The following is a 72,089-nucleotide window of genomic DNA, read 5'->3' as shown; positions in this document are numbered from 1 at the left end:
TTGATCTTGCTCAATGTTAGCTAATCTTTCATCCATGGTTTTCATCATTCTTGGGGTATGATAAGACGTCTATCACAGAACCCTCCACAAATCATTCTCATGTTTTCATGATTGAATGCATATAAAAATGCTTACAAAAAATTAATGCAATGCAAATGCAAAAGGTGTTAATTCTAATTAGTAGCCACCATTAGAAAGACCTTCATCAGAAAACAAGTTCCCGGTATACCAGATAGTCAAATTTCACAAACCTCAATTGCTTCATGTCTTTAAGCTAGGTCATTCTCACAATCTGATGTCGTTTTCACGACCGTTGTTGGACTGATCGAGATGTTGAATCACTTCTTCCATTTGATGATGTTCGTCATCTTCCTTTCAAAGCACCTATTATGATTGTCTAATCTTTATTTCTCCACTTATATGAGATTTTCTTAGGGAAAAGTGGCATTTATGTCTTCATGGAGAGTCTTCTCGTTCTTGATCCAATCAGCATACGACTCTTTGATGTCATCTCGATCTTTGTTCCTTTGACGAAAGTCTTTGATTGCCTTTGAAATCTTCCTTCATTGGTTAAATCCTTTTATAAATCTTCCACCATTTGATTTGACTACCTAATTATGGAGCCCTTGTATCGATATGAAAACCTTCTACTTTCAGTAACCACCTTTGTAAATCAACACCTCAATGTCATGATGATATAAATTTCATGGTGATGCAAACGCAAGAAAAAAAGGAAACCAAAACAGGAAATAAGTTAGTATCAATGAGATAATCAATAAAATAGTAATAACTATTTTTAACGAATAAAACCTACATTCACATGTTGTCTACCCAAACATGATTTAATAGGTCCTACCAAAACATGATTTCTACCCCATGTTTTGGTTTGACAAGTAAACCCTAACTTTATTCTTTCTAATTTTCATGCTTTTTACAAAAAGTAAATCTAAGCAAAATGTTAGAGTGTGTTTCTCCTTTTTGACTTTTTAAAGATCCACAGGCAGAGTGTTGGTACAAAAACATGCAGAGTTTCGATATTACTAAAAGTCATTGAATTAACCTCATTGGTGCCCCCTTGGACTTGTCAAACCCTCGGTCCTCACCCATTATAGGCTTAAACGGACCAAGTTCAATTCGAGAAGATGCATTTCCCTATGTCCATGCAAGGAAACTCAATGTTTTACTCGAAAACATAAGGCATATGCACCCCAGAGGTTACTTGCTAAAGCCCATACAGAGAAAAATAATTTTTCTCACGTAAACGTAGCGTTCACTCCTACTTAAAGGGCAGAACACAGTTAGAAGGCTCAAGATACATAAATGATTGTGACGTGTGTGAGGAGACACTCACAATCCTTTACTTCGACCAAGAAACAAAGAAATTCGAAAATAGTAAAAAAACTGAAACAATGTGAAATCACGCATTAGTACAACTATTTATTAATAATGATAAAAAATGATGTATGACATTTTGAAATGCAAAAAAAAATTAAAAGGATCAAATTTTAAATATCACTTGAATTTACAACTTTCAAATATGAAGATGGCGTATAATCAATTACAACCTCATTCTCTAATATCCCCAGCGGAGCCAACAAGTTGTCTGAACGGTCCTTAAGTTTTTTAGGGCTAGGCAGGGAACGATCCAACTTAATTTTGGAAAAGATCGGGGTTTGAAAAACAAATAAATTTGGAGTCACCATCGACCTTTAGGTTAAGTATGTCAAACACTTAAAATTATTTTTTAAAAGAATTTTAAAAAATAATTTTAAAAGATAAAAATATTATTTTTAAAAGAAAAAAATAACCCGCGTTTAACCAGTAACATATTTTAAAAATGGTTCAGAAGTCAATTACGTGTGGCGAAAGACGAACATCATCACAGTGCTCAAAATTAATACCTACCCCAAATGCCTTGATACCTACCCCAAATGCCTTAAAGTTGCCTCCTTTTGGTTTCTTAAAAAACCCCAAAATACTCAAACAAATACCCTTCACGATCCGACTCCGACGACCCAAACAAAACAAGGTAAATTGATACATCTTCCCTCTTGTTACTTTATTTTATTTCGGAAAAAAAAAGAAAAAAATAGAACGGTTATTGTTGAATCGAAAAAAAAACTACCTTTGGAAAGAACTCTGATTTTATATTTCTTCAATATTGAGATTGCCAACACTTACAACATTTTTTTTGGGGTTTTATAACCCATTCCAGGTTACAAGTGTAAAAAATAAGAAAATATTATATTTTTTTGCTGCTGATTTTTCCATTTTTTGTCTTGTATGGCTGATTTGGTGCTGCCATAGGCGAGGGACCAGCAACGTGGCTGTTGTGGCTTGCTGGCGTGGAAGGGGACCATCGTTTGGAACCACTGGTGTCCTGTCGTGGCTGCTGATGGAAGCGTTGGACCAGGAGACGGCGGCTGCTCACGTGGGAAGCTAGGGAGTCGGTAGCAGGGGGCTTAGGGACTCTAGGGTTTCTCCCAATTAGTTTAGGATATGGGCTTAGTTGGGTTGTTGGCTAAATGGGCTTGAATGTAAATGAAATTGGGTCATAATAATGGGCATTTTGTATTTGGGTTTTATTTGTAAATGGGCTTTTGAACATTTTAATTTAATTTGGACCCTTAATCTTTTTGGTGTCTAAGTATTCAATAAAATTGGTTTTAATTTGAGGTTTAGTTCCAAAATGAAGACATGGTCCTAAACCCAACTAATCCCAATTTAAGCAAAGACATATGCCACCAAAGCCACTTGAATCGAATTAATTCTCGACACACTTGCAACTTCAAATTGATATTTGAATGTCTTCAATTCGATTTGAAATGTTCGGACAAAATTAGGGCATTGCAATAATATAGCTTGGCATAATGATTTTACTAACAAGATATGTGATTAGTATATACATACAATGTCGGATGAAATTGAAATGTTCAAAAAGTCTATGGACTAATTTAGAATGGAGATCATAGTTTGGGATGAAAGTAAAATTTTCAAAAGTTTTAGGACTAATTTAGAATGATAGTCATTATTTAGGGATGAAATTGGAATGTTTAAAAGTTAGGGACTAATTTAAAATGAGGTTCATAATTGAAGGACGTGTGATCTGATTAACTCTAATAATAATGATAGTGTAAGGTAAAAAATATATAATAATATAAAAAAGTGTAAATAATAGTAACAATTATAACAACATAAGCAAAATATTATTGATGCTAAAATTAAAAAATATATTGGTCAAGGATCAAGTTGAAAGAAAAATAAAATTAAAAAGGTTTGAGATACCATTAATTAATGCGAAAATGAACTAATTGAAATACATATACAAGTGAAAGGACCAAAAGTAAATTAACTCAAAATTGCTAAAAAGTGTGGATCCTGATTTAGGTGGTGTTTGTTTTCACTGTTCTACCTCTTCAAACCTCTTATGTCTGCGTCGCGCAGACCACGAGCAGACATTGGGCTTCGCAAACCGTTTGTTTTTTAGAAGACATAAGCTCTTCTAACGTCTGCACGTGGTCTGCGCGGTGCAGACGTGGCCTTAAGTCTGCAGACGTCTTCTAAACTCTTCAAAGAGGTTTTATATTTAATTTTATATTATAGATATTAATTTTAATATTAAGTTTTTTAAATAAATTAAATATTAATTTTTTAATATTATATTATAGATATTAATTTTGATATTAATTTTTTAAATAAATTAAATATTAATTTTTTAATATTATATTATAGATATTAATTTTGATATTAATTTTTTAAATAAATTAAATATTAATTTTTTAATATCATATTATATATATTAATTTTAATAATAATTTTTTAATATTATATTATAGATATTTAATTTTATATCATATAAATTATTTTATATATTATTAAAATTTTATATTTATTTTGATTTAAGTTTAAATATAATATTTTTTTGGATTTGTTATTTTTAAATTATATTTAAACTTTTTATACGAAATGTAAGTATTTAAACCACATTGCTTAATAAAAAATGATTTCATTGTTTGATAATTAAGATTTTAAAATATAAAAATTATAAATTATGTTTTTAAAATTTTAAAATATAATCACAATTAAATAAAAAATAATCTTAAAATAATTTGATAAATTAAAAAAATATTTTTTAAAAATATCATATAATTATTAAAATAAATTATGAATATATATTTAAAAAAATTAAAAGTATTACATAATTGCATATTTAATAATAGTTTAATGAAAATTAATGTTTAAAAAAAGAGAGGTGTATGATTCATTGATTAATAATAGTTTAATGATAATTAATGTTGTTGTGACATATGATAATAAAATTCAAAATTTAATATTATTATATAACTTTAGATAATTTAATGTTTAAAAAAATCATATAATTTAATGATCATTTATAAATTTTATTCTATAAAACTTATAAAACTAATAATACATGTGATTATGTGAGACATATAATAGAATTAATAAGGTGGTGTTTGTTTTTCTAAAAAAATTATTATTGTAGTTGTATGAATTATTTAAATTTCAGTATTGTAAAACTAAAATTATTTAAATATCAGTATTGCAAAACTCTTTTAAGTTTAAAAAATCAGTTTATTTATATTTCAGTTTATTTTAGCAGTCTGCAGACGTTAAAAAACAAACAGTCTTCTTCTTGCAGACTGTAGATTTTTGGTCCACCTCTTCTGCTGCAGATGTCTGCAGATGTGGTCAGCAGACTACAGACCTTTTACCTCTTCAAAAACAAACACCACCTTAGTTTCTAATTGGGTGTATGGGTCTGAACCAAAATGAAGTAATTTTGAGATGATATAAAAACCCTAATTTAAACCCTTTTCTCCCATTTTATTCTTTTTCTCCTCTTTCCTTCTTTATATTTTCTCTCAACACAATCCGTTGCCAATCCAATCAGTTGCACTACCATCATCAGGCACCATTGACAATGATTGACACTGTGTGCAAATAAATTGTTCCTCTAACTTGAGACAATGTCATTTAAAAAAATAAAAGTTTTGGTATGGTTGATATTAAGTTTGAGGTTCAGTTTGAGACATTTTATTATCTCTCCCCTTAATAAAAAAATATATAATATTTCAGATCGAATTTTGTAGAGGCTCATAATAAGAGTGACTCTCTCAACTCAATTTATTCTATTCACTAAAAATCCAAATAATTCATCTCTTAAGAATTTTTTTTTGATTAATTTGGTGTAAGTACAATATAATATATGTTCAAAGATAACTCTCAATCATTTGATATTGAATGTCCACACTCATTGCATTTGTGACGCTCAAACTCGAGACCTCAAAAATAACAATAATTCATTTATCATCGAGGTCACTTGATTCGTGCATAAAAACGAACATATAAACATAAGAAAATGAATATGCATATAGAAAATTATCTTAGTCTTGGGCCGCTCCTTCCCTCCATTCTCTCCATCTCACGTGGCTGGCGCTCCCTCTTCAAATTTGTCTCAACACATAAAACTTCATTCTTCGCCTCGTTAATCCTTCATTAAAGGAAGATTATTGCTTTTCGTTTGCCTGCCTTCATCATGATTTCATTTCTAAATCAATCCCTTTAATTATTTAAAGACCAAAATCATGGTGTCTGTTAGTAATAAAAGTAGACATCTGTTTTTTTCCCATTCTTCCATCCAAATCCGATTGTGCCTTAAAAACAATTATGGGTAAACTGCATAATTAGTTATCCAATTATTTCCGCAGTTTCACTTTGGTAATGCAACTACTTTTTTAAAAATTATATCTAAAGATTCGTTTTGTTCATTCATCGATTAAAAAAAATAAAATTACTGATGTGGTATTTTTAAAAAAATTTCTAATGATGACATAGAATTATCTCATAATAACACATCAATATCATCGTTATTTTTTTAATTTCATATAATCAAAATGTAACCAAAAGGTAACTTTAGATATGAATTTAAAAAAGTTGCTGACCTAAATGAAATCACAAGAATAATTGAATGACTAAGTACATAATTTACCAACAAATTATTTATTAATAAATGTATTTAAACAAAAATATTTTTAATTATTAAATAATAATTCAAATCAAATCCATTCAAATTTAAAAAAAAAAAAAAAACCTATTTGAATGCGCCTATATGGAACTAAACAGGTAGTTTATTATTTGGACAGAGAGTCTAAGGTGCGCAAGCAAGGCCTTCTTTTCCTTAGGTAATGGGTAATTTTATTTTTGGTCTCTCCTTAATATCAAACATTTAATTTAAACCTTTTGATCTTTCAGTTAAGTGAAAATTTTGTACTTCTTACTCCTCCTAGAATTAATTTAGGCTTAATACCCAAATAAGTGCCCAAACTATATCCTTTTTCCTGAATAGGTGCCTACAATATTTTTTGACCCATCCAGGTGCCTAGCGTTACAAACGTTACAATTTTAGGTGCCCGGGCTGTCAACAACATTAATTTCTCTGTTAAGTGACATGTGTCACAATATGATAATTTTTTTAAAAAATTATATAAAATAAAAAAATAAAATTATATATTTTTTTAAAAAGAAAACACAAATTTTGAAATAACCCCAAAACTTTAAAAACCTTCATTTCAACCCCTAAACCCACATCGACTTCCTCCCTTTACCGTCGATGAAGCTCCATTCGACCCCACCTCCCACAACGACCAAAATCCCTATAAAATCGTGACCGAATGAATGCTGATCGACGACGAGTTGACATTTTATACCCCGTGAACCCTAGGATGAAATCGTGATCCCACACGATTTCGATGGCCAATCGACGACAATTACGGTGGTGTATAACTAGGATGATGGCAGAGGCTATGTCGGCATATAACTAGGATGATGACAGAGACTACGTCGACAGCAGTGGTCTTGTCCGGAAAGGTCAACGATAACATATTATTGTTAGAATTTGTGGATTTTAAGGTTTTTTGCAATTTAAAATAAATTAGGGTTTTTTTATAAATATAATAATATTTTAATATATATATTAAAAAATATAAATTTTTTAAAATTATCAGAGTATAACACGTGTCACTTAACGGAGATAACTAATGACCGTTACGTCTTGAACACTTAAAATAATCACGTTTATAACGTTAAGTATCTTAATGATCCAAATAAATATTGTAAGCACCTATTCGAGTGAAAAGGATATAGTTTAGATATTTATTTGGGTGTTAAGCCATTAATTTAGCTTTTGAATTAAAAGCATTGAGTAACTTGCAAGATATCATCAAAATTAAGCCTCTCTGGATTCTTAAGATTATTCTTTTTAGACAATAAGACGAGCAGACAATAAATGATCCAAATAAATATTGTAAGCACCTATTCGAGTGAAAAGGATATAGTTTAGATATTTATTTGGGTGTAAGCCATTAATTTAGCTTTTGAATTAAAAGCATTGAGTAACTTGCAAGATATCATCAAAATTAAGCCTCTCTGGATTCTTAAGATTATTCTTTTTAGACAATAAGACGAGCAGACAATATCTGGAAAAGTTGCACCAAAAGATAAATAAATAAAGAAATAGGAAAAGGTAGGTCATTATTGGCAATAGTGTCAAAGATGTCTCCTTTTCATGACCCAATTTCTGTCAGTTTTACCATTTCCACATTCTTTTTCCCAAACCAAATGTTTTTTCATGGAATTACTTGGACAATCTGCATTATATATATTTGTCTCATTTTCAATGCATTTATGGGAGTCTAAAATATATGGCGTTTGTTACTCAAAAAAAAGAAAAAAGAAAAATCACCATCACATAAATTAATTATCTATTAGATACTATTTCGATAAATTTTATTGATCTAATACCTTTTCTGACAAGGCGTGGATCGTCATCCGCGCCTTTGCTGAGTTTCGGCGTCACGACATGAAAGGCGTGGATGGTCATTCGCGTCTTATCCAAGCAGGCGCCACGTATTTCTGGGGTATCTGACACGCACCTATCCGCACCTTCCAATTAATTTTCAACTGTTCACACCTCCCACATTAATTACTCCATCCAACCAAACCCCTCCCCTCTCCTTATAAATACTCACTCCCTTCTTCATTCAAACACACACCAAATTCTCAAATCCTCTCAAACCCTATCAAAACCCAAACCCTCTTAAAACTCAAACCCGGTCAAATTCTTTTTAAAATGTAAAATATTTTAATATATTATAATAAATTAATAATTTAATATTTTATTAAATTGTATTATATTAACTTTTTATAATTTTTTGCAGTTATAAAATACAAGACTATCTGTTTCTTTTAGATGAACATCATATCTCAAGGCATTTTGCTAATGCTGTAACATTTTTAAATTATATTTTAATTTTAACTATTGTTAATATTTTATTTATTTAAATTTTTTAGTTTTAGTTTAAATTTTAATTTCTAAATTATTTATTAAATTAAGAGAGAGACCGTATATTAGATCCTTTCATCTGTAATCTTAAGTTAGCGATACCAACCCGTGTATAGTCGTATTTAGTCGAAGTTGGATTCGGTTACGTAGCAAGATACGAAGGGCACTGTAACCTATAATCCAACCTGATTTCTGTATTGGTCGAGTAGTGGAGACTAGAGACACTCATTTCATCTTTCGTGTGGAGAGTGCACAATTATGTTGGATGATGTTTTCATGCGTTTGGGGCTTCCAGTAGATGGAGATGTGCTTTCTGGGGTGGTGCACAGTGACTCGTATTTATTGTGCCAGGAGTATCTTGGAGGTGTCCCACCTAATTTCAACGGTAGTCAAATTCTGTTAAATTGGTTGGATGCAACTTTCAAGCGTTTGAGTAGTGACGCCTCGGAGGAGTAGGTTAAAATGTATGCACATGCTTGCATACTACAACTGATAGGAGGGCTCCTAATGCCAGACAAATCGCACAACCAAGTTCATTGTATGTTGTTACGTCACCTCACAGATTTTCATCAGGGTGACACACGGAGTTAGGGCTCGGTAGTTTTGGCATTTCTCTATAAGGAAATGTGTCGAGCTACTGACTATAGAAAAAATATTATCGACAGATATCTCATTCTGCTACAGTTTTGGGCGTGGTATCGCATATCCTTTTTATGTCCGGTGGTGAAAATCTCGTTGGTCTTTCCGCTATTATTGCGGTAATTACTATACTGATTTCGTATATTAATAATTTTATTTAGTATATAATATAAATTATTTAATTTAATAGGTGGTCAACTGCAAGGAAAGATCATCGAGATATACCTGATGAATTAGAAGAAATTAGGCTACTCATTGATCAGAAGGTTGACACAAAGGTATGTATTTAAATAACAAAATATACTTTTAATTATCGTTATATAATTAGATTATTATTTTGATAAGAATATTAGATTTGGTATATTAATAATTTTATTTAGTATATAATATAAATTATTTAATTGAATAGGTGGTCAGTTGCAAGGAAATATTATCAAGATTTACCTGATGAATTAGAAAAAATTAGGCTACTCATTGATCAGAAGGCTGATACAGAGGTATGTATTTAAATAACAAAATCTACTATTAATTATCGTTATATAATTAGATTATTATTTTGATAAGAATTTTATATATTTGTTTTAGTTTGAATGGGCTCTTTATTGTACTAAAGAGATGAAGATTTACATCCCACACGACTTAAGGGGCCCATTAGATGTATGGATGGCGGTAGTCCCTCTAATATGTTATGCGATTGTCGAGTGGCATCCCACTGATCGCATGCTCCGCCAATTTGATTTTGTACAATCAATTCTGGAAGCACCTAAAAATCTCGATGATTTGCATATCATCGATCAACGAGGCAAAAAAGAAGTGGACTGGCTGCTGAAGCACTATGAGTGGGTAATGATATGAGAGGATCGACGTGGGTGTATTCCCCGTACAGAACCCATTTATGTGGACCATTTGATGGTTACATATGGTTATTACAAGTGGTTCAACAGGAACGGAAAATCATTCCTGATTTCTGAGAAAACATGAGGCGGGAGAATTCATCGAAGTCGACAAAGATGTACCCCGTTACAACATCATCTTCCCCCGACTCGTGGACGAAAAGTATACGCTTCCGGTTCATCCTCAGCTGCAGCACTAGAACCTTCACAGCAGCCACCGTTTATACCGTTGTACATTCCGTAACAGTTTCAAATGGCACCGTAACCATATCAGATGTTGTCACCGTCGTTTTCATACCAGATGTCGTGACCGTCGTAGAGTTATATGATACCTCCTGTCGGATATTATAGTTTCATGTTTGCATATCCAAATTGGGTTCATATGATGGTTATTTGGCGGGTACAACTTCACCACCGATGACGACCACATAGACACCTCATGTACAGTTTTCTCACTTATCAATGTCGGTCTTTTCGTAGTTTTTCTAGTTTTCTATGAGCGGTGGGATAGTCAGTCATACTCCTCCAGGGTCCTTATTCTATGGAGGTGCAACATCGTCATTCCTCCCTCATAAAAAAAATATTTGCTCCTGATTATGATGATGATGATAATGGTAATGGTGATGGTGATGATGATGATGAGAGTAAGGATTCATATCAAGTTATACGAAAAAATCCTCCTAGAGACAGACAACCAGTGCCATGTGGAACACATTCAAGACGCAAATATCGATAGATTCAAACATTTCATTATTTTGTATTTAATTTTTTTATTTACCAACAATTGTAATTTTTTAATTATTTACCTTTTATTACTTAATTTATTTTGTTTATTTTTTATTACTTAATTCAAGTGAATGCTTTTATTATTTAGTGTTTTTTAATCCCTTTTCTTGTATTGTTTTCTTGTTTAATTAATCGGTGATGCTCAAATTACATTAACTTAAAGTAAATGAAAATTAAATTACATATTCACATTCATAAACAACAACTACATCAAGCACAACATCAACGGTTACTTGATGACAAAAGATATGGACATTTTTTCTACTGTGTCCTGAGTTTCTACAATGCACACATCTTTTGTTTTCTTTAAATGTTTCCCGAATATCCATATCATAATGAATTCGAGTGAATTTGGACGACCGGGCTCCCTCAATAAGGATGAATCTAGTACAATTGGAAGCCAATTATGAACCTCATTAGGGTATTTCTCATTACCTATGGGGGGAACTTAAATTCATATACCTTAAACACTTCTGATAGTAGGTATACGAGATCCACTAAACGATTATAATCTTGACGAGTATGAGAGCAAGTTGCTATAACATGAGAGTGTGGATACTTCAGAGCTTGAAAAAACCTACAGTTGCACAATCTATCTCGTAGATTAACTCTGAACGAGTTAGCTAGAATCCCTTGAAGAGGTCGCGGGATCTCTGTTTCACGAAACAATTCATGGGTTCTAGAGAAGCTTGTTACAGACATTCCATTTGATGTATCAATTCTTTTTTTGTAGATCTGTAATTAATTTAGGGTGATAGACATGACATTTTTGTATCCAAGTTTGATATTATCCCCCGAGCTTCGCAAAACAGTGCTCTCAAACGAAAATATGTCGTTCTTACCAAAGTCGTTACTGGTAAATGACGTGCCCCTTTAAGGTCGAATTGATAGCCTCAGTCAAGTTGGTCGTCATGTGTCCATATCGATATCCACCATCATATGCATTTGTCCACATTTCTTTATTGATGAGGCTGATGTAATGTATTCGTCCTCGTTCTTTCCCCACAACTCTTTAAGCATGGACTCAAATGTTTGAGGTAGTAGTTCGTAACATGAGCATCAAATGTAGAACCTACTAACTTTGTTTCCATAAAAAATTAAAATGATTGATAAAAATAGCATTTTGATATACCCATGCGCACAAGTATTTAGCACTTTTCATTTTTCTTGAACATTCCATGATAGTTTGCAGCAATGTGTCGGATACAATACTGATGTTGGACATAGGGTGGCTGCCATATTGGACCCAAAGACTCCATTGCTGCTTTGATCCCATCTCCGTGATCTAAAATGAAACATATTTTTTCCCTCGTGATAACATGTAAGCGTAAGTTTCAGAGGAAAAAAGCCCAAGAATTTGTATATTCTCCTTTAACAAGGGAAAAACAAATGGAAGTATGTTACGATTACCATATTGGACAACTATCAATAGTAAAACTTGCTTGTATTTTTCATACAAAAATATACCATCGATTTGGACCACAGGCTTGCAGTATTTCACATCATTAATGTACTGTGGGTAAGTCTAAAAAAGCCGATAGATTTGGCATCGATCGCGAAACACTTGATCATTGTGGTATGCATGGAAAGTTTCAAAGTCCATAATTATCCCAGGATTCAATCTTTGCACCACCCTAAACCAACTTGGTAGTTCATTGTAAGATGCATTACATTCACCGTGAAATTTTTTAATGGCATTCTTCTTTGCCTTCCATGCTTTTTTATATGAGACGGTATACCCATACTGCGTATGTATAGCTGAAATCAACATAACAATAGCTATATGGGAGCTTGCTTTTACCATGTATATGATGTCTTGGCAGATAATGTTGGAGTCCAAGTTCGGATGATCTTGGTTGATCCCTCCAGCATAGCATGTGTGAGGACCGTTGTATATCGTTAGTTCCCATAAATTGTTTTTCCTCTTCCTCTTCGATACACGAACCATCCAATTGCATCCATTATCACGTTGGATACAGTGGCAAACATACTTTTCGGTGGTAGAGTGGTATACTCTGGACTGAACTGAATTATGAATATTGTAATTATTAATTGCCATTATCGATTCTTCTTTGTATAAAAACTACATTCCTTTATATAACTCACCATCATTGACTAATGAGTTGAATCCATAGTCACCGATATTAGGCATATCCGTAAATTATGGCCCGTACATTGCACCATAGTCATCTTCATACATGTGTGCTAGATGTTCAGTGTGTATCGTATTTATGGGAACTTCATCTACATCATCAACATAGGAGTCTATGTTGAATTGCGGTGATTTTGGGTGAACGAATAGTCCAGTCTCAGTACCATCCGCACCTAATTCACGAAGAGGTTCTTATGGTGGAGATGAGGGTTCATCCACACTATCGGCATTTAGGTCAAACAAACTGGTAGTTGCATGTCTTCCCTTTGAACTTGAAGGCATCTCGACATTGAGGTCGAAAAAGCTCGCAGTTGAATGCCTTCCTCTGGAACTTGAAGGCATCGTGTCAAATAGGTACTGCATAGATTGTTGCGTTGAGGGCATCTCCATATTCAGGTCAAAGAAATTGACAGATGAATGCCTTCCCTTTGAACTGGACGCGATGTTGCCATACGAATTATTTTTGGAACCACCTCGGTATAGATCGTAAGAAGTTATTGATGAATGTCTCCCCATTGAACTTGATGGGATGACACCATGATACAGATTTCACATTATGACGTTAAAATCATTACACATTACTGTACTTGGGATGTCAACTTGATCAACTTATTGAGCCAACCTATAGTGGGAGCATAATGGCATACCACGAACAGCTCGTACTTCAACAAATTTTGCATACATCTATGTATCGCGTCTGAATAATGATTTTGAGAATAAACCATCATTGCAACATCGTCATGGTTTGATAGTTCGAACGCTGTATAAGTTACGAAAACACCGATATTGGAAATCTGTACTAAAGCGGGGACAATCTTCTAGTACTTCCAACATGAACCTTCCTTGAAATCTTCGTTATCAACTATTTAAGAGTTATGTTTCTGTTGGGATTTTCGAAAGCTGGATTCGATAACCGGAACGGTTTGCAAAGAGGGGTCGGAACGGTTTTTGAGTTTAGGGAGTAAGGAGATTAAAAGATAGAAAATTGCACAGCGATTTAGAGTGGTTCGACTTTCTAAACCAAAGTCTACACCCACTACCTTAGCTCCTTACCAAGGATTTTCCAACAAATTCACTAATTTGTTCTTTCTTTCGAGGACAAAGAGATAACCTTACAACTCCCTAGTTTTTTCGGGCTAAACTAGAACCTTTCCCTAGCTTTTACACGGGATAAGCTAGAACCTCTCCCCTTTACAAAAGGATAAAATAAATAAACAAGAAAACCTCTCTAAGGTAGATGTTTACAAGATTGAGCTCACAAGAACAAAATATTTACAAGAGAAAGATGAAATAAGAATGAAAAACTCTTCTCTTGTGTTTGATTGCTTGGATAGTTGTTCTCTTACTTCTTCAAGTGTCCTTAGCTTGTATTTATAGCTTGGAATGTGTTTGATATTGTATATATCCATTGGGGATGTTTTGGAGCCATTTGGGGATGATTTGGAGCCATTTGGGGATGATTTTTCTACTCAAAAAGGTTGTCCATAACATGGTGCATCGGTGCACTATCGTGGTGCATCGATACCCCTTCATTAAATTCAAATAAACTAGTCGTTACTAGCCGTTGCAGCCTTCGTGCATGGATGCACATCAGGATGCATTGATGCACTAAGTGAATTCGAAATGGAGTGCATGGATGCACTGCATGGTGCACTGCATGGTGCATCGATGCACTAGTGCAGGTGCATGAATGCACTACAGGGGTGCATGGATGCACTTTGACACCCTTAGCATTTGTGCTCAAATCCGAATTTAATGGACTTTGAATTATTTTTTGAAACCTTTTTAAAACTTTGAATAAATTCAATTCAAGTCCAAAAACATTTTGCCTTAAATTTGTTATATCTAAACATAATTCAACAGTTTCTTTTGAAGGATATTTTGACAGAATGATTTGATGCGAACACGACGCTGGTTTCATCTTCTCAAATTTCTCCATTATAGTAAACAATAGCTGAAATACGCGTCATTCTGAGAGTTTGAAATATTAAGAGTCTTATATATGCAAAAAACAATAGCTTAAATATGCCTAATTAAATATATAGTATATGAATTAATATATAACCTAAAAAAAATTAAAAAATTTCACAATAATTTAAATAATATAATTTTATATTGTTATCGTATCGACAAAAATGTCTCGATGTATGATCCCATTTTATAATTTTACAACCGCAAAAAATAATATAAAATAATTAGTACAATAATTTTTTTTCTTCAAATAATCATATATAAAATAAATATAATTAATTAAAAAATTACCTTACAACAAAAGATCGAAGGAACTTGTGAAGTAAATATAGGAGGAATTGATGTGGTGATGTTTACGGTTGAAGGGGTGTTATTTATAGGCTATGGGAGAGTTTAAAGGCCGAGAAATTCGGAACTAATAATGAAAGGTGCATATTGTTATCCACGCCTTACAAACGAGTGTCAGATACCCTAGAAAGGCGCGGATCGTCATCCGCGCCTTTCATGACGTGGCGTTAGCTAGGACAAAATCCCGTAAAAGAGCGGATGACGATCCGTGCCTTGTCAGAAAGGGTGCTAAATCAGTAACATTTGACGAAACAGTGCTTGACAGATAATTAATTCATGTCAGGGTGATTTTTAGGTAAAACACCAAAATATATAAGGTTAAAATATGTATAAATCAATTATAATAGAAAATTTTACTCTTTATAATCTTAGTCTCATATTAACTATACACATAGTTTTAAAAGATATATTTGATCAAGAAAAATGATAAAATTGTCTTTAAAAAGTGATTGATAGATTTAATAAATTTATTTTGATAGGTGTAAAAGAGTGGGGCATACAAGGATAAAAAAATATAAGTGTTATTCTTAATTGACATTTTTAATATGACATTTTGAATGAAACAATTTTAAAAATAAAAAAAGACACATTTAGTGGTACAAATGTAGTATTAAAAAACGTAAATTTTAAAGTTAGATAGAGTAATATTTTAAATTGAAATTGAAAATATTATATTTTTCATAATATTTTCGATTATAATATTTTTGATTGTAACCGAAATTATTATAATTTATATAACTTTTTATGTTGTAAACTCTAAACCTATCATAATATAATTTTTTCAATTGTAATCGAAAATGTTATAAATTGTATAATTTTTTAGATTGAACAAAATAACATTTTAAATGAAAAACATTCTAAAATTAACTTTAAATTAGATTGCTACACTACATAACTATATTACCCTTATATATATAAATGATTTGGACTTTGCTAATTCAGTATATTTCAAAATAAAACATAGAGATATTTGATTCAAAATGTCTTCAAATTATGAGATAAATTTTAAAGTAATCTTTAAACTTTATTTTTATGCAAAGTCAACAAAGTTATGTTGATTTTTTTTAATTATTAAAAGATTTAAAGTTATAAAATGATTATTATTATTTAACTTCATAATTATTTTTACCCTGTAATAAATCAAATTTATCATTTTCTCCCCTATTATGTTTTTACATTAATTTAATCCTCAAAGTTGTTTAGGGACATCATCCTAACCCTTGAAGTCTATATTAACTAACATAACAGTTAGTCTTCTACATTTGTGGACATTAGAAATTTCCACGTCAGCCAATATTGCTGATGTGGCTTAATGATGATGTGACATTTATTAAAAAAATATTTAATAAAATATTTAAAATATTTACTAAACACAATGATTAGAAAAATCCTCAAAATTTTATCATAATCTCTTAATCTCTCTAAAATAAATAATAAAATTTTGAATTTTTTTCTCTAACCGTTGTGTTTAGTAAATATTTTAACATAATCCCTTAATCAATATACACATAAGACTAACGATTCTATTAGTCAAAACAATCAATAGACTTCCAGGGCTAGGATGACGCTCTTAAACAAATTCGAGAACTAAATTGATGCGAAAATACTATAAGGAAAAAAATGATAAATTGAGTCTACTATATGGACAAAAGCAGCCCTTAAGCCTTATTATTTTTAAATAGTTATAAACTATTCATTAAATTTATTAAACTGCTATAAAAAGACAATTAAACTTATCAAAATTTCACAACTCTTTTTGAATGGTTAATTATTAATTAATATTTTTATTAACATGACATGAAAATAAAAAAATAAGTAAATATTGGAGATCATTTTATGATATAATTTATTTATATAAAAAATATTATTTGGATGGTTACAAAATATGAAAAATATAATTAAAATAAAAATTAAATTAAAATAAGTACAAGATTATAAATAAGAAAAATTATGTTTCAATCTTATTTATCTTGATAAAAATGCTCTTATTTTTAAATATCATTATATCATTGAACTTATGATGATTAACATGTAATGTGCTATGCATGAGTTTAAATTATTAAATACTAGAATTTGTTGCAAAAACTTTAATCTTTTTCATTTATAGATGAGATAAAACTATAAATCAAGAAAGAAAGAAAATAATAACAAAAACACTAAACATTTATTTATTTTTAACGTCGACAAGAAAAACAATAGCAAGGTTTATTTGGAAAAAAAAATTGAAACACTATAATTTAAATTGTTAAAGAAAAACTTTACAACCAGAGTTTAGTTTAAGTGGTAAACAACTGATATCGCTTAATATGTTTCGAATTCGAGATTGTGTATGCAAAAAATTCCTATTAAGAGACTTGTCCATTGAAATCAAATATACAATACGGATTGATCCAGATTAATCATGACAAAACTTTGAGGAACTAATAAACAACTAAAAAAGAAAAAAAGAATTTAAAAGCACAATTAGAAAAATAGCGAACATTAAAAAACTTTTTTAACCATGATGCCAATTAAACTAATAGAAGAAACAAAAGTAAATAGCAGAACATATAATAATGTTTTAATTTGAATAATGAAATTTAAAATAACAGTGTACATTTCTTAATGAAGAATGATTTTCTCTGACCAATTCTGGAAATAATAAATAATAAGAAATTGTCAAAAGGAATTCGGCAATTTCACATCGGTCAAATTCTGTAAGAGGTATATGTACTATGCGTTTTTGATAGATATAGTCCTTCTACTTCACTTCTAGTTTCTTTTGTTTATAAAATGTATACATTTTGATATTTGCTTACAATTAGGCAATATTTATTCAAAAGTAAAATATATATATATATATATATATATATATATATTACATCACCACATATTTTAAAAATAAATTATTTCAAATTATTTAACATAATTAATGAAAAAAATATGACTTCAAGATTATAAATAAGGATGATAACAAGTCGGATTAGATCATATTTTTGGCCTAACTGAACATGATCCGAAAATAAAAATCCTTCACCCGCACTCGACTCAACCCGAGTTTAGGAGAACCCCACTCGATTCGACATGTTCTAATCTAAATATATTTATATATAAAAAATCATTCTATTAAATAAAATAATGACCTAATTGAAAAATAATATAAAAAACTATTATTATAATTATCTTTAAATATATAAGAATAATGATGTAGTTATAAATGATAATATTCAGCCGAGGGCTAGATATGTTAGAAACGCATGGTACAAGGATCTTTAAAGGATTTTACCTCTTCATATGCTGGGTAGATGGCACTCTCGTAGTATTACTGCAACCACAAGGCCAAACAATTAGATAAAGTGAGAAGATCAAAATTTGAAAAAACAAGTGGGCGTTTAAACACTTACAAAAAACCCAACTCCCTTCCCCTTCTCTTTGAATGCAACAACGAAAATTTCAAAACCCCGGAAAATGACTGGTCTAGTCATGGTGACTAAGGGCGGTGTCTGTGGTGGCGGAAAGAGCGGAGGTAAAGGAGGCTGCGAGGAAGAGCAGCGGCAGAACCAGATTTCTGTGGTGGCATTGCTTTTGGCTGCTTTGAGGAAATCGGTGGTGTCTTGTCGGGTGGACAGACGAGACGAAGTGGTGTCTTCCACCGTTCGTCATATGGAAATCGGGTGGCCGACCAACGTAAAACACATTACCCACGTAACATTTGATCGGTTCAATGGGTTCTTGGGTCTTCCGGTGGAGTTCGAAGTTGAGATCCCCGGTCGAGTTCCGAGTGGAAGGTACTTTCCCTTTTCAATATGTTCTTTTTGCTAAGTTGATTTCTTTTTAATTGTTTGAAATGTTAATGTTAGTGTAGTTTAGATCTGGAGAAGTGAACTGTCCTTTATTTTGAAAATGAAGTAAACAAATAGTAACTTATTAAACTGGGACTGTCTCCTCCTTCAATAAAGCTATCTGAAAGAGACAAATGATTTCATTGTTTTTAAAATTTTGTTTCATTTTGATCGAATAATAAAATATTTATGTAATTTTAATTCTTCTTTTTGATATTTTTTTCCTTTTTATAATTTAGTCTTTTAACTTTACATATTACTCAATCTGATAGGAGTAACCAAAATTTTATTCGATTATATTTTTTTAGTTTAAAGTTATTTGAGTCAACTTGAATTAGTGAGTGAGTGAGTTTTCAATTTCAAATTTTACCGATTCGAAAAATCGAAAAACCAAATTTCATAACAACATTATTTTGATCTTTAGTTAAGTAATTCGAGTGTTTTGAAATTCAGTCATTTATTTTATTATTTTTTATAATTCATCAATCATTTTAAGTATATTTTTAATTAAATTTGAACTAGGTGTTCACTACTGTAAAATGCCTATATATCTGCAATTATTAGTTTTGAAAATAAATTTTATTTTTTGTAATTTAGTCATTCGACTTTGCATGATTTCTCTCTTTTCTTAATTCTTCCTTTGTTTTTAAGTCAATTTTTTTTTTATCAAATTTGAATATCGCACTCCTCTAAAACTGTAAAATCCATGTGCAGTCTCAATTACTATTTTTAACAATTATTTTTTCCTTTTTATAATTTATTCTCTCAACTTTGAATTTTATTCATTTTGATCATAACTTTTTGCAAACTATTTCTTCCTATCAATTTCATGACTTCTTTATACTCTCATCAATATTTTGTCATTAAAATTCATTCTTTTAAAAATCAACATTACATATTTATTTTATAATTTGGGATTGTATTTGATTTTTTGAATAACATTACAAATCATAATTACACATGTGAAAATTAATATGAAAAAATATATACATGAATATCTTATATGGTTAAATAAAGTCATTTAAATTAGAACCAATTCACACAATAATATTATAAAAATTAAAATTTAAACAAAAAACTTGAAAATCAATTTGATTTGACTTAATTCAAATAAAAAATTAAATAAAATTTTAATGATAAAACATAACTTATCAACTTGATTAATTCAATTTTTTACTCAATTCGATCGAATACTTGCCCATACCCTCATCAATACTTTTCCTCAAAATTTATTCTTTTAAAAAATAACATTATAAATATATTATATAATTTTAGATATTATTTAATTTATTAAATAATTAGCCAACTCAAGTAAACTGTCCTTTTTCTTTGGATTCTTTTATGTGTTTTGAACTTGTACCATTTTCATGTTCAAAGCACATTAATGATCATTGAGAGGAGTCATGGCAACTGAGATTCAATTATATGTGATTTTTTTTATCATGATTTTCTTCTCAATTGGTGTTGTAGGCCGAAGGGATTTTTCGGATCAATCCTGAAAACAGCCAGGAGGAGCATGTAAGAGATCAGCTGAATAGGGGCATCGTGCCGGATAATATCGACGTCCATTGTCTTGCAGGCCTTATAAAGGCTTGGTTCCGGGAGCTTCCTTCGGGTGTGCTAGATGGACTTTCCCCTGAACAGGTTCTCCGATGCAATACTGAACAAGAATCGGCCGATCTTGTGAAGCAACTGAAGCCAACTGAAGCTGCACTGCTCAATTGGACAGTTGATCTTATGGCAGATGTTGTCGAGGAAGAGGAGTCAAACAAAATGAATGCGAGAAACATCGCCATGGTTTTCGCTCCGAATATGACTCAGGTATTCAAAGACATGTACTTAAATTGTTTGTCAAATACTATGAACAGCAATGGAACTAAGACGAAGTGTTCGGTTTTGATTTCGAGCAGATGTCCGACCCGTTGACAGCTCTGATGCATGCCGTTCAAGTAATGAACTTACTCAAGACCTTGATCATGAAAGCACTGCAGGAACGTAAAGAAAGCATAGCCAGAGGAGGATATTCATCGATGTCATCTCATTCACATGATGGTCTCACTGACGATGATTCCGATAGTAACCAAGAGATGGAAACGAGCTGCGAACTGAAAGGTCCAACATCGGAGTATGATAACGCCCTTTACAATAACTATAGTGGAGATGAAGATGAAGTCGAGTCATTAGGCGAAATCGAGGCATGCTTCTTGAGGCATTTGGATGAGAATCATACCAACATCACCAATCGATTTTTCGGAGAAGCCAGCTGATGAAATCACAAAGAGGATCATTCAAGTCCAAGAAGTTGTTCAGCCTGCAATGTTTAATCTAAGAAAGAACGAGAATTTTGTCTACGGAACAAGTGACAGAGACGACTCTGATGTAATTATCGCGAGCTTCATCTGAAGAGCCGAGTGGATAAGCATGTGGAGATGATAGACAAACTAGATTGTATTTGTCTAATGATGTCTGACCGATGATGCTTCATCCCCAGCATTGTTTAGAACATGACTTGCACATTTCGATTTGTCTCCGTTCGATCAGTTACGTCTATATATCGATAAAGTTAGCAATGCGATTGAACATGTGTTTGTGTTTCGACATGTTTCTTTAGGTCTTAAAAGTTTTCTTACACGGTTGATTTGCAGACAACTATGATGTCATCGGCTAATTATAAAAAAAATGAAAAAACAAAACAAAACCATAGCCTAAGATGCTAAACAGGTTTCCCAAAATAGCCTGTTCTTTTCCATCTCATTCATGGTTTGGCTCGAATCAATAGAAACAGCCGATGATTTCTTACTTTCTGCTGCTTCCATTCCATTAATACAAGGATCATATATGCATTTTTTATCTACTACCTCGCCATCGTTGTCTTCATCGTCTTCGACACTCGCATTGCCGCCGTCTAAGCTATAATTATGCTCAATAACCATATGAAGATCAGATGTAGTGTCACAGCTGCATGATTCTGCATCTTCATTATCGTCGTCTTGAGCATGGTTGACACCGGAAGATATGGCGGGATCGGAATAACCGGCTTCCGAATCGCCGGTAGCCTCTAAGTGCAATAGAAAAGAGAGATCAACAACTTTAGTTTTAATATCCATAAGTTATTTTCAACACCAGACCACAACATAAACAAGTAATCTCGTTAATATATATATAAAAGGAAAGGAGGGATGGGGTTTTGCCGCCACCAGCTTCCGTGTTTTGAGTTTGTCAAAACCAATTCTTTATGGGCTAATTCAGCTTCTATCTAGAAGGAATATATTATGGTAAATTATGTAGGTGACCATTCAACTATTATCTATTTTCATTTTGATTACCGATGTTTCGATTTCATCAATAAAATCACCTAATTATTTAAATGTGATAATTTGTAGTCATATAAATATCAAATTATTAATTTTTTTAAACTAAAGTTTTAATTAAAATAAATAATTAATAATTTTTAAATTACAATTAAACATTTTTCAAAACAAAAAATTATCACATATAAATTCGAAATGATTAACGTTTTTCAAAAAATTAAATTTGATTTTTAAAATAAAAAATCCTTAAATTCATTTTTTATTTTTCACAATTAAAAACTTGTATTAAAATTTATTATATTTCAATTAATCTTTAAGCTTGGTTCAGAGGTTTATGTGTTTTTAAACTCTTTAGATGTCCTTAATTCGAATCCCCAAAACTATTTTTATTTTTTTCTTTTCTAGATATAACTTAGGGTCCGTTTGTTTCACTGAAAATATTTTCCAAAAAACATTTTCCGTAAAATTATTACATCTTCTGAAAAATGTTTTATGGTGTTTGGAAGATGTTGTGTAAACCATTTTTCACTAGTTGATAATTTTTTTTAAAATTATTTATTGCAAATATACAATATAATAAATAATATATTATTATAAAACTTAAATTATTATTTTAAAAATATTAGAATAATATATTTAATACTATTTATGCCAATATTATTATTAAAATATTATTTCTATAATTTTATAAATAAAAATATTAAATCTAGTATATTATATTAAAATAAAAATATGATAAATTATATTGAATATCTATAAAAATAAAAATATTATATTATATTTTAAAATTATTAATAAATATATTTCAATGAATTTTTATAATATTAGACTATTATATTAATATTAAATACCTAAATAAAAGTATTGACTATTAATAATTCAATGATTATTTTTAAGAAATAAATAATATAACTTTTATTAATAATTTATTATATTATTAAAATAAGAATATAATAGTATCATATTATTATAATATAATTGAGTATATTATTGTAATAAATATTATAATATATTATATATTAAAAATATTAATAAATATATTTTAAATATGTTAATAATTAATATTTTTATTAAAATAAATCATATTAATATTAAATTTATAAAATAATATTATTTTTAGTATTTATGCTTTGAAGTAAAAAGTTTGAAAAATAATTTACGGAAAATTAACCGTAAGTCATTTTTTCAGAAAATACAAAGGAAATTTGTTGTCCAAGAAAATATTTTACATTGACCAATCTGTTTTCCTCCAACCAAACACTGAAAAGTGAGGAAAAATTTTTGTGAAAAATGTTTTACGTGAAACAAACGAACCCTTAATATGAATTGTATATAAAGTGTTAGAATAAAAAAATAAGTTTATTTTTGGGCCAGTGGTAACATCGTTTCTCTCCAACCAAGGAGGATTAGGTTCAAGCTTCCCCATCCTTTGTTTACATTATTTAATTTTCTTGCAATTATGTAGTGACACGTGTCAATATATGATTGGAAGATAAATTAATTGATTAAATAAATTAAAACTAATAAAAAAACCTTTAATCAGATGGTGATATGTGTTATTATATGATTATAAGATTAAATTCATTGACTAAATTGAAATTAGTACTAAATTAATAGAATGTGTAAACATTGAGGACTAAATGAATAATTATACCAATTGTTTTAACAGTCATGTCATACTCTCCGTTAAATATTAACGTTCGGTGGCTTTATTGAAGCATTTAAATAGTTAGATAATTTGATTGATTAAATCTAAATATCGACGGTCAAAATAAAAATGGACAATAATTTAATGGTCACCAGTGTATGTTACCCATATATTAAAACTATTATATCTGGTCACGGTGGAATAATGGGTAAAAGTATCTGTCATGCCAATCTATTATAGGGGCTATTAATTTAGTTCATCTACTATTAAATAGATCAATTTGGTCCCTCTATTATAGAGGGTGGCTCAAATTCATCGATCTACTATTATTAAATAGGGTCAACTACACGTTTAGCATCTAAACTATTTTGTCCTATTTTGGTCATAACTTTTCATTTGTTTCAAAATCATACCTAACGTTTACTTTTTGTTTTGTTTTGGTACATCACCGTTAAAAACTTAGCAAAACTATTACATCATGTCACTTTTTTATGGGTAAATTACATCATTCATCACTCAACTATCTTGTCACTCCTATTTTGGTCATTGCAGTTTAATTTTTTAAAATTTAATTACTTAACTTTCAAATTACTCCTAATTTAATCACTCTAACTTTCAAATTTATTTTTTTGTTTTAATTATATATTAATAAAACAATAATAATAAATGTCATGACACAAAAATTATTAATAAAATAAATTAGAGTGATTAAAACATGAGCAATTTGAAAGTTGAGTGATGAATGATATAATTTACCCATAAAAATTTCTACGTACAGCAGTTCCATTAAGTTTTTAATGGCGAGGTACCAAAACGAAACAAAAAGTAAAAATTAAGTATGATTTTGAAACAAATAATAGTTTAGATACTAAGCGTGTATTTTACCCTATTAAATATATCAATTTAATCTTTGTACTAGTACAAGAATCAAATAAGATCAACAATTTAAGAATTTAATGTTTATTATTTAAATTGATCGATTTAATGTTTATAATTTTTATTTTATATTAAAATTTAAGTAAAACAATATTATAAATAATAAGAAATATTGGAACAAATTATAAAATTCAGAAACAATTAGACTTCAATTTAGGATAAGATAAAAAAATTAAAGGACTAAATTGAATAAAAAGAAAATATGAGAGACTTGATGTGTTACACACACACACGCATATTATTTAGTTCAATAATAGAAAGATTATCTTGAATAGGTCTCTATGTTAAAATATGTTTTATAATATTTTGATATAACAAATTAAGGCAAACTGTTTTTGGACTTGATTGAATTTATTCAAAGTCCAATAAACTAGAATATGAGCAAAAACAATTTATCACGTATGAAGTATCAATACTGTTCTTACAATATCGATACTATATGAACAATACCGATATTGTTCATGTGGTACCGATACCAAAGGTAAGAGAAATATCAATACTCTCAAGGTAGTATCGATACTACCAGCTTGCTCAAATTCTAGAATGCAAAATAGGTACCGATACCCTAAGAGGTACCGATACTACTTTACATAGTAGTATCGATACCATAGGCATACTATCGATACCGTCAGGCCCAACGGCTAGTAATGGAAAGTTTTATTTAAATATTACAAAGGTAGTACCGATACTTCCTGTAGGAGTGTTTTATTAAATATTACAAAGGTAGTACCGATACTTCCTGTAGGAGTACCGATACTTCCTGTAGGAGTACTGATACCCTCTGTTCTGGGCAGTTTTATTTTGCAGAGAAAACATCCCCAAACGGCTAGAAATCATCCCCAACGGCTAGAAACGGTCACAAACACATTTCTACTTATAAATACAAGTTCAAGACACTTGAAGAAGGCTGGAATACCTATATAAGCAATCAAACACAAGAGAAAACCTTTTTCACTCTTTATTTTATTTTTCTTGTAAATATTGTGTTTTTGTGAGCTTTAATTTATAAACACCCTACCTTGTAGAGGTTTTCTTTGTTTACATTCTTTTCCTTTTAAAAGGGGTTTTTGGTTTTATTTTATCCAAGTGAAAAGGTCGGGAGTTGTAAAGGTTACTCTTGATCCTTGAAAAAGAAAGAACAAATTAGTGGATTTGTTGGAAAATCCTAAGTGAGGAGCTTAGGTAGTGGACGTAGACTTGGTTGATAAGTTGAACCATTATAAATTGTTGTACAAATTTCTCTTTCTTTTTACTACTTACTCCCTAAAACTTTAATTTGCCAATTCACCCCTCTTGGCAATATTTTCGGTTGTCAATTTGAGCTTCATCAATCCTAGCAATTGGTAATAGAGCTTGACTCATTAGAAGATTTAACAACCTTGAGACCATCCTTGAAGAAGCTCTATCAATTCCTAACGCAACTGAGTAGATGACTTCAACCTTCGACTCTTACTACATTGAAGACTCTCAACTAGACAACAAGCCACCTTATTTCAATGGAGCAAACTATGTCTATTGGAAGAATATGATGATGCTCTTCATTTAAGCCAACGATCAAAGCTATGAAAAATAGATTTTTCGTGATTGTTAATGGTTTGAAGGGATTTGGAGAAGTGATCCCTAATGAGAAGCTTGTGAAGAAGATGATCTACTCTCTTCCAAAGTCTTGGTAATCGAAGAAGACGACGATCATCGAAGCTAAGGACCTAAAGACTCTCACTCTTGATGAGCATATTGGTTTTCTTCTCACTCATGAGTTGATGGTAATGGAAGAAGAAGAAAATGAAGAGAAGAAAAACAACAAGATGAATGAGGTAGACATTGTCTTCAAATCCACCAACGAGAGCAATCAAGACTCAAGTGAAGAGGTGGATGAAGATGATGATGATGAAGAAGAGATGACCAAACTCTTCATAAGATCTTCTAAGGAAGTGAAGCATGAATCAAGCAAAAAGAAGTGTCCCCCGGTGTGTTTTAATTGTCGAAGAACGGGGCATGTCAAGTAGCCAACCTATGCCTTATGGCCATCAATGAAGATTCAATGGTAACTTTTAACTCTAGTGAATTAAATTCTTATTATTTTGATGAATTACAAGTTGCCTATGATGAATTGTATTTGGAATTTGAGACCGTGAATTTCAAATATAAGAAATTGGATTTTGAAAAACAAAATAAAATTTTGAAAAATCATTTTGAACTTTCAAAAATCAAAATCAATGATTTGGAAAAAGAAAATCTTGATTTGAAAGTTAAGCTTGAATGCTTAATAAAAGAAAAAGAAATAATTTATAAAATCAATTCATATATGTTAAAAATGGCAAAATGCTCACATTGACATTTCATGATCATTTGGAACATATTTGTCCTTTAAAGAAAGTAAAACATTTTAAAATTATACAAGTATGGGTTCCAAAGGGAACAAGGGACATTGAAACTAATGTTCAAGGATCCAAAGCAATTTGGATACCAAAATCCAAATAAAAGTCTCTTGTAGGATGATGAAAAAGTGAAGAAATTGAGATGCTCTAGCCACACTTGAAAAAGAATGAGTAACCTCTAAGCTTAATGCTTTTGTTTTTGATTAATTGGTTGCCTATTTAGTTTTAAGCATGCATGAGTTTTGATTTTAATGATTTTTCATAATTTTTAGTTCATCATAAAGAATTTTGGTCAAAATTGGTTTTAAATGTAAATGATATCTCTCTAACAATTGATATCAATTTTTCAAATGCTTTGTCTTTACAAATTTTAATTTTTGACCTTAATTTAAATGTTTATGCATGTGATTTATTGCAAAATGATATCTCTCTAACAATTGATATCAATTTTTCAAATGTATAACATTTTTAAATAGCTTTATGCACATGCACTTAATTTCAACAATTGGTATTGCATAAAGTTTATTAGATTTGGATATATTGAATTTCATGTGCTACTAACATGTTTGTTCATCTTTGTTCAAATTCAATTTCTTTTAAGTGTCAAGCTTTTACAAGTCAAATTTTTTGTTTGGAATGCTTTTATTAAGGGGGAGCTTTTGAAGAAGGTTGGAAAGCAATTAAACACATTCCAACTTATAAATACAAGTTCAAGACACTTGAAGAAGGTTGGAAAGCAATTAAACACGAGAAAAGTTTTTCACTCTTTATTTTATTTTTCTTGTAAATATTGTGTTTTTGTGAGCTTTAATTTGTAAACATCCTACCTTGTAGAGGTTTTCTTAGTGTACATTTTGGTTTTATCTTATCCAAGTGAAAAGATAGGGAGTTGTAAAGATTACTCTTGATCCTTGAAAAAGAAATAACAAATTAGTGGATTTGTTGGAAAATCCTAAGTGAGGAGCTTAGGTAGTGGATGTAGACTTGGTTGATAAGTCGAACTACTATAAATCGTTGTGAAAATTTCTCTTTCTTTTTACTCCTTACTCTTTAAAAATTTAATTTGCTAATTCACCCCTCTTGGCAATATTTTCGGTTGTCAATTTGAGTTTCATCAATCCTAACACTATATAAAAGAGAGGCTGAATAAATACAAACCCTATAATAGAGGGATCAGCATGTAATTAGCCTAGAATAATAACTGGCAGCCTTTAGGGAAAGAAAACCTCATAAAATCTTGGCTATCGCGATTGGCAGCTACAGCTGTTGTATGTGAAAGTTACATTAGCAGTGCCTTCAAATTTAATATCTTGAGAGGAAAGTTGGAATTATTACATTAGTGTTATTTTAAATATGAAACGGAATTGATGTATTTATTTTAATAAATGGTTATAATCAGATTTGGCTTATAAATTGTGTCAATAATTTATAAAACAAGTGGTTTAGAGCTCTTAGTTGAAATTTTCCTCTCTATTAGCATCCAGACACTTTCCTCTCTTAATTGATAAATCGTGTCAACAATTTATAATCAGATTTGGTTCGTTTATGTGTACGAAGAAACTTATTTATGGGATCATTTATCGACTCATTTATAAGCTCGTTTACTCGGCTCTCCCTTTTATTTTTTTTTTTACATTTTAAATATTTAGAAGATATGGATTAAATTGAATATAAAGTGAACTTTGGAGTTCAAACTATGAAGCTTAAGAAAATTAAGTACCAATGAAGTAATTTTATCATTTTCTTTGGTTTGCAAACAACATGATAAAAAGAGATATTGGTCGCTGAAGTTTAAAAATAACGTTAAACGAATTTGTTGATGAATTTTAATCGAACAAATATAAATACCTTAAAAAATAAATAAACGAATATAATATTAAAAATTTAAATGAACACGAAGTAAACATAAATATTTTAAAAAACAAACAAACAAACACAAATTCAACTTTATTCGTTCAAAGCGGATTCATTTACGAACGACTATAACTTCCCGAGGAGCAGAAAAGGCGTCACAAAAAGATTATTGAAAATGATAAAATAAAAATACGAAAGGAGAAAAATTCCATAAAAGATGAAGACTTAAGCTTTGTAAAGATAATAATATTTTTCAGAGTAAACCAAAAGTTTAGTATCTAACTATCATTTTTATTCCGTTTTAATTCTTTAACTATTTTTTTCAATATTATACTTAACTTTACACTTTGATTTCATTTTAGTAATCTACCTTTAAAAAATAACACAACTGCTGACGTATAATTTTTTCAATAGTGACGTGTCATTATCTTTTAGTGACACGCTAAAATCACCATTAATTTTTTAACGACGTGTAACTAAAAGAAAACTAAAATTAGACATTATACTATATAGAATAAAAAATTGAACTTTTTTTGTTGAAGTTTTATGTCATAAGGACAGTAATTTGGAATAATTATTGTAATACATTCGTATTGAATAAGATAAATAAAATTATGTATGTTATTTTATTTACTTGTTTATTGTGCATATTATAATCAAATCTGATATTGTATTTAAATCAATTAAGTGTAAAACAAATATCGACTTGACTACTAAATGATTTAATTAATTATAAATTGTATTATAAAGTTAATTAAAATACAAAAAATAACTTATATTAGTTGATAATCTAAATAAGTATTAAGCTTATAAAATTATTCTAATAAAATAATCCATAACTCTTTGGACTGACATCATATTGGATATGACCCAATCATAATTAAAATTTTAAAAATTTAATTGGGACGTTTGAAATGTAAAAAAATAAATAAATAGTTATTTAAGTTCTAAAATTCTAAAGTGAAGTAAAGCCATAATAAAACAAATATAAAAATGTTAAAAACCACACCAAAACATATATTAGAGTGCCTCAATTTTCTTTTGAAAATGCTATAATTGCCAACGGATTACCAAAATTTCAGCACATCCAAATTTCTACATTTCACCAAAATTTATATGGTTCATCAAAGTTTCTAGGGTAAACTACATGTTTAATACCTCAACTATCACTTTTGTTCAGTTTTAGTCACCCAACTATTTTTTCTTTCAAAATTATATCTAATATTACATTTTAATTTTATTTAAGTCACCCATCATTAAAAAAGTTAACAAAACTACTAACGTAACATTTATTTTATTTTTTTCAATGATGATGAACAATACCTTATGGTTACACGTCAACATCACCATTAATTTTTAAACAGCGAATGACCAAAATGAAACTAAAACTAAACGTTAAGAATGATTTTTGAAAAAAATAGTTGGGTGACCAAAACGGAATAAAAGTGATCGTTAGACTACTAAATGTGTTGTTTACCCAAGTTTCTAATGCCATACCATACTGCCAAAACATGCAACTGGATATCAAAATGTATAACCATCTACTTGACATTGTAACCTTTAATTTCTACCTGTTTAACAAAATATGTACCCCATCTACTTGACATTGTAACCAAAGATGATCCACTAATTTTAGTAAACTATTGTAGATCAACGTTCCCTTGAGCTTCCACTGTGTCTATTCCTCTCTCAGCTTGCTCTTTTCTCTTTCACAAATTTGGGGAAGAGTTGATGCCTGCAAGTGGAAAATGCAACATTATAACACAACAAAATATAACAACAAACTCTCTCCATTTACTGAGGCAAGTGAAGAAGAGTATAAAAACAGGGGGAAATCCTATGTCTATGGACTCATGCAATTCTTTCTTCCTGCGGCTTCTTATGGATTGGTTCATAGAGTATTAACATGTTCCTGCTGACTGGCTATTTCTTGCGAATTCGAATACATTTACCTCTCATATTCCAGTTTTTGGATGACAATCCCGTTCAACAGAAGCTCTGAACTATACACTGCTGCTCCTGCAGATTAAGTGAACATTTTCAATTACCACAAAGTAGAGTGATCATTTATTATAAAGAAATGGAACATAAAAATAATGTTTTAAAACCTTTCTCGAGTGACAGGGTACAGATTGCTAGATCTTGCTCAAAGGAAAGAATCAAGTGATCAACTTGAATCTTTTGATCTCTTGCTGCCATTTTCCGACTTGTCTCCACTACCTGAGGAACAATTCTCCGGAAGTCGTTACTTTATCATAGTGGTAAATCATATTGTCCTAAGATAACAAAGATGAAAGGAACAGAGACGAAGTTATATCGACAATATTTGAACACCACTAGTGATTGATAGCTGCAGGTCAGAGGTCACCGATGGAGGTAGGTACACATACCTCGCCTCCACTTGCTTTGACCAAGCTAGTAATCATCTCTTTGTTCGGTTTAACGTTTTGGGTGATGAAGACTTTTTTATCCTGTCAAGAGGTATTAGATGTTAGCATATAAGATATTCCGGTAACGTAAAAAGTGTTGGTAGCAACCAAATGAGATACTATCTGGTTTCGAATATATCAGCTATCATCAGATAATCACCTTTAGAAGTGGATATTGTCTTGCACAAGCCAATGAAACAGCCATATTAAAGCCGATTTCCTTCTCCTTCTTGGCATCCCTCAGGATGTACTTTTTCTCATTAAGTAAGCAACTCGTCTGTCCACAGCTGTCAAGCCATAGAGGTGTTACCACCGGTTTACCAACTGCAATGGCTTCCAACATGTTCCTTGTACGCACAAATTTGTCCGCTATGAAATGTGTGGCATCCATAGAACATGATGTGATAGAAATACCGAGTCGCGCAGAGATCTGACTAAAATAAAAGGACGTCAAATAACAATACAACTAAATATATGAGTCATCTTGCTGCTGAATAAGAAACAAATGCTACACCTTTTTCTGCTGCTTGATTACATCATCATCCAAATGCTGGCTAAACAGGACTCGAACATGTGCCAATCCTTTTCGTGTTCTAAAACCTGTGTGTGCAAAATCAGATATTAAGTCGGGAATACCTAGTCCCATAAGCTCTTTCAAAAGTGATGATTTTGGTAAGATTCTGTTGCAAGGTCTTCTTTGATAAACGTAATATCTATTGTTGAGTGATGCCATATCCACACTCTTTTTACAACTAAGCGTGATGTTGAATTCGGTACCAGAGGATTCAAGACTCTTTCTTGGTGATTCTCCAAAATTATGGTTCTTTAAACCATTGATAATTGATGTAGAATCCACAAAATCTAGCTTCCCAGTTTGGGCAGCCTTGGCTCCATCCAAGTCCTTAGCAGATATGCTTGTGACTGCTAAATCACTGTTTGTAACAACACATGCAACTTGTACACTACAGTTCTCTCTTGATAGAATTTCATCAGAACTATTTTCTAAAGAAAGCCGAGACAGGTTAGTTCCCATTTGTCCCTTCATGTAGAAGTTACTAGAATTGGTTTCACCATCTTCTGGGATTTTTTGACTTCTGACAGAATCCAGGTTCTGTTCTTCTGCGCCAACACTAGTGAATGAACCATGCATATTACTTTGTCCACTGGAATGGATTGGCACTTTACGAAGTGTTCTTTTTCCTTTGGGACAGTTCCATGAATCTAATCTTAATAACCTGGCTATAGAAGCCTCTTCCGGACAACTTTGTTGTTGTTCACTCGGTCGGCCATCAGAAGCTTCAATAGAGGCAAAAGAATGCAGCTGAGAGCATTTCTGCTTGCCACTCAATAACTTAGGTGGTGGATAAGCAGCCACTCTTTTCCTCTTTCTCTTATATGTCAACATGTTTTCCTCATTGACATTATTGGTCATCACAATTGATTTATCAACTTGGTCATTATTCTTTTTCACGGTAACTCCACCCTCTGAGTGCCTAGATTTATGAGTAACAGGTTCCCCCCGTGACAGTTGTTTCCCGAGCAAGGTTTGCTCATCAGGAATGGATGGACTCACATACATCCACTTTTTAAGGTTGTTACTGCTTACTGGTTCATCTACCTTAGATTGCTTGCACTTGTATCTATTTGGTTTTACTTTTTGACTCAACTTCTGATAATTATAGTTGCACGATGAACTAGAAATGTCCTTGTTAAATCTCCTAGCAGAGTGCTTTTTTCGAATAGACTCTTTTGCAACTTCTCCTGATTCACAGGCAGCAACTTTTGGAAGGGAATTCCACTGCAAATGGGTAGTACTCTTTGTTTCACCTTCCTGAAGATCTGTGAAGGTATTCTCTAGACCTTCACATGTATCACCAGAATTGCAACTAGGAGGGAGGCCGTAATATAAAGCCTCCATCGCTTCTGCAGCTATTTGGGTGCCAATACCAACATCAAATACGTCTGGTACGTCTCTTGCAGTAACACTGACTTCAAAATTTTCAGAAGATGATTTTGTTGGCATGAGCTCATCAAACTCCTTTAAATATCCATTTATAACATTCCCTTCTGATTCTTTTTCTATCCCGGTACTTGCTTCCGAACAATGATCCTTGAAAATTGAATGACTCGGACCTCTAATGTCATTGTGAAGGTGTACAAGCTCCTCTTCATGCTTGTTGCTTATGCTTCTTGACCCTTTATTATAAAGATCATGATGGCTGAAGTCTCCAAATTCAGAAGACACCAACCCTCTCTTGATAAAGGAGTCGGCCTCTGCTTGCCCACAACTCTCAAACCATTCAAAGGCTCCCATTTCTTTGACCGGAGATCCCCGCTTGATTATCTTAGCCAAACGTCGAGTTCCCTTTGCAGTGGAAACAAGAGGTGATTTAATCTTTGTTCTCTCTTCAACTCCTTGACACATATCCACAGTATTAAAGCTCAAGAAGTTATCCACAAAGGAAAGTGCAGTAGCTTGGGACGATTCTTTGGATTCCGGAGAACTGACATATTGCAACCTTCGAATCTCATGATCATCTTCTTGTTTTCCATCACTGCTATTATTATTCACCGAAGACAATTTCTTCCCTTCAATAAAAGCAACAAGAAATTATTTACTAATTCATACTATACACCAAAAGATTCAAACAAAACAATAACAAAAAGCAATCATATTGAATACATTTTTAAAAGAAAAAAACCAATGAAAAACTAACCTGCACCGAGTTGTTTGTCAATTGAATCAGCAGAATCTAAACATGGGATTCTACAACGTCCTTCATCCTCACTATCAAGCACAATTTCATTATGACCCATATCATCATCAGAATGATATTCATCCACTAATTCAGTGTGAAAGCAAACTTTCTCCAACTGGGTTTCATTTTCATTGATTGGACTATCAGGCACTACAGAATCATATAAAACGGAAGTTTTTTCATACCCATCTTCATCAAATTCTCCATCTTTATCACTTCCTAAATCATCATCAACAGGGTAAAAATCCATTTAGACCAAGTCTTATAGTAATTATTTTGATCAAACTTTTCTGGGAGATTAACGAGAAAGAAAAAGAAGCAACAATTGAAATATTAAAATGAAAAAAAGGATTACCAGATTGGGAGTGAGACTCAAAGAGAAGAGTGTCAGTGGGGTTAGGATGATAAGCCATTCCATGTGTTGGAACCGTCGTTAGTGTGGGTTTTTCGCAGTGATCAATGATAATTTGCCTTAAAAGCTCAAATTGCGTTTGGTCGACGGAATTAAGTCGAAATAAAAGATTATTAGAGAATATTATTGTGAATGTTGTATTTTGTGTTTGGTTGATTTAACAGAAATGTAATATTATCGTGTTTAGTTAAAGGAATAAAAGATTATTAGAATGTATATTTGATCAAATTGACCTTATTATATATTTGTATAATATTACAAATTATAAAATATTTATATATTTTCTTTAAAAAAATTAAATTCATAATATTTATATAATTTTTTTACAAAATTAAAAATATAAAAAAAGTTTAATGAAAGGATAATTTTTTTAACCCCTTAACTTCATATAAAATTTTAATTATAGATTTTTTTTGTAAATCTAAAATAATTTAAGGATAAATTTATAATTTAACCTTCGTAGAATTTTTATTATTCAATGACAGAAGAAAAATATTTTTGAAAAAAAATAAAAATTTAAAGGTATTTTAGTCCAAAACGCTGGTAATGTTACAATACCTAAGGGAATGGAGGTAATGACATTCCCGTTAATATACCCTAAAAATCTATTATTGGTAATAAAACATCACCGGAAATGAGATTCCCGATCAACCAAACATGAGAATGTAGAATTTCCATCCCATGAGAATCCCACAATCCTTGAAGCAAACACATGGGTAAAGATCATGAGGAGACAGAATACCACATTTTTAACCAACAAAAATAGTATTGCATTTATCCAAAAAAATAAATAAAAAAAATAGTATTGCAACTTTTTTTTGGGGGGGAAATTAAAAAATTAATACACCTAAAAATAGACTACGATGCCCACGTGTCTCCTTCTTATGCCTCCAAGCTAAAAACTATTGATTAAAAACAAAAACAAAGAAGGGCGTTCAAAGAATCGACCTCGGGACCTCTCGCACCCAAAGCGAGAATCATACCACTAGAACACCCACGTTGTCATACTTTCATAATAATAATATAAGACTAAATAAATAAGTTTTGTTTTCTACGAAATACTTTTAACCTAAAGTTTAAACCATAACGAAAACTGTAAAGCATACTATTTATAATTTATGTATTTATTGAATTCAATTTCAATGGAACATATATTATTTTGCGAAAGTGAAAATAAATTAAATATAATAATGACATAAAAAATTATGGTTATTACTTTTATTTTTAAAAATGCATCTATTTATTTAGTTGTTTAAGTCTTAATGTGAATGTTATTTTTTTAATAGAAGTTCTAGTCTTATTAAAAAAGAAAATATTTAAAATTACAGTAAATGTTTATAACTATCATTGTAAATTAAATATATGATTTGGATATTTTCCTATAATATTGACACAAAAAATTAGTCACTCTAGATCAAACACGGATCATACATGGAAAATATTAAAAATACAACCAAAATATTCGAACAAAAAAAATATACAAACAAATCTGACTAAATCGGAAAACAAACCATAAAAAGGGATTAAGCTATTGAAAAATCACTGAGAACCGTAGATCAGAGCTGAGCATCTTGAGAAATTATCCACGAATGCAAAACCGCGTACCCAAATTCAATCCGAGTGTCCAAAACAGGGAATATCAACATGATTACAAATAAACACAATCTTGATCAATCGTGACGTCATCAAATCTAACCCTGAGAAAACATAAAATAAAAAGAGTGGCCAAACGACCGAGAAAGAAGATGAAAAACGTGTCACAAAGACAGAGAAAAAATCTATCCCGACCTGATTTGATATCGCATTATCCTATACTTTTACACTAATCTCATAATTTTTCACCTAATCTTAAATTTTCTCATCAACCAAATGAAGTCACCAATATTTAAATTTCGAGAAAAAAATAAAGAAGCAAAACATGATCAAAAAGTTTATCTGATTAGAAGAGAAAAAAATAAAAATAATTAAAAGATAAATTAAAAAAAATATTAGAATAAAACATATGTTCCTGCATGTTTACGAATTACCAAAAGATAAACTAAAAACCAGATTAAAGGAGAAAAAACACAAATATAACAGATTAAAAAGCCTATAGTTTGAATTTTGAAAGATGGAACAAAAGCATATATTTCATTTTTTAAAATAAAAATTAGTATAAAGATTTCAAATAATCCCCCTGAAATAGTGGAGTGTTGATGGTAATTTGGCCTCGTTGGTTGTAGGTGGTTATCTCCTTGTTTAGGAGGAGAGTCATGACTGGTGAGATAACAGTCGTTGATTGGTGTTTATCTGTGAGAGAGACAAAAGCATAGAGGTGGAAGATGGGAGTGAAGGAGGAAAAGTGGAGAACCCCATCCATCAAGTGTGGTTAAGAGATATTTATAGTGACCTTAATTGATGGTGTCAGACATCAATTAATTTGTGAATACTCGTAGGTCAGTAGGTTAAATAGATATGGTTATCAGATCTTTGATTTCACTCTAGTAGATCACGTGAGCCTCTTAGAGGGCTCTTGTCTATGCATTGAGGAAAAGTGGAGAAACCCCATCCATCAAGTGTGGTTAAGAGATATTTATAGTGACCTTAATTGATGGTGTCAGACATCAATTAATTGTGAATACTCGTAGGTCAGTAGGTTAAATAGATATGGTTATCAGATCTTTGATTTCACTCTAGTAGATCACGTGAGCCTCTTAGAGGGCTCTTGTCTATGCATTGTAGCTGGCTTGGAGGATATGATGCTCTTGTGCTTAGAGGATATGGAATTCCTTGGAAGTTTTGGTAAGTGAATTGGAAGTTTCGGTAAGTGAAGGATTCTATCCTAAAGTCTCGATTAACGGAGAGTTGGCAGTTTCTGGAGGTGACATTCGAAGGTATAACAACTTGTCCCCCTTTAGTCGAGGAAATATAATAAAGTGGCTTGAATCGAGGCGTGTGTTCGAAGATATCCATCGCATTCATGGGGCTGATTTTATACTATACTTTTTTCGATTATGCCAGGTCAATTTGTCTAGCTATTATTTTCACGGTTTGTCGTTTGAGCGAGTCTAAATCTTGTCTTTATTCGTGGAGAGTTCAATATGTTAAGTGGAAGGAAACCTCCGAAGGTATAATATTGAGTATAACAGCTGGAACTGAAATTAGAAAGCAAAACTTAGAAGAGGAAAGTTGTTCCTACGATTACCATATCCGTGACTATATAGTCAAATCACGAGATTTCTTATCTAAAAATAAACGCGTCGATTATCAGTTATCAACCACCGAAGGCTCCGAAGTAGACTGGCCATTTCGGGATAACATGGATCGAACAGCCGATTGCTCGGACGAAGGATCCATATCCGACGAGGATAGTCTCATTGAAATCTTACTTACGGGGGGACATTACGTAAAGCACAAAGAAGACCAGCCAAATAATTACCAGACTTCATACCGGAATCCATTTTCCAGCAACAGAGTTCAGCGAAGCTTCTAGTAGAGTTGAACAACAAGAATGAAGATGAAAACCTGGTTGACATTGGCATATACATGGGATCCATCAAGTGTTCAATGTTTGAGATTGAAGCTGAATTAAGATGATGATATTTTACATTTCTATTTCCAAATGTTCCAACTTCTTTTCTTTATTGAACCCTATGAATTTGGTGTAACTTTTTTACAAAAGTAATATTAATTAGATCAAACCTAAGAGGGTTGATTGTTAAGTAAAAATTCGGCTTCAGGCATGTGAAAGGACACTGTCCTTGAGGTTTATTTCGAAGCCCTCAGGATTCAACAAGCCTTTCTAAGAAATAAGAACATAGGATCAGAAGCAAGAGGGGGGAAAATACTGTTTTCACGTATCTCCAAAATAAAAACACGTTGATTACTGCCATGAATTCTTCCACCAAAATAGGATAAAATTTTAACAAATTTGAATTTGAAAATAGTAGAAAGAAAACAAGTCAAAGCTATTTTTATGGCAACTAATTTAACTCTCTCTAGACAAGCTAAAATAAATTAAAAAATATATATTTTAACAGTCCAAGAATATGAGAATTATTTTGTAATATATGTTTATGATTATTTTACAACAATCTCTCACATATTACAAAAGAAATTCTCAGATTATATGTTGGGTTAAAAAATAAAGGTGTAATTTTCGAATCTGGTCTCTAATGGACTACGAACTAGAACTAGATAAGTATGACAAATACACAGAGTAGGTAGTGAAACAAGTTTCTGTGAACTAAAAACTCCCGTTGTATATTGGTTTCTTACATATCACATTACACTCGCACAATTCTGTTGCTTAACGCTGTTTTACGTTAACAGGCCATGCGTGTGCCTGGTTTTTCCACGAGTGCTCTAAAGATTTTGTCATATTCTCATAGGAGCGGCCTCACCCCATACTCGTATAATTAATGCTAAAAGAATCAATATATGACTTGTTACCTATATGAACCTCTTTCTTGGGTTCTCCAATCAATGGTTGGATTTCTGTCATTATTGATTTCAAATTAGCTCAAGTCTCATTCCCCTCGATGTTCCATATATTAGTTTTCTCCCTAAAAGTTTGGTTAGGGGATCGGCCAGATTCAGTTCTGACTTCACATAACCAATGGAAATTATTCCATCCTTCGATAGCTGCTTCACAACGTCATGTCTATTTTTACCATTAAATGTTTTATTTTTTTTTCTATAGGTATTGCCGCTTGGCAATCACAATACATAGATACGGAAGATTTTGGTTTTATTCCCAAAGGAATATTAGCCAAGAAATTTCTTAGCCACTCAGCCTCATTACCAGTCAACTCTAAAGCAACTAATTCAGACTCCATTGTTGATTTAGCAATGATAGTTTATTTTGTTGATTTCCATGATACTGTACCACCTCCTAAGGTGAACACGTATCCACTAGTGGACTTTGTCTAATCTGAATCTGAAATCCATTTTGTATCGCTGTAACCTTTCAGTACAGCGGGAAATCGACTGTAACAAACACCATAATTAATTGTACCTCTCAAGTATTTCATTTATCTGACTATTGCAGTCCAATGATCATTACTGGGACTATGTGTATACCTGCTCAGTCTACCCACAACATATTCTATGCAAGGACGAGAGAAATTCATCAAATGCAACAGACTCTCAATAATCTGTGCATATTCAGATTGAGCTACTAGATCACCTCTATTTTTCTTTGAGTGTTAGCATCATAAGGGTTACTCACAGGTGATACATCAAAAAGTATCCATACTTTTTTAGAAGTTCTTCAACACAATGTTCTTGAGAAATCATGATGCAATTCTCTTTCCTTATGATTTTAACTCCCGATATTACATTTGCTTCACCCATATCTTTCATATCAAATTTAAAAGCCAGGAGCATTTTCGGTTTTATGAATGATATCAAGGTTAGTTCCAAAAATAAGCATGTCATTCACATACAAACAAATAATCACACACTCGTTATTCGAGCATTTGGTATACACACCTCTATCAACTTCAACAGAGGAGAAATCATATGAAATCAAAACACTATTAAATTTCTCATGCCATTGTTTGGGAGCTTGTTTTAAACTATATAAAGATTTAGTAAGTTTACAAACTTTATTTTTCTGACCACTAATAATATAACCTTCAGGTTACACCATGTAAATTTCTTCTTCCAAGTCACCATGTAAAAAAAGTAGTTTTAACGTCCATTTGGTGTACAAAAAGTTTATAAATTGAAGCCAGTGCTATTATAATTCGTATAGAAGCAATAGGATTATATTTCCTTTTAAAAATCCATTTACAACCAATAAGTTTGGCACCCGGAGGTAAATCAACTAAAATCCAAGTCTTGTTTTGTAAAATTGAATCAATTTTAGTTTAATTGCTTCTTTCCAAAGTGGTGCATCAGAAATAGCTTTAGAAAATGTTAACGGATCATCGTCAACAAGGAAAGCGTAGAAATCATATCCAAAGGAAGTAGTTTTCCTTTGCCTCTTACTCCTTAAATCCTCAAAAGAATTTTCATATTCACTTTGTTATGGTTCATTAAAACTAGAAGTGTTATTTGGAATAGCATGACAAGTTTGTGCTAATTTCAAAGGAAACACATTCTCAAAAAATTCAGCATTCTTTGTTTTAATAATAGTGTTATGATCAAGTACGTCACTTCTTAAAACAAGAAATCTATAGGCAACACTATGTTCAGCATAACCTATGAACATGCAATCTGAAGTTTTAGAATCAATTTTCCTCTTTTTAAAATCCGACAACATGACTTTAGCAGGGCACCCCCACACTTTTAATTATTTAAGGTTAGGGAATAGCCTTTCCATAATTCATATGGTGTTTTACCAGTCTTTTTATAAAGTATTTTATTTTGTAAATGACACGCAGATAACAATGCTTCACCCCATAAATTATCAGGTGCAAAGGAACTAATAAGCATATCATTCATCATTTCTTTTAAGGGTTCTATATTTTCGTTCAGTAACACCATATGATTGAGGTGAATAAGGAGTTGTTTCATGGATTATACCTTCCTTTTCACAAAAATCATTGTAAAAAACATATTCACCACCTCTATCTGATTTAACTCTCTTAATTCTTTTATTTATCTGATTTTTAGCTTCAGCTTTATAAATTAGAAACATGTTAAAGGCTTCATCTTTGTTTCTGAGCAAATAGACTTTAGTATATCTTGAATAATCATTTATAAAAGTTACATAATAATTTTTGCCACCTCTAGTCATGGTTTGTTTCAAGTCTCCTAAATTAGCGTAAATTAAATCAAGTAATTCGGTCTCCCTATGAACAAGACGATAAGATTTGTTATTCAATATAGACTCAACCTAGGTTTTACATTTATCAAAGCATTCATTATTAAACCCAGATATTAAACCCAATAATCGCATTTTCTAAATATAAGAAATACTTACATGTCATAATCTTGCATGCCATTTATCAATCGAATCAACCAAGTAAGCCAAAGAATAAGATGCATCATTAATATTTTCAGAAACATTCAGCACAAAAAATCCCTAGTTCCAATAACCTTTCTCAATGAAAACATTGTTCTTAGTAATTACTAGCTTATCAGATTCGAAAGAAATTTTCACCCCAGCCTTAATCAAGAGAGAAACCGGAATCAAGTTCATCCTGATATTATGTACATATAGTACATCAGTTAACTCCAATGTCTTTCCAGATGTGAGTTTCAATGCTACTTTTCCTTTTCGAAGCACTTTGGCTTTGCGAGAATCAGCAAGATAGATCATCTTATTTTCATCCCCTACATATGTAGGAGAGGAAAAGGTATTTCTATCAGCAAAATTTGCTTTGTAGCACCAGAGTCTACCACCTAATCTTTCACACCGGCAACAGAATGAGCTTGAGAAATCAGAACAATTATTATGTCATCTTCTTCAACCAAGTTAACCCTTGGCTGAGGAGGATTATTCTTTTTTGCTCTCTTTCTGCATTGATGAGCATGATGACCTGGTTTTCCACATACATAACAATCACCTTCTTCTTGAAGGCATGGTTAGTATAGCTTTTTCAAAACTGGTGACCAAAATAAGATGAATCAAAAATAGAAGTGACCTTGAGTTCAGTTTACTCAAAATAATATAATGACCTAAAAACTGATCGGTTTTGTTTTTTTATTACATTTTTTGGGTCTTATATGAAGATGCCCACGTGTCTCCGTTTTATGCCTCCAAGCTATAAAAAATATTATTAAAAATAAAAAAGGGGCGTTCCGAGAATCGAACTCAATACCTCTCGCACCCAAAGCGAGAATAATACCACTAGACAACTTTGTTTTCATATCACAGTAAAAAGTTTGTATTGTATGCATAATATTTATTTTCAAGGAAAATACTTTATACATAAAGATTAAATTTTAACGGAAAATGTAAAGCATACCATTTATAATTTAAAATGTATTTAATTGAATTAAATTTGAATAGGTGAAAGTGCAAAATAAATTTATTTAATTGTTTGAATCTTGGTTTGAATATTATCGTTAATATTATAATATATTGGAGGACATGTTTTTAGTATGTTGAAAGGAATCATTATTGTTTTATGAGGGTCATGGGTTTGAGAACCAACAATCACATTAGAATATATATTATTTTATAATCATTTTAGATTAAGCCAAAACAAATTTACAAAGTATAATAAGGTGGTATAAGTAATTTTTTTGTCATCTTAATTTCAACCCGGCTTTTGGTTATATTTCAATAATCCTAATTTCATGCTGAATTTCGAGGTGAAAATCTATTCTAACCTGATTTAATCTCATATTTTTTACGCTTTTACATAAATCTTAATATTTTTTTCATTTAGTTCCAAAAATTCTCACCAACTAAACAAAATTACTAACATTCAAACCTCCTCTTAAAAATTAACAATCTTTACCAATACCTAAATATAATGGAAAACAGCAACAACAAAAGAAAATCGAGAAAAAAAATAAAGAAACAAAACATGATAAAAAAAAGTTTATCATATTACAGGATAAAAAAAATAAATTAACTAAAAGATAAATTCAATAATATTAGAATGACTCATATGCTCCAATTTTTTGATTTGTGGATGAGAAAAGTTCGAATAATTTAAAGCATTATACAAATAATATATATTTATTCCGATAAACTATTCACTCAATATTAAGATAATTTTTAACTCTATACATGAAATTTAACCCCAATTTTTAATTTGATACTTGAATAAAAATTGTACTTATATATATGCATTTTGATTCAAATGCAAACATAAAACTTTGATTCAAGTGTAGACTCTTAAATAAATATATTAAATTTTTTATACTGAATAAATGTAATTATTTATATATAAAATATATTTAAAATATAAAATGATGTTGTATCGATAATGATGTTACCGACATGTGAAAATTAAGGGTAAAGTACATAAATAGTCCCTCAACTATAGGGTATTGCTTAGTTGAGTCCTATTACTATTGAAAGTTATAAAATGATCTTCTGATTATTCATATGTCCTAATCTTGTCCCTTTTCTTTAAAAATCAACGACATTATGAATAGTATGTTAATCTGCTGACTAGATATGATAAAATATGATCTTAAAATATCAAGTGACTTTACAGTTGAAACAATTCTGGGATCAGATTTTATCATATCTAGTTAGAATGTTAACATCTAGCTCAGACGATCATAAATTTTTTAATAGAAAATCCTGAGTTTGGAACATATGAAAAATCAAGTGACCATTTTTATATTTGAGATCCTAAAATCTCAAACGACTATACACTTGAAACAGTTCGAAGATCATATTTTATCATATTTCACTTGAAATATATGAATAGACGAGTGATCATTTTGTAACTATTAATAGCCGAGAGACTCAATAAAGCAATGCCCTATAATCGAGAGACTATTTTATAGTTTTAATAGTTAGGAGATTCAACAAAATAGTATCCTATAGTTGGGGGACCATTTGTGTACTTTACCCTGAAATTAATTAAACTTAAAATTTTCACATACAAGATTACATGCTTTAATTAAAAGAGAGGAAAGGATTGAGTTATTGTTGAAAAGGAGACCTTAGTTGAAAGAAACTCTCGTGAGGGTAGGGTTTCTTTGCTTAAAACATTAATATTCTTCTTCTTCAGAATCCATCCTCATATTCATGTTTTCCATGGCGAATTCTTCAGCCCAGAATCAATGTCTAAGGTATTATAATCCCAGAACTCCATTACTTTCTTACTTCATCTTTATGAACTATGATAAAAATATCTGAACACCTCATGTTTTTGTTTGATTTGATGTTTGGATGAAGGGTTTTTTGAAAAATTAGCTATAATTTATACTGATGAACATGAAATATACAATTGTCTCCAGGTTAGTGAAACGTGACCAGATGTCAAAGAGGGAATGGACTGATCTTCCTATTCTATCATCCATTGCTGACCGTTTAGCCTTAAACGAGCTTATCAGATTCCGAGCCGTCTGCAAGGACTGGCACGCGGCCTCTTCCGCTGCCTCCGACAAGGTCGAAGCCTTACCGGATCATGAGCCGTGGTTCATATTATACGGCGATGATAATTCTACATGCACATTGGTTACTGAATATTCCACTAAGAAACACGCCATTGATATCCCAGAACTGAACGGAACAACCTGCCTAGCATCGAGCCAAGGGTGGCTCCTACTATTCCGTGAAGGTTCGATGTTCTTCCTTTGCGTTTTGTCCCGTGCCAAAATTGACATTCCGGAGATGTTCCCTCACTCGATAATCTCCAACCACGTAGCGTTCTTTTCGGCTCCACCGACGTCGAACGACTGCGTGGTGTCCGTCCTTAGACAAACTGAAACCGAAGTTGAATTGTATGTGATACGTCGCGGAGCCACTTCTTGGACCAAGCACAAACTCGCATCCACAATCTGCAGGAACATAAAACACGCGGCTTTCCTTAAAGGCGAGTTTTACTTCATAGACGACTGGTATTCGATGGTGTTTTTTGAGATCGAGACGTCGAAGTTGTGCCACGGGAGAGTAGTTTGTACTGAATCGGAAACGGGTTTAAGATTCAGCCAGGTGGGTGAGAAGAATAAGTTGAAGGAACGATTGGCATCGGATGATATGTCTCAAGTCTCAATTTGTGGGACGGTTATCTCTTGTGACAATGCTCGTAGGAATAGGATAGTGCCATATGAAAACAGTAGGGTTTGTAAGAAACAAGGTGCATGGTTTCAACCCAGGTTCCATCAGATTACCCAAAACCAAAGCTGGTGACACCGTTTCTTTAGTTAGGGTTTATTATATTCTTTTTATTTTATGATATTAGGACTAGTTTTTCATATGCTATGGTGAACTTTTAAATTTGTTGCATTGTTTCTATTGTTTTTTCAACTATTTTGGTTTTTATTTTCTTGGAATGTTGCTATAATAATTGTGTCGGGACGAAAACGGTTCTCGACACATACACCCTCCTCTATAATAATTGTTTTTACCTCAATTTTCATTATCAATTTAATGAGCAAACAAGATAGACACAAGCATTCCACTCAAAGCTCTTTAATTTTACAATCATCGATAACTCAACCCGTACCAGGATCTGCATCTGGACCCATCGATAACTCAACGCGTGTTGGCCTTTTTCTTCTTCTTTTTTTCCTGTTTTTAATTATTATTATTATTATTATTATTATTATTATTATTATATGACTTTTATCATTATCGTTATTGATCACTTTCATTTAAGTTTTGTACATTTTTTACTATTAAATTTTAAAGATATAATATTTTATCATTTTTATTTTATTTGATTAAGATATGATAATATTTTTTTATTTGATTAAGATGTGATCACATTCTTTATCGACTTTTAAATGTTTAGTCATTGAAATTTTGATTCATGTTAGTGAGAAAATTAAATAAAAGTGATAACATTCGGAACAATCATTAAGCTTTTTAGGGCTATGGTGGGGAGCGATCCAACGTAAATTTGGAAAAGGTTGGGTTTTAAAATAAATGCATAAATAAACAAATTTGGAGTCACCATCGACCTTTGGGTTAGGTAGGTTGAATACCTAAAAAAATATCTTTTAAAATAATTTTAAGAAAAAGAATTTTTAAAGATAAAAAGTAATATGCAATTAACCAAAAATTCGTTTTGAAAAGGGTTCAGGAGTCGATTACGTGTGGGGAAGGATTAGCACCACACAGTGCCCAAAATCGATACCTAAGCGATTATACGTTATCTGAATATTGAAATTGACAAACTTGAATATACATTTAAATTGTGATCCTGTTTAGAAGAATTAAGAGAGGGTATTATTTTGTACGAACAATTCTCGAAAATACATTCCTTGTCAGTTAAGGGGGCATTTCCATGGATTCTCCATACAAAATAATATTACCCTAATTTTTAATAAATCATATATATAATAAGAGTCATTGAGATGTAAAAAAAGAAGAAAATATATATTGTTTTGTATGAACAATTCTAGGAAACAAACTCTTTGTTAGTTAAGGTATGCTTTCATAAATTCCTCGTACAACATGTTATCCTAATACAATATGCATTTCCGATAAAGAGAAACCAACAAGGACTTGAAAAAAATACCATAAATACAAGAAACTTAAATGCAAGTAATAAAAAATTAATCGAATATATGAATGAATACTGGAGTGAACAGATGACAACTTTGGGGATTAAGCTATAAACCAACAAAAATCATGGCCATAAACAAAAATGTCATGCAAACTAGGTACTAGAATCGTAATAAAACCATCATCAACATTCAAAACTAAAATAGAAGTTATTAAAATGGGGTACTTAAACTACGATAAGCATAAAAATAAAATAACCAGTGCAAAGGGACCTAGACAGAACGCGGGTAAAATTTAAAGTGCAAATTGGAACAAACGAGAATCTATTTCAGAGACCAAATCAAAATGTTACAAAATTAGAGGGACTCGGGGAGGGGTTTACCCACGCACTGAAACACAAATTCTCCCTTCCTAAAACGGCGTCGTCCTAGAGTGGGTATATATACCCAAACCCAAAGCTAAAAATGTCATCAACCATTCATTTATTTAATTCCACTCTCTCTTTAAAAGGGGAAAACAAATTTTCCTCTGCCCTCTCTATTCTTTTCCTCACCGGGGGAGGCCGACAGCCTCCGACCACCGCTCACCAGAGCCCTTCTCCATTGCTCACGGCAGCTGGAGTTAAAAAAAAAAGCCCAGAACACTCCTTTATTTTTCCCCAACCCGAAAATGACAAGTAATCTCCTAAAAAATAAACCCCTTGCCCTTGATCTAAGCAAAACGAAGGGGTTACCTTCGATTTTTGACCATCGTTTCTCCCTCCGGTGGTGAGAGTTGGCTCCAAGGGTAAGTCTCTTTCTCTTCTCCGATTTTTTTTCTCTTTTTTCACTTTTCAAAATCCCTTTCTCTGAATTTTTAGTTTCCCCCCCCATTTTTTCTCTTCGAAAAATCCCTAGAACCCTTTTTTCTTTTTCTAATTTTTGTGTTATCTCTACCCCTTTCGATTTTTTAGTTGTTGTATTGAATAGAAGAAAACTCCCCTTGTTAATGTCCTTGTGTTGCTATATTATTGAAAAAGGTTTTTCCTCTTTCTTCATTTTCGATGTAGCATCTTTTGGGAATAATCTTACTGATTTTTGTTCTTATTTTATTTTTTTCTTTTTGCTTCTTTCGACTTTCGTGCTCTGACCGAGGAGAGTGAGACACTTCAGTCGACAGGTGGTGACGTACGTACAAACGGGGTAAAATAGTTTTACTCGAGGCTCCTTTTATATGCTTTCGTGGTGACCAACGAATTTCCCGACGGCAGTGGCAGTCCTCGAGAAGTGGAGAATCACAGGCGCGCGCATCTCACGCGTGGAGTGCATGACGGCGGCAACTTGGCACGTGGTGGCTGAATAACCTTAGGGTAAAACACTAATCATCCAAAGATTAGGATCATTGGATCTAGGCAGTTCCAACGGTTGAGATGAGGGGTGAGTGGAAGCTGATGAGAGCTAGGGTTTCTGCAAAACGTAGAAACTTAGGTTCACTTCGGTTTGGGCTTATTGGGTTGGCTCGAGCCTGTTTCAATTGGGTTGTAATGTTGGGTCATTTGTAATTTGTTTTGGACCTCTGTTTGGTCTGATTTGTAACCTGAAAATAAAAATAAATAGTAATAATAATAATATATTGATAAATTAGAACCCGTACATAAACTGGTGTCTATAGCTGCCCCTCTTTATACATTCTTGTGTTAACAAGAATAAGGCAAAGAGGAAGAGACAATGAGTTTTTGTCCGTTCGAATCTATTTTCAAAAGTCTCATGAGAGATCTGCTCCACTGTTTCTCCAGGGTAGATCAGATCAAGAAATGTCGACTCATTCCACTGTTCTTCAGGGAGTGTTGAATCGATGTAGACTTGTTCCACTGTCACTAAGGGAATATCCAGTCTTGAAAGAGAGAGATCTGTTCTACTTCTTATTGAGGGAAAAATCAGATCTGGGGACTTTGATTCATTCCACTGTTCTTCAGGGAATATTAAATTGAGGTAGACTTGTTCCACTGTCACTCAGGGAATATCAAATCTTGAAAGAGATGGATATGTTCCGCTTCTTCTTGAGGGAAAATCAGATCTGGGGACTTTGATTCATTCTACTATTTTTCAGGAAAGATTGAATGGAGGAAGACTTATTCCACTATTACTTAGGGAATATCAAATCTTGAAAGAGAGGGATATGTTCTGCTTCTTCTTGAGGGAAAATCAGATTTGGGGACTTTGATTCGTTCCACTGTTCATCAGGGAAGATTGAATCGAGGAAGACTTGTTCCACTGTTACTCAGGGAATATCAAATCTTTAAAGAGAGGGATATGTTTCGATTCTTCTTAATGGAAAATCAGATCTGGATACTTTGATTCATTCCACTGTTCTTTAGAAAAAATTGAATCGAGGCATACTTGTTCCACTTTTACTCGGAGAATATCAAATCTTGAAAGAGAATGACCTGTTCCGCTTCTTCTTGAGGGAAACTCATATATGGAAATGTTGATTCATTCCATTGTTCTTTAGGGAATATTAAATCGTGTTCAATTTTCTTCTTTTATCTTCAAGAATTTCAAATCTAAAAATTAAACATTAACCCTTGTTAGCATGTGTTTGACAATTCAAATACATCATACCTGAAAGTCTTGGGATTTCATGATAATCTTTGAAAATCAAATTTTCTTGTGGAAACTTGTCTCGCAACCACTAAATATAGGAATCTACCTCGACTTAAGTGTCAACTGAACCTCTTTCTTTTTAAGACTTTGAATTGGTTTTCCAAAAATTTTATTTTTTCAAAAAAGATTTTAATGAGAAACTTTGGAAATTGTTTTCTCATTATTTGAAAAATCATGCGAAAATATCCTGCTCGAAGGTCTTATTGATGGCTCGAAGGACTTATCATCTTACTCAAAAGGCTTATAGATGACCCAAAGGATTTACTCATCATGCTCGAAAAACTTACTGATGGCCCGAAGGACTTACCAATCTTGGAAATAGTTTACTAGGTAAGAAACTTTTCTTACTTTTCAGAAATTTCAATTTTCAGATTTAAATGAGGAACTTTTCTCGTTTGTCTAGAGACATATGAAAACATCCTGCCCAAAGGTCTTCTGGATGGCCCGAAGGACTTACTAATTAAGAAACTTTTGTAAATCAAGCTTAGTTTTTCAAAAAGTCTAGCATGTCCAAAATCCTCTAAAAAACAGACTTAGTTTCTTTAAATCTCATTTAAAAATACCGTGTTAGGAAACCTTTGAAAATCAGACTTAGTTTCTAAAAAAAAATGTATATTGATTGGTAAAATGCCCCGTTTAAAATAATGATCATTCTATGGATTGGGTTCCTCAATTCTTAAGGTTCTGCCACTCTGAATGTAATTCCCTCCTTTCGAGGCTTGAATCTTGACTTTTCTTTTTCTTATTTTCTTGAAAAATCTGTAAGTATTATGTATGTATGTACGAAATTATGTATGATGCAATGAAACAAATCCATGTATAAATGCATGTTTTCTTGATCTGTGGTGGAGATGGCTGCAAGTGTGATATTTCTTCCCTTTCTGATTAAGTAGTCTTCACTTTTTGTTTAAACCAACGTGCACTCTTGCAATTCTTGACTTATGTCAATTTCTTCTTACCCCAACAAATTTTTGCCTCTAATAAGATTAACTTTCTCTTCTTGAACTTATGTAGAAATCCAATAAAGCTTTCATCTTTGAACAGAGGATCCACCATTTCAAGCTTTGGAGAATATGTATGTGTTGTGGCCTTGTAGAAGGAAATCAAAGGCCATCGCCTGGGATTGACCATTGCAGCAATTGATGGAATATCAGACTGCCTAAGAGAGCTATGAGACACATCCGTGCCAAGGATGATGGTTGGAACCTTAGAAACAACTGGAATTGAAGGTGTTTGCTCAATTGCTAACCTCAAACTTAGTTCTCCAAGCTTTGCATTGATTTTTAGAAGCAATTTCGTAAGGTACTGCCATACATTTGTGTGACTTTACAAAACTATAAATATTAGAACTTTTCTTATTAGGTAAAACACAAAGAAGGAACTGTGGAGCTCCAAGAAGTTTAGATTGGATGTCTTCAAACATTTTATCCACTATATCAACAGGAGAGCAGCATCTATTCTGATTTGACTCCTGAAACACATCAAAGGGAGGGTCTATCTTAATTCCTTTCATGTCTCCACATCTAATCAAATCTTGAACAAGGCTATTTGTATCACATCGTGTCGAGAAGTTTAACAACAACCCATCGTTCAATCTTAGTTGGCTCCACTAATTTCTTACTGTTAAAATTCCATCGCCCATTCTGTGGGAAGAAATCTTCATCATTCCTCACTTTTAACCTCAGGGTTGTAGAAGAGAACCTTCATCTTGAGTAAAATTAGAATTTATGGAAACACCACATGATAACAACATTGGTTCAATGCCATAGTTACTGGTTCGTAAAACATTTATTGAACTTATTCATCATTTCCTATGGTTTATGCTTAGATTTTTCAACCAGGGAAGCTCTTTGCATGGTGTTCAGAGCTTTTGTATAGCGTCGCAAAGACACCGAAATATTTAGCTCAGTGGGAATATAATGGGAGCTTTAGCTTGCCAACATTAATGCATGGAAAATACCAAAATAATACAACTGTATGTTGTGATGATGGACAAAACAATCATAGTAAGCTCCACTGTCCTTGTTTTACCATTTTCATTCTTTACACCTTTATGCCCCAACATTTATAATTTCCTTGCTCCAACTTATTCTAAGCATGAACTTTGTGTCTGATAGACACGTGTCAACTACCAAGATCTACTCCAAAGAGATTATATTGTTTGAAAATGTTTCTCTACTTCATTTTATTTTTAAAATTTAAAAACGTTTGATGAAGAATTTTTGAAAAATGGTGTCCCATACAATGGGCTCGCAATTGAAGCAAATTTTAAAACAAGAGTTTAATGAATATCAAACAAGTTAACTACTCTTTTAATCTTTCAAAACAAAATCATAGCCCATTGGAAAATTTCAAAATTACTAACAAATTTAAGATATAGGTTGATTCTGAAAAGGTAAGGTCTCTCAGATTGGCCTTTTTATTATAACATATATGGCTCTTTGGGCATCCACTGACTTGAGGAAGTGGTTGTTATGCTCATCATCTAGAGATACTCATTGGTTTCAAACTCTCTAGTACATATTTGGGATGTGCGGTTCCTCATCAAGAGCTTTGTAAGTTCGTATCTTATGTCGTAGTTGCATAATTTGATATTGGACCCGCCCTTTTAGGTTTTCAACTCGAATCCTCATTTGGTTTCAAGAAGTTATTCACAATTTTACGTCTTGAACCCCTCTTTATTATTTTTCCTATCATACATTAAAGACTTTAGAAAACCAATTTTTGCAAATAAAATAATTAATCCCGAGAAGTGAAATGAAATCTGAAGATAACCTCTTTCACTTAGAAATCCATGTATGATTATAATGGATGTTTCAGGCACGTAACATAGGTTAGGGTTCATGGTTATGAAAGAAAGGGATAAATAGGCCCAAACAAGTGTTCAAGGGTAATTGAACCAAGGATCAATTCATTTTGATGCCTTCAATCTTGCTTTGCTTGACTTGGATTTGCTTGCTACTTATCTTTTATTTTCTTTTGCTTTTTATAGATCCCTCTAGACTTCCCATTTTTGGGTTTTCATCCTAGAGTTCATCTCCATTTTTTTATATCTTCAGCATTTCTTGCTCTTCTTGTTGAATCTGAATCTTTGAAATGATTGTACTTGATCAACCTTGTGGCTTTAGGCTCAATGAGTCACTCATCTTGAAATACTTGATTTATTTTCTTTCTCTTTTTTTTCTTCTTCTTCTTCTTCTTCTATCTTTTCTCTTTTTTTTTTAATTTTTTATCTCTCTATTTTATATATACATTTTATGAATTTATTAGATGAGTATAAGACTCCACTTGCTTTGAGTACATTCTTGTCCTATTTGTTTCTTGCATTTGGAACTTCTTTCATTGTTCTCGACTGGATTGACGAAGACTTGCCCTTGTAATAAAATCTGGATTGACGGTCTTTACTTATGCGAGAAGATATCATTCACCTTGCCCCCCAACGTGGAGGGTTATCCTTGGTTAGGGTTGAATCAGAAGAAAAATAATTCAGGCTAAAAAAAGGACAACAAGGGATATATTTTGTCTTTTTATGAAGAGATAAATGAAAGAAGGCCATTCATCATTTCATACACAGAAGTCCTTGCAAAAAGAGGTATCCCCAGGAGGATGAATATTCATGATTAAATTTTATTTACATGAAAATAATGTAATTGATGCATGATAGAATTATTTATATCATTCCCTTTATTTCTTCTTCTCTTCAAAAAGGTGATTCATGATGCCCCATCTCATCTCATCTTGCAGGAAGATCCACAAACAAATGAAAATTTTGCAATTGAGGTCTTCCGGTTTTACTGGTATAAAGAAAAATGATGGTTTTGTGTCTGAAAAGACAAATGTGTGACTTTGAAGTCGTGTATATGGAGAAAGGTAGTGTTATAAAAAGATCAGCTCTACCCGAGAAGGTAAAAGTATGGATTTGGTGTCTCGAAAAAGGTAAAGGTATGACTTTGGAGTCTCAGATAAATGTAGCGTCAAAATTTGGTTTTGGTAGTAACCATGAATTATTTAAGGTAAAAAAGATCGAGTAATTGTGTTTTTGAATTTGGAAGGGATATTAAAGGTCTAATTTTGCCACTTGCCAAAGATCTATAATTCTTGAAAAATTAAAAGAATCTTTTAATTAATTTGATACTCAAAGAACTAACAGATTAAAAATTTTATTCATTGCTCATAACCTTAAAAAGTATCATAAGTTCAATCACCATACATTTTGACAAAATATTTAGGTAAATAAAGAAAGAAAAAAAATAAACTCAAACAAGACAATGCAAGTGTAAAACCCTTATCCGACCCGGATATGAGTCCGAGGTGTCACATTAACTTTTCAAATCATATAATTTTACAAAATCGTAAAAATTTCAACTTATATTAAATAAACAACTTAATTTACATAAGTTAAACCAGTAAGTTTACAAACCCGATAAGAGCATGTCCGATTCAAATATTTAGTTACATGCCAACTATACTCAATATAACAAAATATATATACAATTCCATTCTTTTCTGATATGATATTTGGAAAGGAGAAGCTGACCTGTCTTGCCTATCCTTGCTCCCTTTTCTCGAAACCTGCATGTGTAACATTCACACGCTAAGTCGTTGACTTAGTGAGACATATAAAACAGATAATAGAAACTTAAATAATTAACAATACAAAAACATTTCATATCATCATATCATACAAAATCATATAATATTTCATATAACAAAATACATACATACACATATCTCATCATTAACTTCATCAACCTTCTTATAGTTATCAATATAATTATCATTAATCCCTCTTATCATCTAATCTTGTACTTAACATTTATACACATCATATCATACATTTCACACGGCAAAAAACATAACATCACATAAAATTTATTTATGTTATATCTTTTAATAGCCCATGTACACTTGTGAGAACTAAAGATATGTGAATACATTGAGGTTGTGCACAAATGCTGTCACCACAGCTCGTATAATTTGCATTGAGTGCCATATAAAATTTTCCAAAGGACCACATATATATCCTGAAGGATCGCATAGAATTGTCCCGAATGACCACATAAAACTTTCCCTAAGGACCATATATATGTTCCAAAGGACCAAATATATGTTTCTGAAGGACCACATATATGTTCCAAAGGATCACATATATTTCCCGAAGGACCGCGTAGAACCCTCGACTCTTGGCATGCCAATTATACCCTCAGCTCTCATATCACATGACACGAGCTTTACCATTTATCATAATTCTCATAACTTATAAACATATATCACATGTTCATATAGTCACATATAATATAGAATAACATATAATCTTATACATATACTCATGTACACATTTTCATATAGTCCTTATATCAATGTATATAGCTTATCTCACAATTTTACATTTAATCACATAAATCAATTACACCAGTTCACATAAATCTAATTCATATAACTTATACATTGTTATCATTTATTTAACTAGATCATTATCACACAAGATAATATATCACATAGTTACCACACATACATGTATTCATATAATATCATGTAGCACATACAATACCATACAACACATATAACCATATTCACGTACTCATGCATACATAAGAATCATATCAAGCACCTACTAATATTCATAGATTCATGTACTTTAATATGGGAAATAGACTCATCGCAAGTCTTTTTTCTAGAAAATATTCTCTACTTAATAATATGCACTCACCTTGGCCTCACTAGTCAATTCAAACACTTATAACTCTTGTACAATCGTATAGTTTCGAATCATCTTAGACTTGTCTTAGATCGATATTTACACAATTATACGGCTTATATGAATACCAGAGTTAAAATTGCTTATAACCAATCAATATAAGTTAAGCTGAAAGAAATATTTAATTTAGTATTTCAGGCTCAATAGTATCAGTACTCTCACTATAGTACCGATACTACTCTTTCTACGGTATCAATACCCCCTCGGTACCGATACCGTTTTGACATTATGGAATAATAATTTGATAATGGTATCGATACTAGACCCTTGGTATCGATACTTCTTAAAGATTTCATTCGTTTTTACTGTATGGTATCGATACTTATTTATAAAATATCGATACCCAGACCAACTTCACACATATTTTTACTTTAAAGTATCAGTATTGTTTATCCAGTACCGATACCCCTTGCCCATAATACACTTCTTTAACCCAAAAATTTACTAAAACTTATATAAACTTCATACCTTGAACTCCTTTTATTACTTTAAACTTAACTATATTCACTCTAACCATCTTATATCACTTTAACACATCTAAACATCTAATATCTCATTAGAATACTTGAAACTAAAAATATTACCAATTATTCAACTTTGTTATTCATCATATTTATTAATCTCTTATTCTAACTGATGACAAGTCAAATATGACTTCTAAATTCATTTACAAACTCTCTTTTCGCAATTTACTTAAAAACTCTTTATATTCAATCCTTCATAACTTATCTATCTCTGAGTTTTAATCAACCTTAAGCTTTCCTTAAGCTTTCTTAAAACTCAAAGAATCAAAACCAACTTTAAAATGAAATAAATAACTAAATTGAAACCAACTTACCTTTAACCAAGCACTCACAGTGGAAGAAGAAGAAGAGAAATAAACACCTTTTCCAGTTACTTCTTCTTTTCCCCCTCTTTTACTTAAATATCTTGTAAGAAATGAATTAAAAATTCATTTTTTACCTAAAGATAATTTTGCCCTTCCTTCATTAAATATTTTCTAATCCATCATACACAAAGAAATTCCAATTAAATCCTTAACTTTTAATTTTTCTAATTTGATCATAAAATTTTTAAAATCTTACAAATTGGTCACTAACTCAATCTTACAAATTGGTTGCTGACTAAATGCTTGGGATGTTACAACAAGTGAAATAGAGCTTCATGATGGATGAAATGATCTATTCCCAATTAAGATGCCTCATACTCATCAGACATGTAGGTGCTCGATTGGATCTTCAGGGTTATTACAATCTAATGCCCCACTTGTTCATTAAAAGACCATGTCTCTAAATCAATCAGATTCTATAATTTGCTCTTCGGTACCCAACAATTCTTAGTGGCATGCCCCAAACTTCATATCTAGCTCTCAAATCTTCTCTAGGCACAAACGAGGTGGCCTAAATTTACCTTCAATATTTCTGTCACAAGATTCTCCGCGATTTACTACCAAGATCCATGATTAATGCACATTAAGATGCAATGTATATTATGCAATGTATGACGTATATATGTGAATGTTCAAACACAGAAATACACATATGAATGCGAAAATAATAAAATGGGAATACAAAATGTGCAATGCAAATTTATGTATACAAGAGGTGTCATTCCAGAGTGACCATCTTAAAACAACTTTCATTGAACTCAAGGGTTTTAGTATGTCAACCAAACTTTACATATAAGGGATAGCCTTAACTCCTAACTTCTCTATTTCTTTCAGAAGTCAAGTTAACTTCCTCTCATGCTCGGGTGTTGAGTTATCAATCTGCTTCAATTATCTTACAAAGCCAGCTAAATCAATCAACTTGTGAACCACATTGCTTGCTTGGATCATAGATTCTTTCATGTCATCGTCTTTTTCCTCTATCTTATGTGTCAATTCTCAGAGCTGCAGACACTACTGTTCATTTTTCTTTGTAAGAAAGTCTTTATGGTTACGAAGTTCTCATACAATATATCCATAATCATCTATAATCCTCATAAATGTCTTGTTCTTGGCTTTAGTGGCTTCTAGCTTAGCATCAATCTCACGCTTGTGGCGATGATATGAAGCTTCCATGTTGGCTATGGGCATATTCAACATCTGATTTTTGGCTTGACATCTTCCTAAATCATTAAAGTTGTATTACACATTTTTTCTGCAATATGTAAATCGTAAGAGAACTTATTGGCTCGACCTTTATGCATCTTGTAATTCTTTCTCCAGTGTTCAGCGTCATTTTTTAGTTTAGTCGCCCCTGTTGTCCACTCCTCTGGGGTATTTCCTATACCAATATTTGTAAAGGCTTGACTGATCCTTTGAAAACCATCATGCATGACTTCTATCTCTCTATGCAGTTTGTAGTTTATCATTTTCAATCTTCAAATGACAAACTTGAGCTTCATACATTAACAAACCTTCTTCCTCCTAGATGCCCCCAATGATACCTTTACCTTTGAATACTTTTGGCTCCATCTTAACATGACAATTAGTTACAAAACTGGGTCGACCTTTCATCTCGAACTCTAATACTCCATGATCCAAAAGATGTTGGACTCGATGCTTGAAGGTGGTGTAATTCTCAATGAAATGTCCTTGAGCTCCTGTATGATATTCACAACAAACATTGACGTCATACCAACTTGTATATGGAGGTTTCCAAGGTTTTACATAATGTAGGGTGACATCTCGGGCTTCTAAAAGCTTATCATACAACACCTTATATGATATAGGGATAGAATCAAAATGAAAGCTACCTCTCGAGTTAGATTGAAATGGAGTCTTTAGGTTTATTCCCTCTGACGTTGGAAGTAGACTCTCAAATGCCCATGAGTTCTGATGGCTTCTTTTCATCTTTCTGAACTTCTACAGTTGTCATAATTTCCTTGGTGTCTCCAGACAACTTGTTGACGTGAATGGTGATTGTGAGTGATTTTTCAGATTTACTAGAATCAACTTGTTCTAAAGTAGTCCCTTGTGTTTTTGGCATCACATGATTGTTTTCATCAAACTATTTCTTCCCTCTTGTATAAATCTCTTTTCCTTTGACCAAAGAAGCTATTCTATCAATCATCTTGAACATTTTCTCTCTCATCTCTCTTATCTCATTTTGCTCTTCGTCGGACATGCGATTTTTGGTTGCATTACTCTCCACTATTCTCAAAGCTTCCCCAAGATGCCACTCCCTAGTTGTGTTATGGTCTACTTGATCATGAAACCCTTTGTCTATCATGAAAACCTTTTACTCTGATAACCACTCACAAACCAACACATATGAAGAATGCTATGATCATGCGATGCAAGCAGAAAGAAAAGCAACATAAAAATAAGATAGTACATATAAGATAAAAAAGTGACAATAATTATTATAAAAGCAACAAAATAAATAAATTAATGAGCTAATGCAAAAAAAGAATTAAAAATGCAAATAAAAATGCACAAGGTGTTAATTCCAAAAGCGACCACCATAGAACAACCTTCATCAGACCATAAATTCTCTTTACACTAGATAGTCAAATTTTACGAGCTTCATTCTCTTCATTTACTTGATCTAGGCATTTCTCACAATTGGATGTTGTCTTTCTATTCATTTTTGGACTAACCAAAATGTTGAACCACTTATCTTCATTTTAATTCATCTATTACGATTGTTGGATCTCTGGACCTCCATCTTTGGCGAATTCTCCAAGAGGAAAGCGACCTTCATATCTCGTGAAAGATCTCCTTATTTTTTTACTCAACAAGCATTTAATTGTTGATGCTATTTCAATCATTGTTCCTTTGATGAGGGTCTTCAATTAACTTTGAGCTATTCCTTCGTCGACCGACTTCATTTGTAGATCGTCACCCTTATAGATTTGAATACTTAGTTATGGAACACTTATATCGATATGAAAGCCTTCTATTTTGGTCGATCATTTCAGAATTAACACCTTGTTTGGTTATTATGTGAAAATGAAAATGCAAGAAAATAAATCAAAATAAAATGAACACAAAATAAAAATGGGTTAGTACACATAAAATAAACAACAAGATAATAAATACTATAAGTATCAAATACAACCCACATTCACAGGTTGACTACTCATACATGGTATGATGAATCTTACCCAAACATGGTTTCTACCCTCATATGGTATGATGAATCTTACCCAAACATGGTTTCTACCCCCATGCTTTACAATTCACAAAAATAATCCTAACCGCATGATACCTATTTCTCATGTTTTTTTGCAAAATAAATAAATAACTAAATAAGTAAATATGAGGAAAGATTAGTGTGAGTTTCCCCTTTATGACTTTTGAAGAACCATGGACAAAATTTTGGTACAAAATGGCCAGAGTTTTGGTACTACTAAAAGGGTCCTCGAATTGTCCTTTGCTGGTGCCCCCTTGGGCCTGCCAGACCTTCGATCCTAACCCATTATAGGCTTAAACAGATCAAGTTCATTTTGAGAGGATGCATTTCCCCATGTCCATGTGAGGAAACACAATTTTTCGCTTGTAAACACAAGGCATATGTACCCTAGAGGCTACTTGCTATATCCCATACTGAGAAAAATAATTTTCTCACGTAAGCGTAGCGTTCACCCCTACCTAACGGGACAGAACACAGTTAGAAGGCTCTAAAAACTCGAGCAGTTATAGTGCGTGTGAGGGGAAACTCATAATCCTTTGCCTCGATCTAAGAATAATCAAAATAAAAAGGTCAGAATCTAAAACAATGGAAATCACACATTAGTACAAATAATAGTAAAAAGGTGTATGACATGATGTGATGCAAACAAAATATAAGGATCAAAATTTAAATATCATTCATATTTACCATTTTCAACTAAAAATATAATGTATAATCGATTACGACATGACTCTCTAAGGTCCCAGCAGAGTCACCAAGCTGTCAAAATGATCCTTAAGCTTTTTAGGGCTATGGCGAGGAGCGATACAACTTAAATTTGGAAAAGGTTGGGTTTTAAAATAAATGAATAAATAAACAAATTTTGAGTCGTCATCGGCCTTTGGGTTAGGTAGGTCGAATACCTAAAAAATATCTTTTAAAATAATTTAAAAAAAAATAATTTTAAAAGATAAAAAGTGATATGAGTTTAACCAGAAATTCGTTTTCAAAAGGGTTCGGGAGTCGATTACGCGTGGGGAAGGATTAACACCCCACAAAGCCCAATATCAGTACCTAAGCGATTATACATCATTTGAATATTGAAATTGGCAAACTTGAATATACATTTAAATTGTGATCCTTTTTAGAAGAATTAAGAGGGGTAATATTTTGTGTGAACAATTCTCGAAAATACATTTCTTGTCAGTTAAGGGGGTATTTCCATGGATTCTCCATAAAAAATAATATTACCCTAATTTTTAATAAATCATATATATTATAAGAGTCATTGAGATGTAAAAAAAGAAAAGAAAATATATATTGTTTTGTTCGAACAATTCTAGGAAACGAACTCTTTGTTAGTTAAGGTATGCTTCCATAAATTCCTCGTACAACATGTTATCCCAATACAATACACATTTTCGATAAAGATAAACCAATGAGGACTTAAAAAAATACCATAAATACAGGAAACTTAAATGCAAGTAATAGAAAATTAATCGAATATATGAATGAATACCAGAGTGAAAATATGGCAACGTTGGGATTAAACTGTAAAACCAATAAAAATCATGGCCATAAACAAAAAAATCAAGCAAACTAGGTACTGTAATCATAACAAAACCATCATCAACATTCAAGACTAAAATAGAAGTTATTAAAATGAGGTACTTAAACTAAAATAAGCATAAAATAAAATAACCAGTGCAAAGGGACCAAGATAGAACGCAGGTAAAATTTAAAGTGCAAATTGGAACAAAAGTGAATCTATTTCAGTGACCAAATCAATTACCCATGCATTGAAATACATATTATCCATCCCTAAAACGTCATCATCCTGGAGTTGATATATATACGTAAACCCAAAGCTGAAAATGGCATCAACCATTCATTTATTTAATTACACTCTCTTTCTAAAAGGGAAAAACGTATTTTCCTCTGCCCTCTCTCTTTTTTTTCTCACCGGAGGGAGGCCTCCAACCTCCGACCACCGGAGCCCTCCGCCGCCACTCACGGAGGCCGGAGTTAAAAAAAGCCCAAAACAATCCTTTCTTTTTCCCCAACCCAAAAATGACATGTACTCTCCTAAAAAAACAACCCCTTGCCCCTAGATCTAAGCAAAACAAAGGGGGTTACCTTCAATTTTTGACCGTCGTTTATCCCTCTTGTGGTGAGAGTTGGCTCCAAGGGTAAGTCTCTTTCTTTTCTCCGATTTTTGTTCTCTTTTTTCACTTTCCAAAGTCTTTTTCTTTGTGTTTTTAGTTTTCGAATACCCCTTTATTTCTATTCAAAAAATCCCTTGAACCCTTTTTGCTTTTTCTGATTTTTGTGTTATCTCCTCCCCTTTCAATTTTTTGGTTATTGTCTTTAATTGATGAAAACTCCCCATGTTGATGTCCTCATGTTGCTATATTATCGAAAAAAGGCTTTTCCTCTTTCTTCCTTTTTCTTCATTTTTGATGTTGCATATTTTGGGAATGATCTTGCTAATTTTCGTTCTTATTTTTTTTTCTTTTTGTTTCTTTCGGCTTTCGTGCTTTGACCAAGGAGAGTGAGACACGTCGGTCGACAGGTGGTGACGTACGTATGAATGGGGTAAAATGGTTTTACCCGAGGCTCCTTTTTTCTACTTTCATGGTGACCGATAAATTTCTCAGTTGCGGTGACAGTCCTCGAGAAGTGGAGAATCACTGGCGCGTGCATCTCACACGGGGAGCGCCTGACGGTGATGGCTTGGCGCGTGGTGGCTGGAGCACCTTAGGGTAAAACCTTAATCATCCAAAGATCATGACCTCTATAGGAAGCTCATGGGAGCTAGGGTTTCTGCAAACCCTTGCAACTTGGGCTCACTTCAATTTGAGCTTACTGGGTTGGTTCGGGCATGCTTCAGCTGGGGTATTATGTGGTTTGGTCCTCTGTTGGGCCCGATTTGTAACTTGAAAATAAATAATAATAATAATAATAATAATAATAATAATAATAATAATAATAATAATAATAATAATAATAATAATAATAATAATAATAATAATAATAATAATATAATGATAAATTAGAACCCGAACAAAAACGAGTGTCTACATGTTTATAAAAAACATGGTGCATGGTTTCAACCCAGGTTCCATCATATTACCCAAAACAAAAGCTGGTGACACTGTTTCTTTAGTTAGGGTTTATTAAATTCTTTTTATTTTATGATATTAGGCCTTGTTTTTACATATGCTATGGTGAACTTCTTTTAAATTTGTTGCATTGTTTCTATTTTTTTTCAACTATTTTTGTTTATATTTTCTTGGAATGTTGCTATAATAATTGTTTTGGGACGAAAACGGTTGTCGACACATACATCCTCCTCTATAAGGAGACTCAAGTATAATTAGACTTTCTGCTCCTCAATTTTCATTATCAATTTAGACACAAGCATTCCACTCAAATCTCTTTAATTTTACAACCATCGATAACTCAACCCGTACCAGGATCTGCATCTGGACCCATCGATAACTCAGCGCGTGTTGGCCTTCTTTTTTCTTTCTATTTTTTTAATTATTATTATTATTATTATATGACTTTTATCATTATCATTATTGATCAATTTTGTTTAAGTTTTATACATTTTTACTATTTAATTTTAAAATTAATATTTTATCACTTTCATTTTTATTTGATTAAGATATGATAATATTCATTTTTATTTAATTAAGATGTGATTACTTACTTTATCGACTTTTAAATGTTTAGTCACTTAAATTTTGATTATCGTTAGTGAGAAAATTAAATAAAAGTGATAACATCTTAATTAAATAAAAATGAAAGTCACAAAATATTATTGTTTTTTGAATTTTGTGAGGAAAAATGTTAAACATTTAAATGAAAGCGATCAATTATGCAATTTACCCTATTATAATGACTATTATTGGTACTTTATATTATAGTATTATTATTATTATTTACTATTACTATTATTTTAGTTTTTTATTTATTTTTTATCTCTACTACTATTATTAGTATTATTATTTCTAATGTTAATATTTCTTATTATTTTTATTTTTATTATTTTCAAATAAAAATAAAGAAAAAAAATTCTAAATGGCAAAAATTTGAGAATAAATTACTAGTTAGTTTAGAAGGATAAAATATTAAATTCTTTAAGCAATGTTAAAATGTCAAATTATGACGTTGTAAATGAAGTAACATGAGTTAGAAGGATCGCCCTCATAACGAGACTTTATAATACTAGATCATAATTAATTAATTAATTAATTAATAGATTGAGCACCAATAATTATACCGTTTTTCCTTTAGAAGTATTACATATGCAAATCCGCGATGACATAGATAGCTCACAACGCTTGATCCTTGGAATCCCAATAATTTTTGCTATAATATCTATCATTTTTATTATTTTTAAAGAGACCATACAGATGTCATTTCACTTTTAAATTGTTTTAAAAATATTTTCAAGAATATTTTTAAATGTCTAGGAGAAAATATATGGAATTCGGTAAAATAATTTCGAAGAAATCTTAAGGCAAAATAAAAAAATAATATCTTTTATCAAAATGATTAATGCGATAGTCTCCTAAATAGTTAGAGTATGATATTGTTTATTGTTAAAAATAAAATAAAAAAATCTTTTCAAAATTGAGTAAATATCAATAATCTCTAGAGTACGTAGTTAAAAATTTTCAGTTGATTGAGCTTTCATTATTAAATAGTTAAGGATCTTTACAACATATACTATATTATAATCACCTTATATTAATAAAATAAAACCTTCAATGAGTTATCTTTTGAAAAAAATTAGGGGTTTTTCGAAGCCCCAAGCTTTGATTTTTTAATGATTTTACTTGGAGTCTATTTGAGTTAAAATTATTTGATGCATTACATCTTAATTTTAGTTGGTATAAAACTGCGATATTAATTAAATAATAATCAATTTAAAATAGTAAATTTAATTTAAATGAATAAAAAGCCCATTTTAATATTTTTATAGTTTTATTTAAATAAATTATATTTTAATTGATATTACTTTTATTATATAATTACAATAATTAATAATATATTAAAATATTAATTTTAAATGTTAATTTACTGATATAATGAGCAATAAAAAGTATTTTCATCAATTTAAAAGTTTATCCCAACTCGTATATATATATATATAAAGTTTATCCCAACTCGTATTTATATGTATATATAAAAAATATTTTCATTAATTTACAAATAAATTTGTTGATTAGATGGAAGAAACTCTTGTGAGTGTAAACCATAATAGTTTCTCTCCAAAATCCATCAACCAATTCATGTAATATTTCAGGTTCATGAAACTTGACCGAATGTACTCAACTAGGGACTGGACTGATCTTCCTCTTTCACCATCCATCGCTGATCGTTTAGGCTTATCGAGCTTCTAAGATTCTGAGCCGTATGCAAGGCCTGGTACACCGCCTCATTGTTTGCCTCGGCGGAGATCGAATCGTTACCGGATCACGAGCCATGATTCCTAATGTACGATCATGATAATTCTCGGTGCATATTGTCCGCCGAAAAATTGACTAAAAAGTACAGAACTAGAGGGAACAGAATGCCTAGCATCGAGTCATGGGTGGCTCCTACTATTCCGTGAAGGCTCGATGTTCTTCTTTTGCCCTCTGTCCCTTGCCAAGATCGACATTCCCTCGCACAGTAATCACCAAGCACGTAGCGATCCTTTCAGCTCCGCCGACGTCGAAAGACTGCATCGTGGGCGTCGTTAGCCGAACCGGAACAGAGATGGAATTGCACGCGATTCGCCATGGAGCCACTTGTTGGACCAAGCACAAGCTGGAATATAGGTTACCACTATAACTTGCTTACCAGAAGGAGGGGTTTTTGTTCTTTGAAAACACCAATTTGATGGTGTATTTTTCAATAGTTGAGGTAAAGTTGTGGCTGGCGGAAGCGTCGTGTCAGAAGCCGGGAAGAGGAGGAGAGGAAGAGAATGAAGGAACTGAAGGAAGGGTAGGGGTTGGATCATATGCGTAAAGTTTGTATTTGCAGGACGCTTGTGTATACTGAAAACAATAGGGTTTTTAAGAAAGCAGGTGGATGGTTTCAACCCAGGTTTCATCAGATGTGTGAAAAGCAAAGGTGGTGAACACCAATACTGCAGTTTCTTTAGCTGATTTCATTTTGTTTTATGATATTAGGCCTACATTTGCATATGCTATACAGTCCTCTTTTCCATTTATTGGTTGTTTTTACTCATTTTTCATCACCTAAATATGATTTTCTAATACTTAATTATAGAGATGTAAAAGAAAATAAATTTAGAACAAATCTTATTTATAGCATTTATTTTCATCAAACTTTGAGTCTTTTGTCTTTTGTGGGTGATTTTTTATTATTATTAATTTTAGAGTGATTACGAGTGATAGTATCTGTCTTAAAGACTCTCAACCATTTGACAATGAATGCTCAAATATACTGCAATAGAATTAAGGAACTGAAGCAAGGGTTCAGATCGGATAATATGTGTAATATATCTGTTAAACTACTTGAATGACCACTTAATTATAGGGTTGGTGTCGATATTACCACTATTTTTAAAATTTCGTCAATATGACTACTTAACTATTTAATTGATTTCAATATAGTTACCTGACGTTAACATTTAACGTAAATACTTACATGACAATTAACAAAATTGATATAATTATATATTTCATCCTTAATACTTGTACATTTAATCACTTTAATAAAAAAAATGACACGTGTTACCTCCTGATTGAATAAAAAACTGTTGAGTTAATCGATCGACGGAATCGGCCAAGAGGGGGTGAATTGGCAATTAAAAATTTCGTGGAAGCTTTTGCAGAAAATTGAAAGTAATTGCACAGCGATTTACAGTGGTTCGACTTTATCAAACAAAGTCTACGTCCACTACCTTAGCTATCCACACTAAGGATTTTCCAACAAATTCACTAATTTGTTCTTTCTTTTGAGGCCAAAGAGATAACCTTACAAAATCCCTCAAGAGTATACCCCAACTCTTGAGAACACTCTTTTTCCCAAAGAGAAGATTACAAATTTGCAAACTTACAAGAAAACCTCACAAGGTAAGATGTTTGCACAATTCTAGAACAAAGAAAAGAACACTCAAAGATAAATACAATTGAGTACAAAAGTGTTCTTGAAAGCAAATGAATATTGGATGAAAAATAGGCTTGAAATGCTCAAACTTGAGGTTTGATGCTTTCTCTTTGATTCTCTCTTGATTCAAGTTGCTTGATGTTTCTTGTTATTGATCAATGGCTTCAGAACTTGTTTAAATACCCCTTGAATCAATTCTGAACGTTGGTGATAATTAGTGGAGTCAATAGAGCCGTTATTGTGTGAAAACAATTAATTTTCTGGGTGGAGCGTCTCATGCATCGATGCATGATCAAGGATGCATCGGTGCATTCATGTAAAATTCAAATATTTTGACCGTTGGAACACTTGATGCATCGGTGCACCAAGTGTGCATCGATGCATGAAATGCATTCGATGTTTGAAAAATAGCCTGGTGCATCGATGCATGGCTTGTGCATCGATGCATCAAATGCATTCGATGTTTTGAAAATATTCAGAGTGCATCGATGCATGGAGAATGCATCGGTGCATGGAATGCATTCGATGTTTCAATTAATTCATCGATGCATCGATGCATGGACTGATGCATCGGTGCATGCCTTTGAATAATTGATTTAAGGCTTGTTTTTGGTTCAAAATACTTTGTGAAAATTGTTTCAAAAATAGTTTAAGTACAAATCACAATTTTACACATTTAGTAAGGATTAAAATTTATCTTGAAAAACTTGGAGTAAAATCTTAAAATTCATTTAACTTAATTTGTTATATCGAAATATCAAAAATGTTTTCAACAATCTCCCCCCTTTTGATATAACAAAACATTTAAGTAATTTTAAGATTTGTTTAAGAAATTATTTTTGAAATCGATTTTGAAAAACTTACTCCCCCTTACTATAGCACATCTTAAATTTTCTCCCCCTTTTTGTTAAATCAAAAAGACTCTATAAAAACGTTTTAAACAAGAATTTTGAAAAACATTAGCCAATTGATTTATTAATAATAAGCTGCTAAGATCACAATCAAAAGAGAGATTAGCCATTAGTTTTCACAAACAATATTCATAATAAAATGTGAAATGGCATAATTGGTCATATATCTAATGATGCAAAATGAATAAAATTCAAACCAAATATATATAAACTTAAGTTCAAACATCCAAGAATCCAAGCATCCAAATATCCAAACAAATATAAACATCCAAATCAAAAAGTTTAACAATCCATGTTTTAAAAACAAGAAAACATGCAAAGCAAGTCTACTCCATCGGAGGATCGGGAGGAGGAGGATAATGAGCTCGAACTTCAAGAGTCAGAGCATCCATACGATCACGCATCTCCCTCTGAAACTTAGAAATCGTAGACTCAATGGAGGCAAAACGTAGATCAAACGACTCTAGAAAAGATCGGAAATAAGGTGGCGTTTGATCATCTTGCCGAGCTGGTACTTCCTTGTCAATATCTCTCATAAGCCTTTGAAGCTCTATCATCATCAGCGTCAGGAGCTGGAGGAGGAGGAGGAGCACGAGAAGAACTAGGAGCAGCTCGAGAAGAACTAGCTCCCGGAGTTGGCTTATTGGGTCGAAAGACCCAAAGACCGGTTCGCTCATCCTGAATCCAATCTGCTTTCTTCAAAGATGTGAGGTTGATTTGATTTTAGAGAGGGATAGGAGTGTTGAGAGAAATGTTTAAACCAAGTTTGATAAACAAGTTACTAAGTAGACAACCGTAGGCTAAGGTTTCAACATGTTTGGAAGGGACAATATTAACGATGTCTACTAATTGGCTGAATATAATTTGTGGAAGATTTATTTTGATTTTATTTTTAATGCAATACATCCACCACAAATCCCTATTACGAAGAGTGGAGTAACGACCAGCCGATGGTCTAAACCACCAAGAAATAATGAAGTGAAGAAAACGGTCGTGATGAGTTCGAAGAGAACTGACACTCGCATGAGGGATATAGGGATAATTCACATTCTCTTTTTCATCAAAAGCACCATTATCATCTAATCCGAAATGAGTAGCAATGGTTGCATCGGTGCATGAAGCACAAAAATGTCAAAAATCCGTTTTAAACACTTAAAATGCTAAATAATTTGGCTCTAATGGTAATGGCAACTCATATATCAAAAATTAATTATGTTCAATCAATCAAATTAATCTTCAAACTTTATTTGAACATAAAATTAATTTTCATTAAGAATCATAAACTCCCCCTAACTAATAGCAAGAATGCAATCAAAAATTATTATTATAAGCATTTTTCAGTATTTATTAAAAGTGCTAAATTATTTTAAACACTAAGTGAAGATAGGTCAGTTAAACCTTATTCTCTTCTAAGTGTCCAAAATCTTTCTTTATCTAAGGGTTTTGTAAAAATATCCGCTAATTGGTGCAAAGTATCAACATATTCTAGAACTACATCTTCCTTAGTGACATGGTCTCTAATGAAGTGATGTCTTATTTCAATGTGCTTAGTTCTAGAGTGTTGGATGGGATTTTTAGTGAGACAAATAGCACTAGTATTGTCACACTTGATAGGAATGGTACCTACTTCAATTCCATAATCAAAAAGTTGTTGTTTCATCCATAAAACCTGTGCACAACAACTACCGGCTGAAATGTATTCCGCTTCAGTGGTAGATAATGCAACACAATTTTGCTTCTTTGAAAACCAAGAAATCATCATATTTCCAAGGAATTGACAAGTACCGGAGGTGCTTTTCCTATCTAATTTGCATCCTCCATAATCCGCATCAGAAAAGGCATGCAAGCTAAAGCTAGAGTCTCTAGGATACCAAAGTCCTAAACTAGGAGTGTCCTTAAGGTATCTAAAGATTCTCTTAACAGCTAGTAAATGTGATTCCTTAGGACATGATTGAAATCTAGCACATAAGCAAACACTAAACATAATGTCCGGTCTACTTGCAGTTAGATAAAGCAAAGAGCCAATCATTGACCTATATAATTTAACATCTACACATTTACCTCCTTCATCTAAGTCAAGCTTTGTTGAAGAGCTCATTGGAGTGTTATGAGGTTTCCCATTTTCCAGTCCAAACTTCTTGAGCATATCTTTGACGTACTTAGCTTGATTAATGAAGATGCCATCTTTTCTTTGCTTGATTTGGAGTCCCAAGAAAAATGAGAGCTCCCCCATCATGCTCATCTCAAACTCACTTTGCATTAGCTTAGAAAATTCTTGGCAAAGAACATCATTAGTAGAACCAAATATTATATCATCAACATAAATTTGAACTACTAATAAATTTTTACCTTTATGCTTTAAAAAACAATGTAGTGTCAACCTTTCCTTTTGAAAAACCTTTTTCAATTAAAAAATTTGACAATCTTTTATACCAAGCTCTAGGAGCTTGTTTTAAACCATAAAGAGCTTTTGTCAATTTAAGAACATGATCTGGAAATTTTGAATCTTCAAAACCTGGAGGTTGTTCCACATACACTTCTTCTTTTATAAAACCATTTAAAAATGCACTTTTAACATCCATTTGATATAATTTAAATTCATGAAAACATGCAAATGCTAATAACATTCTAATTGCTTCCATCCTAGCTACGGGAGCGTATGTTTCATCATAGTCTATGCCTTCTTCTTGAGTATACACTTGAGCAACAAGTCTAGCCTTATTTCTCACTATATTACCACTTTCATCAAGCTTATTTCTAAAAAACCCATCTAGTAGCTACAGTAGATTTATTACTAGGCCTTTCAACTAATGTCCATACTTTACTTCTCTCAAATTGATTTAATTCTTCTTGCATAGCCATAATCCAATGTTCATCTTTTAATGCTTCTTTGATGTTCTTAGGCTCTATGCATGAAATAAATGCAACATAGTTACAAACATTTCTAAGAGAAGATTGAGTAGTTACCCCTTTGGATGGATCACCTATAATTTCACCATCCTTGACATAGTTGTACTCTCTTGGAAAAGATACTTCCCTTTCTTCACTGGTTGGATTCTCGAGGGGATCATGAGTTTCCTCATCTTTTGTTTCTTCCTTTGATGATGATTCTCCAACGTCATGTCTAACGTCATTTGCTTGTACAATACCTACATCATCATTAACAGAAGAATCCTTCCTCGGAAGGGGATTATCATCGAAAACAACATGTATAGACTCTTCTACAACTAAAGTTCTTTTATTAAATACACGATAAGCTTTAGAATTTAAGGAATAACCCAGAAAAATTCCTTCATCACTTTTAGCATCAAATTTGCCAAGGTTTTCTTTACCGTTGTTTAAAACAAAACATTTACATCCAAAAGGATGAAAATAGCTAATGTTAGACTTTTTATTTTTGAGAATTTCATATGGAGTTTTCTTTAAAATTGGCCTAATCATTACTCGATTTACAACATAACAAGCGATATTTGTGGCTTCCGCCCAAAAATATTTTGGCAAATTATTTTCACAAAGCATGGTTCTAGCCATTTCTTCTAAAGTTCGATTTTTCCTCTCAACAACTCCATTTTGTTGAGGGTTCTAGGTGCTGAAAAATTATGGCTAATACCATTAGAATTACAAAACTCAATAAATCCAAGATTTTCAAATTCAGTTCCATGATCACTCCTAACACTAGTTATAGAGTAACCTTTTTCATTTTGGATTATTTTTGAAAATGTGATGAAATGTTCTAATGCTTCATCTTTAGTACTTAAGAATAGAACCCAAGTATATCTAGAGTAGTCATCTACCAAGACAAATGCATATTGTTTTCCACCCAAGCTAGTAGTTCTAGTTGGCCCAAAAAGATCTAAATGGATCAATTGTAATACTCTACTAGTTGATACATCATTAATAGATTTAAAAGAAACTCGTTTTTGTTTTCCTTTAGCACAAGCATCACAGATTTTATCATTATCAAATTTAAGCTTAGGCAACCCTCTTACTAAGTCTCCTTGAATTAACCGTTGCAAAACACTCATACTAGCATGTCCTAGTCTCCTATGCCATAACCAACTATCATGCTCATCCTTAGCAACTAGGCATAAATTAGTCATATCAATAGAATCTAAATGCACCATGTAAATGTTCCCTATTCTATGACCAACAAGCATAATCCGATTAGATGCAATGTCAATGACTTTACAACCATTAATTTCAAATAAGACATTGAATCCTTTATCGCATAATTGACTAATACTCAATAGATTATGCTTTAATCCATTCACATATAAAACATTCTTAATTTGTATGGAAGAGGTATTACCTATTGTACCAATACCTTCAATGTGACCTTTTGAATTGTCTCCAAAAGTCACTTCTCCTCCATTTTTGGCGTTAAGCTCAATGAACCGGCTTTTGTCTCCGATCATATGTCTTGAGCATCCACTATCAAGGTACCATGAATTTGAATTTGTTTCCCGTGCCTTGTAGCAATGCTCCTTTCCCTACAAACATAGATTAACTTTTGATTTTTGGTACCCAAATTCTTTTAAGTCCATATTCATTAGTTTCCAAAATCCTAGTCCCCTTAGGTATCCATTTGTGTAGGATATTTTTATCTTTAGTAGTAATGAGTTCTTTAGGAACCCACATACTTCTAACGATTTTTCCATTAGAGGTTCTTTGGGGACCTCTATGATTGTAGTTTCTAAAACTTTTTCTAACAAAGTTGGATTTTGAATTTCCACCTTTTTCAAAATGTTTTGTTCCAACTTTATCAAAAGAAGTTT

The 72,089-nt window shown here is 32.0% G+C and overlaps 3 protein-coding genes and 1 pseudogene across 3 annotated transcripts; 2 read left to right on the top strand and 2 right to left on the bottom strand.

Moving 5' to 3' along the window:
• Window positions 1–18,583: 18,583 nt before the first annotated feature.
• LOC120165335 lies at window positions 18,584–21,598 on the top strand (annotated as a pseudogene).
• Window positions 21,599–21,677: 79 nt separating this feature from the next.
• On the bottom strand, window positions 21,678–22,079 carry LOC120165426. The gene has a single exon (XM_039174946.1). It carries the CDS (start codon window positions 22,077–22,079, stop codon window positions 21,678–21,680), a length of 402 nt encoding a protein of 133 aa, XP_039030877.1.
• Window positions 22,080–30,564: 8,485 nt separating this feature from the next.
• On the bottom strand, window positions 30,565–34,724 carry LOC120165266. The gene is made up of 8 exons (XM_039174821.1): window positions 34,643–34,724; window positions 34,246–34,506; window positions 32,043–34,117; window positions 31,689–31,958; window positions 31,490–31,570; window positions 31,208–31,319; window positions 31,052–31,118; window positions 30,565–30,834 (listed from the first exon to the last, which is right to left on the bottom strand). Exons 1-8 carry the CDS (start codon window positions 34,698–34,700, stop codon window positions 30,789–30,791), a joined length of 2,970 nt encoding a protein of 989 aa, XP_039030752.1. The 5' UTR covers window positions 34,701–34,724; the 3' UTR covers window positions 30,565–30,788.
• Window positions 34,725–44,534: 9,810 nt separating this feature from the next.
• LOC120165425 (F-box/kelch-repeat protein At1g57790-like) lies at window positions 44,535–45,452 on the top strand. The gene has a single exon (XM_039174944.1). The coding sequence runs from the start codon at window positions 44,535–44,537 to the stop codon at window positions 45,450–45,452; it is 918 nt and encodes a 305-aa protein (XP_039030875.1).
• The last annotated feature ends 26,637 nt before the right edge of the window (window positions 45,453–72,089 follow it).

Source organism: Hibiscus syriacus, unplaced genomic scaffold, assembly GCF_006381635.1.
Source record: "Hibiscus syriacus cultivar Baekdansim isolate YM2019G1 unplaced genomic scaffold, ASM638163v2 tig00111582_pilon, whole genome shotgun sequence".
Lineage (NCBI taxonomy): Eukaryota > Viridiplantae > Streptophyta > Magnoliopsida > Malvales > Malvaceae > Hibiscus > Hibiscus syriacus.
This window is presented reverse-complemented; position numbering and strand designations above follow the sequence as displayed.

Bases quoted from the DNA above. Each gene is read 5' to 3' on its own strand.
- LOC120165266 (XM_039174821.1), bottom strand. From the start codon at position 34,700: ATGGCTTATCATCCTAACCCCACTGACACTCTTCTCTTTGAGTCTCAC. The intron at 31,320-31,489 runs GTATGTGTACCT...ATTGTTCCTCAG, and splicing joins TCAAAGCAAGTGGAGGCGAG to GTAGTGGAGACAAGTCGGAA. The intron at 31,119-31,207 runs GTTTTAAAACAT...CTTAATCTGCAG, and splicing joins TACCCTGTCACTCGAGAAAG to GAGCAGCAGTGTATAGTTCA.
- LOC120165426 (XM_039174946.1), bottom strand. From the start codon at position 22,079: ATGGATATTAAAACTAAAGTTGTTGATCTCTCTTTTCTATTGCACTTA.
- LOC120165425 (XM_039174944.1), top strand. From the start codon at position 44,535: ATGAAATATACAATTGTCTCCAGGTTAGTGAAACGTGACCAGATGTCA.